Source organism: Telopea speciosissima, chromosome 7 (genome assembly GCF_018873765.1).
Source record: "Telopea speciosissima isolate NSW1024214 ecotype Mountain lineage chromosome 7, Tspe_v1, whole genome shotgun sequence".
Lineage (NCBI taxonomy): Eukaryota > Viridiplantae > Streptophyta > Magnoliopsida > Proteales > Proteaceae > Telopea > Telopea speciosissima.
In genome coordinates, this window is record NC_057922.1 from 30,070,699 (window position 1) to 30,142,195 (window position 71,497).

Consider the following 71,497-nt stretch of genomic DNA (forward strand, 5'->3'; position numbering starts at 1 on the left):
ATCTTACGAAATAAGTTTTAAACAATAAAAAAACTAAAAAACGGTAAAAAACAGAAAATGGATGGTATGGATTTTAAATACTTATATTAAAAAAACAAAAAGAAAAAAAAAAGGATACTATTCTCATATAAATTGAGGAATTTTTATTTGAAATACAGGCTCTAATTTTGATGTCCGTGCATGGACTTTAAGTTAAAGGTGATATCATGAAAAATATAGCCCTTCGAATCATCTTTACGTCGTTGAAGGGATAAGATTGATCAGAGTTCGGGAGAGAGAGATATGATTAATTAAGTAAGCCATTATTCAACAAGTCCAATATCTTAAAAATACCAAAAAAATGAGAACGTGTTTTAAACGCGTTTAAATCGGGAGTACTTGCCGTTTGCCGTTTTTCCCAAACATACGACAAAACGTGTTTAAAACGGTAAAAAAAAAGAAAGCATTTTAAATGCGTTTTTACTAACCGGTGTCACATGTATCTCCATATGTATGTTCATGCACATCTATTGTTCCAATTTAGTGCAGTTTCCCCATGATCTTAGGGTTTCAAGATTTGAAATCATATTGGCCATGGATTGGCCGATATGTCCAATTTGGATTAGTATTGACATGGCTGCTCCCAATACTTGGTTGATCCCATATCGGTGGAACGGTAAAACTAAAAAAATAATTTTTAAGAAAAACCAAGGGCAAAACCGCCCGATCTTGGATGATTTGTGCCAATCCATATTGGTATCGTATCGATTTTCAAGGTGACTAATTCCAATTCGATACCATGCACTTAAATTATGCTTATAAAAGCCTTTTTCAATAAATATTTATGGGCAAGAGATCGCTCCCAAGTCACGTGACCCTTGCACCAATGAGGGGACCAATGAGAGCGCACATAAGGGCATCAAATATAGATGGGATTTTTCATTTCACGGCATGGAACAGTAATTTCGTACTCCTATGTCTGGCGCAGGGGCCGTACGACCAGGTAGTGTTCCTTTTCTCGATACTATAATGGAGCCCACCAAACATTTTAATTCGATCATCCTCTTTATTGTCTCCCTCGTCTCCATCCATGCCCGTCGTCGCTCTTAACGATTGACTCCAAGCCTTTTTCTCGTGTGTGCACCAAACCATGTTAGGGCAAAGAACCCTATAAAGTTTTATTTAGTATGTTCCCCAAAATATCCTCCTGTGCGCAACTGAAAACCCATGGTGAATGGACTTGTTGCGTCAAGAAATCGTCGAGCGGTCCTGCGAGTGCCGTCACCTACAAGTGGACCAAGGGGTCAACAGAGAGAACCGGTGTGGTCCTGGCCTAGGGCTCTCCGATGCCAAAGTTAGATCTCCTGAGCAAACAGATGAATAGTGATTATTCAATATGAGTTTTTGATCCCCCTATGGGGTTGTGTACCTTGCCTTTTATAGTAGTGTATGGCGGAGTGGAGAGTCCCAGTTTGATGGCGATTGTGCCGTTGAGTGGATAGAGGTCCTGGGTAACGGGGCTCTATCCTGATTGGCCATCTCTCCGCGGGAGGGAATGTCCTGGTGGTATCAAGATCCTTGTTGGATAGATACCCGCGTGTGGTGATAACGTTATTGGTGCTTGAATCCGTCTCGGGGACGTGACTTCTAAGCGGTGGCCTAGAGTCCTGATGGTGACATGAGTCTGCAGTGACACGATTGGGTCATAGACGAGTGGCCCCAGTGTCCGTGTATATCACGATCGCGTCCATGATGCCGCGCCTGGGTGCAGGCCGCTCCTGGGTGAGGCCGCGCTAGGGTGCAGGCCTCGCCTGGGTGAGGCCGCGCCTGGGTGTAGGCGGCGCCTGGGTGAGGCCACGCCTGGGTGCAGGCCACGCCTGGGTGAGGCCGCCCTTGGGTGCTGGCCGCGCCCGGGTGGGACCCCAGGTTCATTCTCCTTGGTTCTAGAGCGGGTTGCCCTGTGACACGTGGCGGCCGCTGATTGGTCCGGTGAATCTTGGATGTATCATTTGCCCCCCACTCTCTTGAGATAGGATGTCCAAGAGAGTAGATGCCTTTACATAGTGAGGGGTCCGCTGTGAATAAACTTTCTTTACGGGGCTTACCTGTAAATCTATTAGTGAGGTAGGAGAGGTTGGGGGTTCAAACCTTTCCTCCTACACTTTTTCTTCTTTTGTTTTTTGTAGATATATGTTCCTCTCCTTCACTTTCTCTTTCTTACTTTGTGTCTCCCATTTTGCTCTTCTTTGATTTCCCTTTTGCATTCCACTTTTTGTCTTTTGTCCTCTTTTTGGTGCCCACCATGTGCTTGTCTTTGGGTCACCTAGACTAGTATCCATTTTGCTTGATTTTGGGTCCTTGTGTTTGCTTTGTGCTCACTTGGTGCCTTGTTTGCTTGGAGGGCTTGAGTGGTGCTTGGCTTGAGTGCCTTGCCTCTGGTGGTCTCTGTCACTTGATCGTGCCAGTGGTGTGGTCGCATCGTCGTGTGCCTGTCTCCCCTTGCGATCGCCTTCCCCCTGAGGTAAGTTCGACCCCTTCCTCTTTCTTTTTCTTTTTCATTTTTATTTTTATTTTATTTTTTTATTTTTATGCAGGGCTGCGCCTAGGTGAGGCACGCCTGTGGGGCGTGAGGCTGCGCCCGGGTCGCCGCGCCTAGGTTGTCGCTCTTGTGGGGTGTGAGGCCGCTTGGTAGCCGCACTTGCGTGAGGCCGCGCCTGGGTGGCCGCCACCTGTGGGTGTGAGGCCTCGCCTATGGTGGCCGCGACGTGGGTGTGATGGACCCTCATGCTTCTTCACTTTTCTTCTTCTTGTCTGTGATGGATTTGCTGTTTATACTTTGCAGGTGGCCTTCAATTCATTTTTCTTGCTAGCTTCTTGTCTGGGAGATCGCTTTCTCGAGTAAGTAGTCCATTCCTCTCTTGTCGTTCATGTCGTTTCAGGGTGACCTTGGCCCTGCTTTAGTCGGGGTTGGATCTTCAGAAGAGCGTTCCCCAGGATCGCCTTCTTCTGTGGGTACTCCATCCTCTATACCTTCCCCAGTGCTATTGATGGAGGTGTGGGACCTTCTAGTGTCTCTGGTCCTAGTAGGGATCGTAGGCCCTTTGGGGCAGCGTCCTCATTCGCCGGTCCTGCTGATAGGTTGGGCCATGTTGCTAGCATCTTGTCACCTTCTGACTTGGTCTCCCTCCGTGAGGAGTTCCATATTCCCGCTGAGGTCATGTTGCATAATCCTGGACCTGGCGAGTATGCCTTCTCTCACCGTGCGGATGAGATCTGTTTCTACCATTCCTTTTTTCTCCAGGGCCTTCGCCTTCCTATCCCTCGCTTTGTCGAGTTGGTGCTCGAGCATTGGCACCTCACCCCTAGGCAGGTGTTGCCCAATTCTTGGAGCGTGATCTTGGGTTTCTATGTTTTTTTTGCCCGCCTGGGGCGTGCCGCCACTGTTCCCCTGTTCTCCCACTTTTATCTGTTGAAGAATGGGAATCATGGAGGTTATCACTTTGCTCGCTGCGTGCTCAAGGGGCCCTATGCCTCTGTGGAGCTTCTCACGGGGATCACTAGCAACGTGAAGTATTGGAGGGATCGCTTCTTTTTTGCCACGGTCCCCCGAAGCCCACTACGGACTATTAGGGAAGTCATTGACCTCAAGAGGGTCAATCAGGGGCTTGAGCTGAGTGATTTTGAAGGTGACTCCCTCAAGTTGTGCCTGGGTCGCGATCCGTTCCACGTCCAGGAGTTAGACTCGGAGGCCTTCCTGTCCCTCTGGAAGCTGAGTCCTGGTAAGAGCACTGTCTTTTTGTACTTGATTGGCATGTTTGTATTTGAATATATATGTCATCTGACTGGTTAGGCGGTCTATGCAGTGGATATGCGTCCGAACTTCAGTTTGCTCTGTGGCAATCTGCGGAGGAAGGCCGCTTCTCAGAGTGGTCCATCTGCTAGAGTGACCGATGTTGGTGGTGCTTCTGCGCCTGTGGCTGTTGGAGCGAAGTGGAAGGGTGGTCCAGGACATGACCACGTGATGAGCTCTGGTGTGCCTGTCCTCCTTCCCCGCACTTCTCCTGATGGTGATGGCATTTCGGCTGTGTGCCTCTGCCTCCCTCTATCGCCCCTTCCGGGTCTTCTGCCTTGCCCCTCTCCAAGGGGAAATGGGTGAGTTCCACTGGTGGTACTGCCACTGATCTTCCCGCGCTGGATGAGTCCCTGGTGATCACCTTGGGTGTGCCAGAGGGCTCGACCTTGGCTGGAGCCGGCGTGTCGTGGGAGTGGGTGGACAGGGGTAGGCTCCCTACCGCGAGGGTGGCCTTCCTGAGGCTTAGCGATGCTTGTCTGGCCCAGACTCTCTACCATGATATGGCTTCGGTGAGTTATCCCTTTTTTTGTCTCGTCATGTTCACTGCTCCACTTATGCTTAGAGTGTTTTATCGCTTGCCATGTTGATTGTAGGTCCATCACCGTGTTGCTGAGGCGGTGCTTCGATTGGAGAGTCGCGTTTCTCGCGAGGTACAGATACAGCGCAGCCTGCGTGATATGGAGAGGGAGCTCTAGGGATAGATCGATGCCCATGAGAGGGCCGAGGCCGACGCGCAGAGGGCATCGGGGGAGCTCGCGGTGGCATCCGGGAAGCTCCTGGAGGTGTCTGAGGAGCTTCGTGTGACCTCTGCTGGTGCGGCCGAGAGCACGGCTAGGGTTCTTGCCTTGGAGGAGGAGCTTCATTCGTTGAGGGGGAGACATGAGGCGGAAGGCGAGTGAGCTGTGGCTGAGTTCTTGGCGTCCTCGGCATTCTCGATGTTGTATCAGGCGCAGCTTCAGCCTGCCTATGAGGGAGGGGTCCGGGACTTAGCCGCTTGTGTCCTGGAGGTGACCCCCGATTATGACTTCTCTGTCTTGGGGTTCTCTGAGTTTGCTGCGGCGCTTCCTGGTGTAGCGGTGGTGGAGAGCGTTCCAGTGTCAGAGGTGGAGGCTGCCCTGCCTGAGGGGGGTGCTGCTACGCGTCTTCTTGAGGTGGACATGATGTCTCCTGCTGGGTTGGAGGTGACCCACTCCTCTGTGGTCCCTTGACCCTACGGCCGTACCGATCTTGTAGACGTCTTGACCTTTTTCCTTTTTGAACTTGAGTTGTAACTATTATGACTTCTCTATGTGATCGCTGTTGCTTTTCTTTGATTGCACTGTCTCTTGGTGGTTGTTTGCACGTTGATGCCCTATGACCCTTGATAGTCATAGGATTTTGGTAGTGGCGTTGCGCCTTGGTGGTCATCGGACCTTGGTGGTTTAACGCCTTAGGCGTAGAGCCTCAATGGTGGCATGACGCCTTAGGCATAAAGCCTCGGTGGTGGCATGACGCCTTAGGCATAGAGCCTCAGTGGTGGCATGACGCCTTAGGCATGGAGGCTCAGTGGTGGCATGACGCCTTAGGCATGAAGCCTCAGTGGTGGCATGAGGCCTTAGGCATGAGGCCTCAGTGGTGGCATGACGCCTTACGCATGAAGCCTCAGTGGTGGCATGACACCTTAGGCACGAAGCCTCAGTGGTGGCATGACGCCTTAGGCATAAAGCCTTAGTTGTGGCATAACGCTTTAGGCATTAAGCCTCGATGGTGGCATGACGCCTTAGGCATGAAGCCTCAGTGGTGGCATGACGCCTTAGGCATGGAGCCTCAGTGGTGGCATGTTACCTTAGGCATAAAGCCTCGATGGTGGCATGACGCCTTAGGCATAAAGCCTCAGTGGTGGCATGTTGCCTTAGGCATAAAGCCTCGATGGTGGCATGACGCCTTAGGCATAAAGCCTCAGTGGTGGCATGATGCCTTAGGCATAAAGCATCAGTGGTGGCATGACGCCTTAGGCATGAAGCCTCAGTGGTGGCATGACGCCTTAGGCATAGAGCCTCAGTGGTGGCATGTTCTCTTAGGCATAAAGCCTCAGTGGTGGCATGTTGCCTTAGGCATAAAGCCTCCGTGGTGGCGTAACGCCTTGGTGTAGTGGTAGTGATTCGATTGAGTGATAGAAGAAGACAAGTATTCCTAAACACCGCTTTATTTTGAATGAAAAATTTCAAATTGCCCTTGAAACAGTGATGTCGTCTACTGCTACTGCTGCTGCTACTACTGCTGTTACCACTACCACTACCGCTACTACTTGACTGCTACTATTGATGGAGATGTTTTCTTCTACTGGTAATACTTCTTCAGGTGTTCTGAGTTCCAGGTACGGTCTACCTTCTTGCCCCCCGGAGTCTTCAAGCGGTAGGTCCCTAGACGTATCTGCTTGGAAACTATGTAGGGTCCTTCCTAGTTGGCTGATAGCTTCCCTGCCTTCTGTGGCTGTGATGCACTTGCCCTCCGTAGGACTAGATCTCCCTGGTGGAATAGCCTTTCCTTGACCCTGGCATTATAGTACCTGGCAGTACGTTGCTGGTAGGCGACGTTCCTTAGTAGTGCTCTCTCACAGACCTCATCTATAAAGTCTAGGTTCACCCGTAGTCCGTCGACATAGGTACGTTCATTGAAGTGTAGAACCCTATGGGACATGGCGCAAACTTCTACTGGCGCCAATGCTTCAGTGCCATATGGTAGGCGGAATGGGCTCTCTCCTGTGGGTGTCCGTACTGTAGTTTGGTATGCCCACAAGACGCTTGGTAGCTCTTCGACCCATTTTCCTTTGGGTCCCTCTATCCTTTTCTTGACTCCTTCCAATAGTGTTCTGTTGGTGACCTCCACCTGACCATTGGCCTGTGGGTATGCTACTGATACAGGCCGATAGTCGATGTTATAGCTGTGACAGAATGCTTGGAATTTGGGGTTGTTGAATTGTTTGCCGTTATCTGAGACGAGGATCTGTGGTACCCCAAACCTGTAGATGACGTCGTCGCGGACGAACTTCTCCATCTCTGTCTCTGTTATCTTGGCCATGGGTTTAGCTTCGACCCACTTGGTGAAGTAGTCAATCACGATGACCAGGTACTTTCTGTTTCCCGATGCTGCGGTGAAGTTGCCTAAGATGTCCAGTCCCCACATGGCAAAAGGTATGGGGTTGAGGATTGATATCAGCTTGGTGGCGGGTAGATGGGGTACTGGGGCGAACAACTGACATTGCTCGTACTTCTTGGCATATTGGATGGCCTCCTCTTGCATTCGTGGCTAGTATAGTCCCTGGCGGAGGATTTTGTAGGCTAGGGCTCGTCCCCCCATGTGGCTTCCACATATCCCCTCATGGACTTCTGCTAAGGCGTACTCTGCCCCCTTGGGTCCTAGGCACCGGAGTAGTGGTGTTGTTGCCCCCCGCTTGTACAGTACCCTGTCTAGGACGGTGTACTTTGTAGCTCTCATCCTGATCTTCCTTGCCTCGGCCTTGTCTTCTGGTAAGACATCGTTCTGGAGGTAGTTGAGTAGAGGGTCCATCCAGCTAGGTCCCTCCTCGATTTTGTTAACCTGCTTTTTCTTATACGTTGGCTCATGTAGGATCTCAACATAGACTGCGCTAGCCAAGTTTTGGAGTTTCTCATTGGCTAGCATGGATAGGGCGTCGGCAGCGGCATTCTCATCCATGGGAACTCGAACCATCTCGAACTTCATGAAACCCTCGATCAATGCTTGAGCACGTGCTAGGTATGATGCCATCCTATCATCTTTTGCCTCGTACTCTCCATTCACCTGATTCACCACAAGCTAAGAGTCGCTCTGGGTGGATAGGTGTGTGACTTAGATGGCTCTGGCCACCCGGAGTCCAGCTAGTAGTGCTTCGTATTTTGTTTCATTATTGGATGCTTGGAAGGTGAATCAGAGAGCATATTGGATACAGAATCCTTTGGGGCTAGTTAATATGAGGCCAGCGTCGCTTCCCGCCACGTTACTCGACCCGTCCACGAACATGTCCCACGATCCGTGATCCTTCTCCTCGGGCTCCCCTATCTCTGATTCAATTTTAGACAGGGTACACTCTGCAATAAAATCTACAAGAGTCTGGCCTTTGATGGCTGTCCTTGGTTGGAACCTGATGTCATGCTCACTTAACTCCACCGCGCATGCTATTAATCGTCCGGAGACGTCTGGCTTGTGGAGTATCTTCTTCAGAGGTAGGTCTGTGAGGACCATGATGGTATGGGCTTAGAAGTATGGTCGTAGCTTCCTGGCTGCGATTACCAATGCATAGGCTACCTTCTCGATCCTAGTGTACCTGATCTCTGCATCGATCAGAATATGACTGATGTAGTAAATAGGCCTCTGGACTTTGGCTTCTTCCTTCAGCAGTATTGCATTGACCGCGACAGGGGTGGCGGCCAGGTAGAGCTGCAACTCTTCGTTAGGTTCTGGTCGCCAAAGTAGTGGTGGGCTCTCTAGGTAGTCCTTCAATTTTTTGAACGCCTTCTGGCACTCTTCCATCCATGTGAAATCTTTAGGGCTTCGGAGGTTCTTTAATGTTTTGAAGAATGGTAAGCACTTATCACCTGATCGTGACACGAACCTAGAAAGGGCGGCGACCCTTCCATTCAACCTCTGCACTTCCCTGACCGTCCGAGGAGGTGACATCTCTTGGATGGCCTTGATCTTGGATGGGTTGGCTTCTATTCCACGTACTGAGACCATGAACCCCAGGAATTTTCCTGACGTTACACCGAAGGCGCACTTTGTCGGGTTTAGCTTCATCTGGTTCCTCCTCAGTACTGTGAATGCTTCCTCTAAGTCGGCCAGGTGTTGGTTGGCGTGGATGCTTTTCATGAGCATGTCATCCACATATACCTCCATGTTGTGCCCGATCTGATCCTCGAACATCTTGTTGACCATCCTCTGATAGGTGGCCTCTGCATTCTTCAACCCGAACGACATGACGTTGTAGCAGTAGTTCTCTTTGTCCGTCTGAAATGCGGTGTGGGACTCATCACCCTCATGCATGAGGATCTGGTTGTACCCGGAGTAGGCATCCATGAAACGTAGCATCTCATGGCCGGTGGTGGCGTCGATCAATAGGTCAATCCTGGGTAGTAGGTACTCATCTTTTGGGCATGCCTTGTTCAGGTGGGTGTAGTCAACACACATCCTCCACTTCCCACTTGGCTTTGGTACCATGACCACGTTTACGAGCCAGGTTGGGAACTTCTCCTTTCTGATGAACCCTGATTGGCTTAACTTCTCGACCTCTTCCTTGATTGCTGCTTGTCGATTGAGGGCAAAGTTACGCCGCTTCTGTTGAATGGGCTTCTCGGCATGTCGGAGGTCGACCATGGAAAGACATCCATGTTCGCTTGGAGGAGGTATCCAAACCCTTCTTTCTATTCCTTGCTTAGCAGTGAGCCGACCTGAACGACCTTGGAGGGGTCATCTCGGCTGAGGGGCCATGGGATGAGGTCTTCCACTGGTCTTCCCCTTCTCTCTGTCAGTTCATCTCTCTGGTCACTGACCATGTTCTCTAGGCAGAGTGCCATTCCACGGGTGTTACCATTGTTCTTTTTCATGAAGGTGGCGTAGCACTCCCTTACTCTCTTCTGATCTCCTCGGACTTCGCCTACCCCATTCTCGGTGGGGAACTTCATCTTTCGGTGAAGTGGCGATATGACTCCTCTAAGGGTTGTCAGAGATGGTCGCCCTAGGAGGCCGTTGAAGGACACCACAGACTTGACTACCATGAAATTCACCATGATGGTCACTTGTCGAGGGTGTACCCCGAAGGTGACGGGTAGTTCTATGGTACCTCTGATGGAGGCGGTGGCACCTGAGAATCCATGGAGGTAAGTGGGCTCTGGTTTGAGCTGATCGTCCCCGAACCCAAACTGTCGACAGACATCCAAGGAGAGTACGTCAACAGACGCCCCTGTGTCTATCAGTACCCTGTGTATAGGTCGGTTGGCTACCTCCACCTGTCCTACCAGGGCATCTTCATGTGGGAAGTTTAGTCCTTCCAGGTCTTCATCCGAGAAGGAGATCACCGCCTCGATCTTGGTTATCTTGCTTGGCTTCTCTGCCGCTCCCACGAACCTGGCATGAGCTTTAGCTTTTCTGGTGGACTCTTGCCCCGGTCCTCCAAGTATGGTGAGGATAGGAGGTCCCTTGGTGCCACTAGGTTCTGTTGCATCTCTCCGCTCTTCTGGGCGGTCTCTCTCTCGATCTGTTCTTCTTTCTTCTCGTCTCGGTTCCACTCTGTCTTCGTCGTGACCTCTATCTCTTTGGCCTGAGCGATTGTCACGTCTCCCCTTCACATACTTGTTCAAGCTTTCTGCTCTTACAAGTTGTTCTATCTCTCTCTTCAATTGATAGCACTCCTCTAGGTCGTGCCCAGTCTCTTTGTGGAAGAGACAATACTTGTTAGGGTTTTGCTTCTCTAGTCCTGCCAGCATGGGTCGTGGCCAATGGAGTAGGTCACGGTCTTGGATCTGCATGAGTATCTGGGACCTAGTGGTGTTCAGTGGTGTGAACTCAAGGGTGCTTGCCCTCTCACTTCTCTCTGGGCGACGGTCTGTCCTTTCAGATGGGCGGTCACCCTTCTCTTGTCGACGCTCTGTCCTCGACCTCTTACCCTCTTTGCGGTCATCAGGTGCTGACCTCTTGTTGTCCTGCGGCTTGGCCTCGATTATTTTTGTTCAAGCTTGTAGTACCTCGGCCATATTCGCAAACTCATTGCATTGCTGCAGGAGCTCTTTCATAGTCCTGGTCTCATGACGTGCCAGGTCCTTGATCAGGTCCAGATCCCTGATGCCTCCTACTAGGGCTGCATGCTATGTCTGGTCGTCCAAGTCTCGAACCTCCAGGGACTCGTTGGTGAACCTGTTAACGTACTCCATAAGAGATTCCCCAGGGTTTTGTACCACGTTTAGTAGATTGACGGTGGTCTTCTTCTGCTTGACACTGCTTTGGAAGCGGGTGACGAACTGTTCGCATAGCTCTGCGAACGAGCATATAGATCTTGATCGTAGCTTAGAGAACCATGATGTGGCTGCTCCCTTGAGGGATACAGGGAATGCCCGACAGGAGACCACGTCCGACCCACCACACAGCGTCATCATGCCATTAAAGTAGGTGATGTGGTCATTAGGGTCAGTGGCACCGCTGTATAGTTCAAAGGTGGGTAGTCGAAACCTGGAAGGTAGCGTGGCTGACATGATCTCTGTCGAGAATGGGTGTTGTCCAGGTATGGAATGTGTCTTATTTTTTGTCTGCTTCTTCAACCCTTCCAGCTTCTCATCCAGGTCGCGGAGTCTTCGATCGAGCTCCTCATCCCGTGTCTGTCTCTCACGCCTGGTCGGGTGTTCACTGCGACCCCGTTCACGCTCTCTCCTGAATGTCCCCTCCCGCCTTGAGTGTTGGCGGGATGGTGAATGGTCTCGCCGTGATGAACCCTGTCGTGATGGTGAGGGGCTTTCCTCTCTGTAGGTCCGGCTTCGTCGTGGTATGTGACCTTCTTTAAGTCGTCCGTCAAACACAGACCTCCGGACCGATCTCTGCGGGCTAGACACCCTCGCCTTGGGTGTTGGCATCCTCCCACGTTCTGACCATGGCGAGAGGTCTCTTGTTCTCCTGGGATGCTGGGAAGGCTCCCCCCGCTGCGTAGTGGGGGTTGCCCATTGCGCAAGTCTCTCTGATCTCACGCCCCTGGGAGATGATCTCCTAGGGTTCGGCTCTTGTCGAGGTACGGACTCCACCCTTGCAGATGGCAAAGTCCTTCGACGGTGAGACGTCGCACGCTGTGTCAAGTATTCTTGAAAGAGTCGTTGTTCCTCGAGGATTTGTCGTTGCAGGTCATTGATCTGACCCACAGTGGCTGGAGCATTGGGGTCAGGTATCACCTCCACCATCACATCGTCTGCCTCGTCATTGTTGGGCTCGTCGACCACAAATTGGTCATTAAGGGGGATCTCTTCCTTCAGAGGGACATGGTCCTAGTCATTGGCTCTGCGGTGAGAGCGCTCTGGGGGTGGTGATCCATTCCTTGCTCCGTTGTTGATGGCGGTAGTCTTCCTTCGTGCTATTGAATGAATATGGAAGCAAGCTAGTAGCTGTAATGGCTAGCATTGTTCCCACAGACGGTGCCAATCTGTTGCGTCAAGAAATCATCGAGCGGTCCTGCGAGTGCCGTCACCTGCAAGTAGACCAAGGGGTCAACAGAGAGAACCGGTGTGGTCCCGACCCAGGGCTCTCTGATGCCAAAGTTAGATCTCCTGAGCAAATAGATGAATAGTGATTATTCAATATGAGTTTTTGATCCCCCTATGGGGTTGTGTACCTTGCCTTTTATAGTAGTGTATGGCGGTGTGGAGAGTCCCAGTTTGATGGCGATTGTGCCGTTGAGTGGATAGAGACTCTGGGTAACGGGGCTCTATCCTGATTGGCCATCTCCCCGCGGGAGGGAGTGTCCTGGTGGTATCAAGATCCTTATTGGATAGATACCCGCATGTGGTGATAACGTTATTGGTGCTTGAATCCGTCTGGGTGACGTGACTTCTAAGCGGTGGCCTAGAGTCCTGGTGGTGACATGAGTCTGCAGTGACACGATTGGGTCATAGACGAGTGGCCCCGGTGTCCGTGTACATCACGTCCGTGTCCACGATGCCGCGCCTGGGTGAGGCCGCACCTGGTACAGGCCGCGCCCTGGTGGGACCCCCGTTTCGTTCTCCTTGGTTCTGGAGCGGGTTGGCCTATGACACGTGGCGGCCGCTGATTGGTCCGGTGAATCTTGGATGTATCAGGACTCATTTACTGTGGCTGAAGGAAAACTTGGTCTTGCTCATAATAATCATCTTCTGGGACATTAGCACTACCCTATACTTAACCTATATTTACTAAAACTACCCTACCTTAAACTTCTTTTCTGAAACTACCCTGCTCTTAAACTTTTACATCTCCTTCTACCCTCATGTTTTTAAATACCAGTAACCTACTAATCTATTTAACCTACCATTCTTCTTTTATTTTTTACTATTTTTGTCATTAAAGTAGTAAAAAATGAAAGCACCTCCCCGCTTCTTCTCTCTCCCGTTTTTCACTCCATCCAGTGTTTTTTTTTTCCTTCAATTTTTTTTATTTAATTAATTTTTTATTCAGCTTTTCATCCTCATCGTTCTTCTTTGAACAGATCGACCTGGTCCTCACCGTGATCCAGTTCTTCTCCTTCTCTGTTATAGGTGCGTTCCCTTCTCTAAAACCGATCCATCTTTCGTGGATTCTCAAATGAAATTGCCAAGAAGGCAAAGACAATCTGATGATTGATCTTGTGTCATTCTATCCCATGGCTGCGAGGTTGAAGAGAGATGAAGATGGTCGTGTAGAGATCAATTGTAATGGAGAGGGAGGACTGTCTTCTGCTTTTGTGAATATGAAGAGGGAGAAGAAGAGTGGCAACTCAAGAATCGCGTTGTAGGTTAATAAAAAATAAAAACACGGAAAAGAAAATTGAAAGAGGAAGAGAGAGAAGTGGGGTGCTTTGAAGAGAATCGATCTGTTCCACGGTTTTAGTGCATAGTATTAGAATGGGTATCGGTAACCTGCAAAACCGATATGATACCAATACAGTATCGGCTTGGATTGGTTGTATCCGACAAAATTACCCCTAAATCTCCGTAAAAAATGAGTTTTTTGATCATTTTACCCCTTGTCTGTACCGTGCTATCAATTCGGTATCGGCATGATATTGGTGACTAGCAAAATCGGTACGTATCACCCAATACGGGCGATACTATACCAATACTTAGAACCATGATCTGTTCAAAGAAGAACGATGAGGACGAAATGTTGAATAAAAAATTAATTAAATAGAAAGATTGAAGAAAAAATTAAAAAAAAAAAAACGAATGAATAAAAAAAAAGGGAGAGAGAAGAAGTAGGTTGGTGCTTTTATTTTTTACTATTTTAATGTAAAAAATAGTAAAAAACAGAAGAAGAATGGTAAGTTAAATAGATTAGCAGGTTACTAGGTGAAAAGGAAGGGCAATCTGGATATTTAAACACATGAGGGTAGAAGAAGATGTAAAAGTTTAATAAGGGAAAATTTCATGGACATCCCCTAAAAGTATTCAATATCTCAGAAACTTACTATACTTGGTCAAAATAGCACAAACTATCCTTATTTTATGAAGATATTTGAACTTAGTCCACTCCGTTAGGCTTTTGGGGTTAAGTTGCTGTTAGTTTTATCATAATGGTCAAATTACCCTTAGAAAGGATAAATGTACCATAATACCCCTCTTCTGCTTCATTGATCGAAATCTCTAAATACTGACCACATCTTTGATTTCACTAATAACCTAACCCATCTCTTCCGTCCCGGTTTTTGCTGGCTTTCACATGGTAAAACGATGATGTGTTTTGTTTTTTTTTGGGTAAAAGAGAGTTTAGATGCAGTAGTAAATAGATGATGGCGACTCATTTTGGGTAAAGTACAAAATGAAATTGGGGTTTCGGATGATAGGAACTAGAGATTTCAAATAGGGACGATGTCTTGGTAGTTGCAGAGATGGGGAAGAAAAGTGACTCGACAAGTGGAGAAAACAAAATAGAAATGGGGAAGAATACGGTTGTGGATGGAGTTCCAAGAAAAAAAAAGGAAAATAGAGAAATTTATTATGAATTATACAGTTGGAAAGAAATTTTGTTCCACCAAAAGATGGATAATGGGTGATTTTTAAGCTCCATTGATATTTTTGTTCATGGCGGAAATCTTCAACAACATGATGTTGGGAAATCGATGCAAGTAACGATATTCTCTTCGGATTTACAAGAAGGAAAGAATAAAAACATGACAGTGGAAATGAGAGAAGTCAGAGCTTTTTAGGGTTTTAGATTTTCTTAGCTTGCCTTGGAAGCGATGCCCTTTCATGAAAAGCAAACCGCATTTTCAATCCATCGAGGTTCAAAGGATCGTCACTTGAGAAAAAATTGCAGGACTTTATTCTCGACAAAGCTAGAAGAAATCACCGGAGATGACCTCGCCCATGGTGGTTCTATTCTTCGTGCTCCAATGGGAAGAATCTGGTCTTTCCCTAGTAATTTTTCCCTAAAAATTACTAAGAAGGTAAAATCAACATTTTCTACTTTGGGTGATACTAAGAGGGTAAAATTGATATTTTGCCTTGGGGAGTCACCCTGCTTAACGTCAACGGGAAGTTTGCTATTTTTGATCGATTTCAAGTATTCCTTAGCATTGTCGCTTGTAGGGATAGAACCTCTGATGCTCTTGCTTATATAAGCCCTAATGAGCTTTAGACTCATACGGTTCGATCGAGTCCATCTTTTATGATAAGTCCTTTCATCTGGCGTATTTGCATTAGTGAGGGTAGGTGGCTGATCCTCCGGAATTAGAAAACCAGCAATTTCTTCTGATTTTCATGTTTACCTCCAAAATTGTGAGAATGATGTTGGATCTACTTCAAATCCATCAATTTTGACCAAATATGGTAAGTTTTTGAGATATTGGATACTTTTAGGGGGTGTCCGTAAAATATTTCCTTTTTTCTTTGTTCCCTCCAAGGTTTTATAAGTAGCTTGAATTAGAGCTGGAACTGGTTTCCAAAAGTTCCCTGTTTCAAAATTGAATGGGATCTTTCAATTCTGGCCAAACGATTCAGAATTTTCTCAACTTAAGAATTGATGAAATATATCATAATAAAATATCTACCAGTTAGGCCATAAAATTTGGCCACAAGTGGACCCCATCATTCCCTATTAACCCATAAAATATGAACCAAATCCAAGTTCTGTATAGAGAAAAAAAATAACTAAAGAATAGGAAAAGTTTATTTGAACCGATGTTTCCTATGCTTACTCACATGAGCATTTCATTAACCCCTAATTTTACGGGCTCTGTCTATTTTGGGCATATATATGACTATTTTTCTAACCAAATTTGTGGTTTATTTTTGCATCATTGGATAGTAAATTTAAAATGCTTTCCAAAGATATATGGATCGTCAAAATCTTATGGTTAAATCTCCTAGAATAGCATTCAAAATTTTCAGGAAAAGACGATCAAGCGGCTCCACAGGGGGCCCATTTTTTAACTCACAAAATACATATGTGGTAGTATGTTAGGTTGTCAAACTTCTGGTAAGGATTAGATAGACATCTGAATAATGTCATCAGGCTCAATCCTTTCAAAATCAATGGTTAGACCCCAGTAGTAGTCAAAATCCAAAGAATAATCTCAATCATGTATTGAAAACTACAGTTGACCTGATCCTTATTTGGGGTACGTAGGCAGTCTGACCAAATCAGATTCGGTCCTAATCATGCGTTCATATGGATAACCATACATTCATCATTACACACGCACATACACACATGCATTCATACCATAATCCCCATCCCCCAACATATCATCTTACAGATGCAAGCATAACTAGATGTTGACTTGATTTCCCAACCATCCAGGATACGTAGGCAGTCAGGAGACCTTACACTTTGGTTCGTTCACTCCCTTATATACATATGTTCCTTCCCGTATACTTTTTTGCATACATACATATGTATTGCACACATACAAACAGATTTTGTAGTCGTTGGACATAGCAATATAGCGTAGGTCAATTTTCATCCAAGTAGTATTATTAAGCAAGCATAGCAACTAGGCTGAGTTAGTAGGACTAATTAATCTAGTAGTTTGATTCACGCAAAAGATCGGTGATCGATCGGGTGATTGCTGGGTGCCTAATACCTTCTTATCATATAAATTTAATACGTGACTAGAACTCTGAAATAATAAATGGCTTATCCATTAGAGTCAATTATGGGTCTTAGACCTTAATCTAGATGGCGACTCCAAAATATACAAAAAAATAATACGATGCGAGCAATACTATTGGCCAAGGTTTGGTCCATCTCTCTTCCCACATATGATTTCACATACAACTCAAGAATAGGTGAATCAGGTGTGAGGGAAGGCAGAGGAGTAGTGGCTCCCTAACAGGAATATGTGTTTCCCCATTGCATCCATCACCATAGGACACCATTCAACAAGGTATTGCGACATTTCTTCTTATATCCCCGCAGCTTCCCATCAAGTCACTCGGTCTTAGCCGTGCAAATGAACAACTATATCCATTGGTGTTCGGTCCAGTGTTAGTCATGGATAAAATGCCATTCTAGATCTGATCGGTCAATCCTAAAGTGAGGTTTGTTGAATCGGTATGAATTTGGATCAAGAATGACAATTCCGATTGGAATTAGGACGTTTCCCTAATCCAATTTGGATTTCCTTAAACCATGGTTCCCTCTCCACTCTAGGAATCTCTCTCTCAATCATGGAAATGAAGGTTTCAAGTTATCACAAGTTACCATTGGTGGCATGTAGCAGGATTGCAAAGAGCTCGAAGTTAAAATATTGTTGGTATTAATTGGATCCAACTTTCCTTCACCCATAGTGAACTTAAAATTTCTTATCCAACACCTTCTGGTTGTTGGATTGGACTCTTGTACAAAGGGGAGAGTAAAGATTCTAACAAAGAAGATTTGCATAATAAAGATCGTGGTTCTTCTGGTATACTTAATTTCATAATTGATCTATACTGTTCTTGAAAAATTAAACCGCTTTCAATTTAGAAAAACATTTTTGTTATCGAATAAATTTGATTGGTCAAATGATCTCATTTGAACAGGAGGGTTTTTTGTATTAGATAGAGCATAAAACCAATTTTTAACAAGTCTAAGATTGCTTAAATATGATTTATAGTAACAAGGTTACGTTCTGGTCAAATTTTATTTTGTGTGCGAATACTGTTGACATCACTTTGAATGAAAATAAAATTTTAAAGTTTAAAACAAAAATATTATTTTACCGTTATTTTGGTTTCTATTGATGTTCCACCATGATAAGATTTGTGGAATTTTTAGATTTGGAAAACAATTGAAAGTTGAAAATTACCTCTACAATTGAAAATTCAATTTTTATTCTTGAACTGGGGAATTGACTTTTTATCCTTTTAAAATTTACTTTTTAAATTATTTTTATGAAATTTAAATAGGAAGGTATTTACTTATTTATGAATACCATAAGTAATGTTTGGCATAGATAAGGGATATTTCTGGAATTATTTAGAAGTCAGGGAATACTTTTGATATTTTGCAACAATATAAGATAAATATCTCTTTACATCTAACGAAGGAAAGAAATGAAACCCGCACTCTCGTTTTTTGTTCTCCTTTTTCGTTCTTCTCTATTCTGCCGAATCTCTACCGTACGATTCTCCATTTTTAAAGCAGCGAGAAGAGCTAAGATCTGGTTCCTTTGATTTTTCTTCTTTGGTTTCTGAAATCAATGTGTACAAATTCTAGAATTGATTTAAAAAGGGGTTTTATGAGTTGGTTTTTTATTCTTTTTTTTGTTGAGTTCTAATTAAAATTTTTGAGCTTGCTTGACGACGGAAGTATCTAAGCCACATCTATAAAATTGTTTGTGAATAGTTAATCTATCTATTAAAATCTAGGTTTTTGAAAAGGAATATTTTTTTTTTTTTATGACTTTAGATCCTAAAAAATTGGTTGATCATATGTTTGGAATACAAAATTAGATGAATAGTGTGTGTTTTTCTTTCATGAATTTGTACATGGTAGTTGTTGGAACCATAAACCTATATATTCTAGTGGTTGTGTTATCATGGGTGTGTTATCATGAATTTGCACTTCGTAATTGTTTGAATCTTGAATATGTACATTGCAATTGTTTAATTGTTTGAAATGAGAAATCTGTTTGGTATGATTATGGAAAAGCTCATTAAAAATTTATTTGGACCTTCAATCGAGATGTTGGCTATGAAAATTATCTCCTCCAGTTTGCTGACCAGCCCAGTTCTTCAGTTCCTCTAATAGGGGGATGGTGGATCTCACCCGAGAAGAGTGTTTGGGCATGGGTAGAGAGATCATTTCAACCCCCCTTCGTTAGAGGAATTAAGAAACTGAGCCAGGCAGCCAACTGGAGGTGATAAAGATCCATGGATATATGGCCAGTGGAATTTGGACCTCATTGAGACATCAATGAACATATTTGGATCACACTGAAACATCGTTTGGGAGTATATTTGGACCCATTTGTTCGACAATAGGATTTTGGACCTCAACCCCGATTCCAAGTCTAGAATCCATAATTCTGTTTTGCCAAAAAGACAGAAAAGGAGGAAATAAGGGATTGAACAAAAGAGATGGGAAAGGTAATCATGAAGACATGGACAATGGCGTTTTTCACTTTTCACTCACCATTTAGTGAGGGAGTGTGTTACTCTTCTCTCCATTATCTACCCCTTTTTTTTTTTTCTAGTCTTATTAACTACTTAACTCTTAAGTCAAAATGCCAAAACTAATAATTAATAATAAATAACGGAACGGTGTGGCATCCCTGACTCCGTTTAATGCGGACCCCACACCTTCATTAGAAGGACCAATGAGAGCCCAATGGTCACCAACAGTACAACACCACCCTTTCTCTCTCCTCCTTCCCCCTCTCCTCTCCTTATGTCTCTCTCTCTCTGTTTTCTCTTGCTTCCAACCACTGTGCTTTGATCTTCGTCGTGTTCGTGGCTCGATACATACATCCACTGTTTTTTATCCCTCCAGAGATTCCGCCTTTTTTTCGTTGTTCAGAAACTTCATGGTTGTGGTAAACAAGAAGATTGGGTAGACAAGTAATCACGAGTGGTGAGAAGATATGAGACTAGGGTTTGATTGCTTGTTAGTTTAATCAGAATTTATGAATGGTTAAGGTTGAAGTATTGAGAAGATTTGTGCTTGCTTTTTAAGTTTGTTATCTTTGGGTGTTGAATCTCTCTGCATTCCAGTTTGATGGCTGGAGGTAGCGAAGTTAATATTAATGAAGCCAAGGTATTTTTAGCTTTCTTCCTTCCCACTTACTCTTGTTTTTATTCTTTTGCAGTCAATCTTGTGATGATGGTTCATGGTAGGTCGAATTAAGTTATGGGTTTTGTGTGTATTCGATTTTTCTATTCTGGGTGGGTTTCTGTATGATGTTCCTTCTTAATTGGGTTATGGGGTTTCTCTGGAATTTTGGTTAGGGTTCTGATTCGATTTGATGGGTTGGAGCTGGATTTGGGTTCATTTTGGCCAATTATGTACTCTATTTGGGATTGTTACATATCGATTCTGCTGTATCATCGTGGTGGATGTCTTATTGACCTCATTGGGTTCTAGGTTTCACAGCGCAGGATTTTTATCATTTTCTGCTGTGTCAATTCTTTAATTACTTGAATCTCTTCTGCTTCTACCGATCAAAAAGAAAAAATTGGAAATGGTTTCAAATTAGTTGCAGATTTTAAGTATAATTCTTGTGATCATTTATCGATGTTCTTGTACTTGACCATCATGTAATCTTCTTACGAATTCTCTGTATCTTTGTAGACGGTGGTTCCACTCAACACATGGATCCTCATCTCCAATTTCAAAATTGCTTACAATCTCCTTCGCCGGCCGGATGGCACTTTCAACCGCCACCTCGCCGAGTTTCTAGACCGTAAAGTCCCTGCAAACGCCACCCCGGTTGACGGAGTCTTCTCTTTCGACGTCGTAATCGACAAAGCCACCAGTCTCGTCACCCGGGTTTACCGACCAGCCCCAACCGATGCAGCTCAGCCGGGCATTATGGAGCTCGAAAAGCCCCTTAGCACTGATGTCGTCCCTGTCATAATCTTCTTCCATGGAGGAAGCTTCGCTCACTCCTCCGCCAACAGTGCCATCTACGACACTCTTTGCCGACGACTCGTCGGCATCTGTGATGCGGTAGTGGTCTCTGTAAACTACCGCCGTGCACCGGAAAACCGGTACCCTTGTGCTTATGATGATGGATGGGCAGCTCTCAAGTGGGTAAGCTCCAGGCCATGGCTACGGAGCGGGAAGGACTCTAAAGTTCACGTGTACTTGTGTGGAGATAGCTCTGGAGGTAACATGGTTCATAATGTCGCGATGAGGGGGATTGATACGGATACTGAGATCTTGGGGAATATACTGCTCAATCCATTGTTTGGAGGGAAGGAACGAACCGAGTCAGAGAAGAAATTGGATGGGAAGTATTTTGTGGCTGTTCAAGACAGGGATTGGTATTGGAGAGCTTTTCTTCCTGAAGGAGACGATAGAGACCATCCAGCATGTAACCCATTTGGTCCCAGAGGCATAAAACTTGAAGGTATCAAGTTCCCTAAGAGCCTTGTTGTGGTTGCTGGTTTGGACCTTGTTCAGGACTGGCAAAAGGCTTATGTTGAAGGGCTCAAGAAGGCTGCCCAAGATGTGAAGCTCCTTTACCTAGAGCAAGCCACAATTGGGTTCTACTTGTTGCCCAATAACAACCATTTCTATACTGTCATGGATGAGATTAAGCAATTTGTGCGTTCTAACTGTTAATAGACTTACTTAAAAACTACAGAGCAGCAGCCATACGTAACAGAAGCTTGACAGGTTACTTGGGGTTTTTTCTTCTTTTTGTTTCTTCTTCCTCTTTAACATCTCTCTGTGGAGTTTATAGTGTGCACCGTGCTGCAGTGTATTAGATTTGGGGTAGTTCTGCTGCTCTCTACTTACTATGGTGTTTGTGGTAAAGATGAGATCTGTAGATTCTGGGACTGTTTGTCAGTTGGTTCAGGTGATGGTTGGGTTCAATATGGGATAATCCATCTCAGTGATTCTGCCAGCTGCAGATCAGGTTCACCAATATGTATGGCTTATGGGCCCAATTATTCTCAAACTCGGGGTGACTTGGTTTGTATCACTGATAGCAGGAGCCACCAAATTTAATCTTACCCCTTCTAACATCCAACCTCAAAGAAGGGGGGAGAAACTGGAGTGTGGGGGTAATGTTTGGTGGTTGATCGATTTGGGGTCGATCCCTGGATAATGTTATATGTATAGGGCTGATTTCAGGAAATGGATGGGGGGACGCATCCATTGTGTTGTGAACTTGTATGCTATACTCTGTGTTCTTAGAATTATCATATAAGAATGCTTTTCTTATTATTAACTGGTCTTTCTGTATTCTTCAGTTCTACTGTCTTTTTTTTTTTGCTTTCTTTGCTCTGCAGCCTACTTGAGTCTTTACATGATAGCTTGAAGAAGAGTAGCACTGTGATATCAGATCAAATGCAACTTAATGAACTTCTACCCATAAAAAGAATACACCTTCAGAGCACAGTTTGAGGTTTCCCCTACTGAACCCCACAAATTTAGTATTATTTGGGGACTGTAATAGGTAATTTGATGGAGCAGTGAAACAAAAGTTGGCAGTACTTTCTTTGATTCGAAAATGATCATGGATGAAGTTCAAATGAGATATGGCTATGGAGATGTTACCCCTTTTATTGAGGCAAAAGCTGATCATCCAAGGCTTGTTTGATGACATGGTGTATAAGATCTCAAAAGTTTTTGTCATTACATCAACATTGAGTTTTGAGGTACTGATCAGAGAATGGTGGTTTGAGGCTCCCTGATTCAGTCCATGGAACTGTTCTAGATTTTAAAGGATACCGACATTGGATTCCTTTGAGTTGGAGTATAGATCTTTAGAACAGAAGCTGAAAGCCTGAAATATGACTCCCTTCGACATCATCACTGCAATATTTCATCTTCTGTATAAGTCTTATTAAGGAATAGTCTTCTGCCTTTCATCTCCAACCCAATCTAAATCCTGTTACAGAAGGGATATGCAGTAAATAAAAATAGGGAAAGGATGAAGAGAAGGTGGTTGAAGATCCTTCCAGCCAACATTTGTATCCCACTTTGATATTCTCACTTCTTTGTGTAATCCCATATTGGACTTTTAAAAAAGGCTCGACACTCGCATGAAAAGGAGACACAGACCCCAAAATATGTTATCCTTAGATAAGTGAGTGTTAGATCATTTGGGTTGCACTCGGTTTATGAAACCCGATGTTTCCGGAAAGTTAATTCCATTCACATTATAATAATAACAAAAAAAAAAAAAAAAAAAAAGAAAAGGAAGGGGGTGGGAGGTGTTGGTTGTGGTATCTTAACTTTAGGATGAGTTGTTGGGTGGAGATAGAATCATCCAAATCCATCTTTTGATGTAGATTTGATCATCCTTTGTCAGCACTTTGATTTTCCTGTTGTAGAGGAGGAGTCAAGTTGTCAATTTCCAGCCCGAACCGGTCAGACCCATCAAAACCAACTGAAAAAAATAAAACTGGACCCTTATTTATTCGGCTCTATTTTGGATTTATGAAAGTGTAGAAACCGAATCGAAGTAGACCAGTCGAAATCAGAAACCAAACTGAAACCGAAAGGAGCCGTAGAAAGAAAAAAAATCCATTTTTGTTTCATTTTTTAATGTATATATATAAAAAAACAGAATAAAATTGATAACAACCCGATAATGGATTTTGGCTTAATGGTTTGTTTTTGGTTTGACTCGGCACCAGACCAAAACCGGATAGAATTGACCGATTGACACCTCTATGGGCAGTAGTTGGAGCTTGGAATGGCTGGGAACACAAGAATTGTATTTCTTTTTTTTTCTTTTTTTGGAGGGGGGTGGGGGAGAAGAAGTGAAGAACCCATCTACTAACTAGTGTTGTTGGATAAAAGTTGGATATGTTTGGATGTATTTACAGCGTAGGGAAAGGAGGGAAGGGGAATTGAAAGGAACCCACATAAAAAACCAAACCACACACAGCTTTCAAGCTGTTGTCAGTTGGTGATTGCTTTTAGGTGTTGAAAGATTGATAAATTGGTGGAACAGCTAATAATATGCTTGGACAAAGACATTGAAACCCTGTTTTTATTCATCTTTTCAGACCCAACTCATTTCCAAATATCCTTTTTGGCTACTTTTGCTTCATTTATGAAAGGGAATTCCCTTCTTGTTTTAATCTTAGACTGTCGTTTTTCTAAATTAGCTGGGTTTATAGGACATTGGAGTCACTGTCACCAAAATGGCTTTTCTTTTAAGCACCATTTTGTGTGCCTAAGATTGCTTCTTTGTCAATTTGTAAGCTCTATTTCTGTGGCTTTTTTCTGTTCACACGAGAAAGGGTAAGTGAATATCAAGAGGTCTAGTTTATGTCATGTATCTAATTTTGAACCAAACCTTTTTTCAGATTTTTTTCATTGGTTGTGGAATCCATCAAAAGAGAAGATGTATGGAAAATACTTCTATTATTACATTAGGAATCAGAAAGGTCCATTTGTAGATACAGTGAATTCATTGCTCATTTCTTGTACAAAACTGATCTATCTTATCCAAACTTGGGTGTCTTGTATGATCAGACTTTCAAGAGGGAATCCAAATCAATAGCTTATAATTAAACAACCTCTTACAGTTCATAGTTAAGAAATATTTGGGAGAGGGTTGGTATGCCGTCAGCTTTCGATAAGCTAGCAACATACATCAATCGTAGGGACTGGGCACAAGAGGGCAAGAAGATCTTTTTCAAAGGGGGAAAAAAGAGGATGACACATGCTGGGCACCCTGGTGGTGGGCTCAACCTTTTCCCAAAATATTTATTGGAGACAATTGTTGTTTTCTTACTAATAATTTAATTAAAGGTGTCAATTTGGGATGAGAAGAACTTGGAACCATTTTGGAACTAATATATCTCATTTTTAAATGGCATGCTTAGAGTTGATTTTGGGCTCGATTACTAAATGAGATGGGACCATTTATTTATTTTTTGGGTGAATAAAATGGGACCATTTTGGGATGGGCTTTACAATGGTTGTAGAACCAAAAGACCGCTGGGATCCATTTAAGATGCATATTTTATCGTAATCAATACTTAATAATTACAATTTATAAGAATTATGCATATTTAATCCTAATTAATACTTAATAAATAGAACTTATTTTTTTTGGGTAATAATGATTATAACTTATAAGAATTATGTTATAATTAACAACAACAAAATACGAGTTAATGTTTAATTATATAAGGATTATAATTAACTATTTTGTAACCTTACTTTTTTTTGGCCCTTTGTCTTATTTCCAAAATTTATGTTAGTCATGGGTAAAAAAAAATTTTCAAAATAATTTGAAAGTGATTTACTATTCTGTCATTTTCAAAAGTTGCCATTGTTCATGTGTACCCCAACATTAAATAGCTCTTGCAAATAAGACAAGGGAAAAAAAAACAAAAAAAGTAAGGTTACACCTTTTTAGTTCGTCTACTAGAGATACACTAACTATATATTTATATATATCAAATGAGACAGTCTAGTTTTGGTTCGTTAACGGTTTTGAGCACTCAAATACTCAAATAAATCCAAAATCAGACCGATTAAAAACCATCTCAACTACCCAAAACCATCCCTATTGGTGCTTTTACCTTTCTTTAATAACCATACAACGTGGCAATACAAAGAGGGTAAGACCTCCCTCCTGTCTCTTCAACCATCCCATTTGACATAGTTAAGTCGAAAGACAAAAGTTTCCTACACCAGTGGGGGAGGAAGAACCCTTCACCATTGATGATGTGACCATGTGATGAAACTACCCTTCCCATTAGGCATCCGAAGTATGATGCCCATGATGAAGGAATCATTCCTTCACCATGGGTTGAAGGAAGCTCAGTCCATGTTAAAATTGAATTCAGTCAAGAATGTGCTGTTTGGAATCTACTTTGGACATTAATGAGTTCTCCAAATTTAAAATAAGGTTGGTCCAATTTTGCTAATTTGGTCAAACAGACCCCATTTTGTCTAAATTTGAGAAGTTATTTTTAATTTTTGGGTAGTAAATTTGAGAAGTTAAACATAGGATAAATAAGAAAGTTCCATTTGCAATAAAATGTCAGCATTGGCTGTAGCTTAGTTTGTAGAAGTATTGTCATTTGACTCATAGTTTTTTTGTTTAAATCTTAAAATAACATATTTTAGCATTAACTACTCTGAATTATACTAAACACATACCTTATAACAAATTGTTAAATACATACACCTTGACAGAAACTAGTTGACTTGCCTTCTGTCCAAATCTATGGGTAACCTGGGTCCAAATTAGGGCTGCCCATGGGTCTAATTTAAGTTGGATCACTGTTCAGTTCAATCTGATAATCCAACAGATTACTCACATAGTGATGTTGGATTTGGATATCTGATTTCAAGACCATCTGATGCAATTACATAATTCAAATTGCATGCCAAGGGGAAATGTGTAGGGGAGAAATATTCATTAGTTATAAGTACTTGAATTAGTTAGTATATTTAACCTTACGGACTGAGTTTCCCTCCACCCACGGTGAATTGGATCCGATTCACTGTGGGACGGGAGTGGGAGGAAAAGGGTATCGGGAGGGTATTTTGGAACATACTAAGACCCTAGGAGGGGTTTGTGAACCGTCCGTCCTCTATGGGTGGAGGGGGAAACTTAGTCCTTAACCATATATCCTACAATGTATTGACATATTCCTTTTGCATCTTCAGCCATCCATTTCATTTTAGGAAAAAAATATTTTTTTCACCAAATTTTCAAATTTTTATTTTGCCTCTTCCAATTCTCTTTTGGTTAAAACCTCATATGTAATTAGGGGACTATCCAGTCCACCTACCTCCAAAAGTTCAGTTTTATCCAATCTGCCATGTGACAAATGTTTGTGTCAGTGTGTCAGAACTCTCTAGACCTAACGGACTAGAAAATTTTCATCCTTTCACAAAACAAATCATTTCTTAACCTTTTCTGGTTTTATTTCTTGGGGAAAAAGATGCCCAAATACCAGTGTACACATTCCTACACGATCCTCTCACATCACACCCATGGAACCCACATTCTTTCTCCTCATTAAACACCCCTTACTGGACGATTTGATCACCCACCCCCTTATTGGTGAGAAACTGCACTCTGGCGTCATAGCCATGCTTCTCCATTTATGTTTTTTAAGTCAACATAAATAATTGTTGAAGAAGAGAGATCGGCCCAAAGAAAAATTTTCCCCTTTCTAGTTGAACAAAATTACATTGTGATAGAAATACGACAAATAACGACAGAAGTGCCAAACTTTACAGAAAATAGAATGATTCCTCGAAAAGTGATTCTTCAAAGGAATAAAAGGGCCTCCATAATAACACTTCTGTTTCTGGGCCATGTTTCTATTCCAGAAGTAACTTTTTCCCAAATTTCTTGACAAAAAAACATGTTTGGTAACACAGTAAATTCTATTTCTGGGTCAGAAAAGAAACAAAAACGCGTTTGTTATGCGTAGGAATCTTTGTTTTTGGAACTTCGATAAATTTTCAAAAATGTCATTGCATACCCGAAAATTTGATGGAGGTAGTGGTGGTGGTGGCAGCGGTGGAGGTGATGGTGATTGTGGTGGTGGTGGTGGCGGCATTGGTGGCAACGGAGGAGATGGTGGGGCAATGGTGGTGGTGGTGGTGGAGGCGGTAGCAAACACCCCCACCTCGTTATTTCTCTGTTTTATTTCTGGAATAGAGAAGTTTCAAATTGGAGCTTCTTTTTTTCTATTTCTCAGCTACTTTTTGGTCCTTGTTCATTCCTAGGAACAAAAAAATAAACTAGTGTTAACAAACAAATTGCTACTATTTTTTTGTTCCCAGGAAATAGCAGAGACAAAAAGAATTAGAAGTGTTATTATGCAGGCCCAAAGGGTCTTATTCTTTTATGTAGAGTGCAAGTTAGAGTCCAAATGACCAATAAATCGCAGCCCATCCCCATAAATATCCAAGAAAATTTTGGCAGATTTTTATTTGTGAAAAATTATTGCCTAATTTGTTTCAAGATTTTGAAGGTGATTTTGTTCTATTATCATTCATGGAGGATTCTGACGATATCTTGGTAGACAGCTTCATAGTTGCAATTTTTCCCCCTTTCTCTGTTTCCTAATTTTCTAAATTATTCTTTGCCATGATTTAGATTTGATAGTAAACCTACTATTTCCATTGTTATGCCACAAAATTCCACAATACTAACTTTTCTTTGTCGAAATTGCAAAATTAATTTCCCAATGTCCATTACTTCCAAACCCTTCAACTAATTTGAGTTACCCTGGCTGTCCGATTTCATTGTTTTGCCTCAGAAATTGCAAAACTTCTTTCCCACAATACAACATTTATTCAGAGTCTCCATTTTAAGACTTCAAGGGATAGCCACAGGAGTAAGGTTTATGAGGAGAGAATTCACAACTGGAGATGACAAATAAAGGCCTCCAGCATGACTTGAATGAAACAGATAACGGTCAATAAAATGATGTCAATAGTGCTAGAACTATTATTTTAAACTATTAAAATTGGAAGGGGATGTGTGAGTTCAGAGAAGCATTCATGTTACCAACTAGGAAAAAGGCATGTTTCATTTTGCTGAGCAGCATCCATGTTCTTAGTAGGGTACTGGATTTAATTTTTTTTTCTCTTGAGTCATAATTTAATAGCTCAAAAGATAGGGTTGCGTGGCAATCTTTTGTGGCAAAAAAAAAAAACTAAATTCCCAGAGTCAACAGTTCAACTGTCAGGGTTTCCTATGTTTCAATTACAGCATCAATTGTTGCTATCCTTTCTAAGAATGAACCCCAATGACTCTGAAACCCCTAAACTCCTTCAGTTCATAGGATCATTGGAACAGAAATAACAATACCAAGGCGCTGCCAGAAGATAATGATGCTTTGATATATCTGCTTCTTTCCTTGTGAAGCCTCAGCTTATTGATTTTTCAGTTTGTATTCTCCAAAATCACCTCCTTTCCAGTTACAATGGCTTCAGAGAAAGCCATCCAACCCTTCATTCAATTTTTTCTTCTTCTCTGGATAGTGACCTCAGTTAGCATCTTGATGGTGAAACACTTATTAGGGGTCCCTAATTCCCACTTCTCTTGCCTTTGGGATGCTGAAACAGTAGACAATCTTCTCATGTTCTGTGAGTAAGCTCAAGAGGGTGAGCTTTGACTCAACATTAACTGGTTCTTGACTGCATCATGCCAGAGGGAGTTTTGGAGCTGGTTTGGTTGCAGTATATTCAGGCTTGAGGTCCTAAAGCTTGGAAAATTTGAAGGCTCTCCCCGCAGTAATGACATCATGTATTTAGAAAGAGAGAAATAGCAGCACTTTCAAGAATCATTTAAAATCACCATACAGGATGACAATGAATTGTATAGAATTCCATAAGTAGAGAATGTATAAGATTCTACAAACATGGTTCTCAATTTGGGCCTGTAGAATATAGCATGGCCTATTTTGTTATATTAGTGATCCTGTTCCTCCATAAAGTCTCAACACTTATCAAGGGGAAAAGAAAATAGTAAAACAAGGGGCCATTCAAGTTAAAATCTTGATTTAGAGTTATAAACATTGCATGTCTCCTAAAGTATAGTAATTATAATACATAAACACATTATCTATGTCAATGTGTGGTGAGAACAGAAGGCTGACAGTTTCATAAAAAACGAGAGGTATCTTTTATTGTTTTGATCTGGCAAGTCTACTAACAATGAGAATTAAATGATTTAGGGGTAACAAGAACAAATTCTGATATTACAGAAGCAATGACCAATTAAGCAAGTTTCAAACAATAAAAAAAATAATTTAATATGAACTACAGAAAAGGAAGATGCATCATCCCTAGCCAACTTATCCAAATTAGCATATGGTTTTCGCCTGGGGAAGGGAGTTATTGAGTTTCATAATCATTCCATGCCATCATCAGAAGAAATCTGCCCCACTCCCCCTCCCCCCTCCAAAAAAAAATAATAATAATAATAAATAATAATAAAAGACAGATCATCAACTCATGCTTCAAGCTTATAAGATACAGCAAGAGCAAATATTGACAAAGTAAAACCAAGATGAATTTGAAAAGAAGAAGCTTACATTCCAGGAGCTGAAATTGTCCTCTTAGATATCATGAGCTATTTGCAACAAATTCAATGAATGAATTTCTGAATATTTGAATAGCACATTTCCAATGTGAAAATGAGACCTAGGAAGGAGAGGCATCCAATGGAATTCCAAACCCATGCTTGCACATTAGCTAATCTCTCTAATTTATGTCTTTGGCCATACTTTGAGTAGGTCTTGTACATGATGATGAAAATTTTCTTCGTGGGAACAATGTTGAAATTTTCCAATTCATCAAGCAAATTTTCCATTTTCTGAATATTTGAGTAGCACGTTTCCAATGTGAAAATGTGACCTAGGAAGGAGAGGCATCCAATGGAATTCCAAACCCATGCTTGCACATTAGCCCTAGTAATCTCTCTAATTTATATCTTTGGCCATACTTTGAGTAGGCCTTGTACATGATGATGAACGTTTTCTTCGTGGGAAAAATGTTGAAAATTTCCATCTCATTAAGCACATTTTCCATATCCTCTAGCCGATTCTGTGATGCATACATGACCATCTTACAATGATATAAGGACCGACAAATCCTCCAGCAAGCAGACTCTGCCTGCTTCACAAATTTCGCAAGCCGGTCCACTGCATTGCTTCGGAAATAACTTGTTATGATACAACGCATCAAATGCACAGTCGTGACCGAAGTTTTATGTTCTAATGCTTCATTTATGGAATTCTCCATCCCATCCATCAAGTCCTCTTCTGCATAAACCCTAATTAAAAGCACATTCAACCAAGGCCTATACTCGTTCTCTGGTATCAGCTTCAGTAGTGCCTCAATCTTTCTAATTTTATCAGTATCTGAACTCTTACAATATGCACATATCATGACTCTAATCAAAGGAATTTCCTTTGCATTCACATGATCCTTCACTAACTCATAAGACTTCTCCATCTTCTCCAAATTGCCTGAATGTGCATATCCACGAAGCATTAGCAAGTGGGTATCACTATTGGGTTTGATAGGGCCTGCCTCCATAACCCTGAAAGTCTTCTCCATTTCATCCCACATCCAAGCTGTAACATATCCAGAAATCAGATTATTGTATGTACTCAAATTAGGGGAGACATTCAATTCTTGTATCTCCCGGAAAGTTGCCTCCATGTGATCTACCAGCATCAGCCGACCAAAAATTGAGATAAGAATGTTGTATGTCACAATTGTAGGTCTACAATTGGGTTCTCTTTTTAAGTCACGAAAAAGTGACTGAGATTTCTCAGCCAACCCATTGTACATATACACAGCCATGAGTGCATTATAAATAGAAGTTGTCTTGATTCCCTTATTAGCAGCATCCATAAACAATTCAATAGCAAGATCAACATTCTTAACTCTGCCTGCAATTCTAATTCCTTTGGCGTACTCCTCAGATACCATTGGTATACCGGCATCATCAGCTTGTTTCCTTCTCCAATTAAATACCTGGATATTTAAAGTTAACAATAAATAAATAAAAAACACAAAGCAAAATTTTCCCTTCTGTCTCTCTGTTTCTTCCCCTTGTATTTACTATGTCACAAATTTAATTTTTGGTGATGCTGGTGGTGTTACAGAGAACATGTTTAGAATGTACAATTGAAAGTATTGGAAGGCTTAAATAAACCCTGGAATGAGGAGAATGGTACCTCTAGGGCTAACTGAGGCCACGAACCCAACAACTCCAACAGCTCAATCAACGGAAATCCATTGCAGTGGTATTGAATCAAGGAAGGAGCTCTGGATTCCAAGACCGATGAGATCTTCTTGGAGTCTCCAATATGAGCTACCAATTCAATCATCAATCCTGACACTTTTTGGGTCATATTCTCTTCAGCGATGGGGCGCGTAGAAGACTTCTTCTCCGCGAGTAAACTGAACGGCTTCGGGATGCCATCGGAGCAGCAATTAGGCGTCTGACCACAGATTCCTTTGATGAAACTGCGGCTTGAGCTCCTCGAGATGTTAGAGAGTGGAGGGAACAAATACAGAGATTTGGCCTCTACGGAGCATATCTGCATAAGCAGTTCCGCCGTTGAGGCCCCGGAGATTCTCCATGCTCGCTTCATCGTCTCTTAAGTAAATTGAACATCTTGAGGTTTCCGAACTGAGGGAGAGAGGGGTTGAGGGAGGAGGAGAGCGACTCTGGAGAGCTGCACCATCCAAACAATGGCGACTCTGCGAGAAAAACCCAACATCAAACGATGTAAATGACTCTGATGGAATTGGAATTTGGAAGCTCTGTTTGGTCCCAACTCCCAACCACGGATTCAAAACACCGAATCGGTCCCTGCCGATTCGGAATGTGCTAAAAACCTTAGAATCGTCCCTGAAATCAAAACAGCAATTCAAGTGAGTTAAAGGTGTCATATCGACTGGAAAGTGGAACCGGAATCGGTCATGACGGATTCGAATCCTAATTGGTCGATTCAACCAATCCATATTAACAGATTCGACTCACGATTCCGATTTTCGAAATGGTGGTTCCAAGACTAGGACTGTCGCAAAATACATATTGTTGCGTCAAGAACTGTGCTAGAGCGACCTGTTCCTGCAATACAGAGTTAGCAAGAGAGGGTTGGGTTGTGCTGGTTTATCCATTCCGATGCCTAAGTTAGATCTCTTAGCAACAGATAAGAATAATTGAATTCAGATAATCGTGAAGAGAATTTACCCAGTTATTTATAGGCGATGAGTGAGGTGTGGTGGGTAGAATCGTGCCCCATTAGGTAAGAAGAGTCCTAGGCATGGAGTGAGACAATTTAGGAGTAATTCTAGGGATAATGTTGATCCCTTGATCCCCTTGCGCTTTATTAGGCAACGTATGGGCGAAAATCTCGGACCAGTAGGACTCGTGGCGAGTTCTCTCTTGGTGGAATGTGGTGCTCGGGTCGCCTTGCGAAGGTTGTTCGTGCCTCCCGTAGGGCGGTCAAGGTTCTGGTCTTGTCGCGCTCTAAGGAAAGCCCGATCGACGACCCCTCCCCATTCGAATATGCCTGGCCTCGCGCGTATGTCTCTCGAGGTCGGTGCGTGCATGTGTCTCGTCCTTCTAGATAAGGACGGCTCGTGCTCGTCCTTCTAGATAGGGACGGCTCGTGCTCGTCCCTGATATACATGTCAACTTATTACTGGCTGACATTTTGTGACATATCACGAGCCCCCCACTCCTCTGGGCGTTCTCGCTCAGGGGAGTTGAATCGATCTTTATGAGTTTAGTGCTTGCTTTCACGCGTGTGGATGTGACGGTTGATAACTGGCAATCCTTTGACATTCCACCTTCTGATCGACGCGTGGCAGGGGTCATGATGGTGCCTCAGGCAGGGCTACCGTCGCTCAAGCTCAACGACACTTGATGTTCCATTCATCGACTACAGCGTGGAGTTGGCTATTATGATGTCTCGGGTATGCCTATCGTCCTTCGTTCTTGGCCCTCTGATGCCTTTCGCTCTCAATCGTTGGATCCTGACGGTTTTCCCCCTTCCTTTGGTTATAAATTTGGACCCCTTCGTTTCTTCATCTTTTCTATTGCTGCCCTGAGTTTTCTCGCATTTGTCTTTCTCCTGCTGCTCTGTTCTTCTGCTCTCCTGTTCGCGTGTCGTCGGCGCCTTCAGCTCTTTCCGTTCGCATTGTTCTTCTCGCTTGATCGTTCCTCGTTTCCTAAGTGTCTCGGCTTGCCAGCTTTATTTCTATTTCCTCACCTCCACTCTTCTCAGTAAGTTCTTCTGTCCTCATCTTCTTCCTAGTAGGAGTCCAATAGGGGCTCCGGTGATGTCTTTGGGATGAGCAAGGCTCTAATTCAGAGGTGAGTTTCAAAAGGACTCACGATGACCAATCCGTACTCTTTGGGTCAAAGTGCTTCGCTGCCCAGGATGGCCACTTGGCCAGTTCTTCTTCTGTTCCTCTGAGGGGGAGTGATTCTGCCCCTGCCCAAGCTTTAGAAGAGCGGGTTGCCGACGGTGGTGAGGCCCAGGATGAGGAGGAGGAGGGTGACTCCGGCCCGGCTTCTGGTTCTATGACCTTCCCCCTCTCTAGGAGTTATTTCTTCACCTCGCATCTGCCTCGGGAGAGCTGGTGGCGGGGGTGGTGCCCATGCTGCAATGGGTGCAGGGTTGGCCGTCCTCACTGCTTGCAATTCTCTGACTATCTCCCTGAAGAAGGCATTCTGCTGAAGCACTTGCTACTGCAGGTGATTGATCTGGCCAACCATGGCCTGCGCATCAAGGTTCTTACTTATAGAGATGAATCCCTCCGGTAGTGGAGGTGGTGGAGGGAGAGATCTCACACCCTGGGTGCCTTGAGCATCTTCTTGGACTACGATTGGGCCAGCCACCATCGTGGGCGGAGGCTGGGACCCCATCGTCTCCGTTGCCACCGCCGATGGCCGAGATCCAACCTCCACCACTGTTGTTTGGCGTGTGGTTTTCTTCCCAGCTTGTCCTCCGCCACGAGTGCCCTTCGTTGTCCGGCGGGCTACAGGGTTCCCCTCAGGCTGGGGAACCTCGGGAATGGTGGAAACAACATTCTGTTCGCCGGCCATCGTTCTTGATGGATTTAGAGCTTAGAAAGGCTTGTAGATTGTCGTTCCCAGAGACGGCGCCAATCTGTTGCGTCAAGAACTGTGCTGGAGCAACCTGTTCCTGCAATACAGAGTTTGCTAGAGAAGGCCAGGCTGTGCTGGTTTATCCACTCCGATGCCTAAGTTAGATCTCTTAGCAACAAATAAGAATAATTGAATTTAGATAATCGTGGAGAGAATTTACCCAGTTATTTATAGGCGATGAGTGAGGCGTGGTGGGTAGAATCGTGCCCCATTAGGTAAGGAGAGTCCTAGGCATGGAGTGAGAGAATTTAGGAGTAATTCTAGGGATAGTGTTGATCCCTTGATCCCCTTGTGCTCTATTAGGTGACTTATGGGCGATAATCTTGGGCCACTAGGACCGGTGGCGAGTTCTCTCTTGGTGGATTGTGGTGCTCGGGTCGCCCTGCGAAGGGTGCCTCCCGTAGGGCGGTCAAGGTTCTGGTCTGGTTGTGCTCTAAGGAAAGCCCGACCGATGACCCCTCGCCATTCGACGATGTCTGGCCTAGCGCATATGTCTCTCGAGGTTGGTGCGCACACAGGTCTCGTCCTTCTGGATAGGGACGGCTCGTGCTCGTTCTGCACGTCAACAGCTTGTCCCTGATATACGTGTCAACTTCTTATTGCCTGATGTTTTGTGACATATCACGTATAATTTCGATTTTCAAAACGGTGGAGGGAAGCCCTTTGGGCTTTGCCACGGGCTTTGCAAACAGTCACTTCGATTTGGTTCAGTAAGTATGAATCAGTTTTTCACTCTTTTGTATATACCGGTTAAGCCGTTCTTGATGGGTTTTGTTTTGGTTCGGATTTGTCGAGTTGCTTTAATGGTTCATTGGTGTAACACAAGGTTGTTCCATTGTGACTAAATGATCACAGGTTCGAGTTTGGAAACAACCTCTTTGCGAAAGCAGAGGGTAGGGTTGCATGCATTGTGACTCTCCCCAAACCCCACCAGGCACACCCTTTAATGGTTTATTGGTCCATTGTTGGATTGTTATTGATTTGGTTTCAGTTAATTATATATAAAACAAGGAGAAAAGTTCTCTGTGGGGGACACATGGGCCACGCCAAGACACAATGTGTGTGTGTGTAAGAGAGAGAGAGGGGAGAGGAATGATTGCTTCACCCCCCATGAAAGGTGGAAATCCCACCCCTGGGATTCCAGTGTGCGCTATCATTGGCTGCCACGCACATGTGGCCCCTATGCTCCCTAAAAAACATAGGGAAAATTTCTTAGATCCACTAGATAAAAAACAAAAATGACAAGATAAGTATGTTTCAAATTTGTTTTACATCAACTATTTTCTATTTTAAAAAGATTTACTAAATCCCCAAAGTTGGTTGGTACTCATGCAGTCATGTCACGTAAGAATAAAATAAAATCAAACTTTCAAAATTGCCCCAACCTCATTTGATTGTTTTAAAAATTGTGAAATCCGATGAAAGTGCAACTTAATTGTAAGAATAGAAATTATAGCTCCTATTACCCCCTCCCCAAAAAAAAATGAAAACGAAAGCTATAACATCAAGTCCTAAGGAAAATAAACCTTAATTGTTGGATTAGAAAGCAATATGAACATTTTTAACAAAAGAATGGTGGGTGAACCATCCTAGTGTTCACAAACCCTTCATAGGGTTTTAGTATGTCCAAAATACCCTCTTGATATTTATTCCTGCCCTGTGATGAATGAGATCTCATTCACCGTGGGTGGAAGGAAACTCGGTGTAAAAAAAAAAACAGTGGATGTAAAACAAATTTGAAACCTACTTATCTTGTAATTTCCGTTCTTATTTAGAAGATCTAAGAAATTGTCAAAAAAAAAAAAAAAAATATAGGTAGAGAAAGTTGTGCGCCCCTTTCCTCCTATTTTCCCCAATGTGGTTTAAAATAGATTTTTGGAAGTTTACTTTTATTTTATTCTTCTGTGGCATGAATATTAACCAACTTTGGGAATTGAGTAAATCTTTTCATAATGGAAGGTAGTGGATGTAAAATAAATTTGAAACCTACTTATGGTTATTATCTAGTAGATCTAAGAAATTGGTGAATAGTAGGTAGTAGGTCCGACGAGATCATGGTATCGATTCTCCTATTTCATAGAAAAACGGACCGGGGGTTAAAAGGGGTGGGAGGTTAAAATAATGGGATTGAGTTCCCTGTCTAGCTGCAGAGGGTACGCTAGCATATACCTATGTCTATCTCTCTCGTCCCACAATAAGGGCAGATATGTCATTCATAGGAGAGGCGAAAAGAGATAGACACAAAGAAGTGTTAGCGTACGCTATGCAACCTGACAACGTTCTTTTCCCCTAAAATAATATACCTTTTTTATCCAACCTCCAAAACACATGGATTAAGAGATTCTTTTTTCACCATGGGCATAGGAAAACTTTTGTCTAAGAGAAAAAGGGAAAAAGTTCTCTGAACCCCTAGAGTAGATACAATAGCTTCTCTGTGTTTACCTCATTGTACTCCAATGTATGATACTGTTTTATCTCACTTCATTGATGTATTCCTCTATACCACTTGTTTAGAGAACCATCTCTCAAGAGAAAAGAAAAAAACCTTTCTCAACACCTGAAAGTCTTGAACAGCTGCAGGTCCAAACATATGTGTTCATCCATATCCATGACTTATGGCCCATAAACTAATGGATTAATACGTCCATTGGTTAATAATCGCATGATGGATTAGTCATGATTTTTTTCCCCTTCATTTGGGAAGGATGATTAATGTGGTTGGGGTCTAAACTTTAGGTGCCCGAACTATATCTAGATGCCCTTTACAATGATGACATTCTTTCTCCTCATTAATCATATAGATCCTATATACTTACTGAAATGCACTCCTGTTTCCATTTTATTGGCTTGACATATGTATGATACCAATATACATTGGTTGTGTCAACCCCTCTCCCTTAATTATTTTGACATACTGTGTTTCTCTAGGCAAATAGGACTAGAGGGGCATTTGAGTATCTCTTGGTGGGTACCTGTGAACGTTGAAAATTGTCATCTTCTCCCGGCAATGACGACAACTGGATACGGACAAACAACAACACCTCTCTCAAGAAGGACTAGCTCAATGGATACCTCCTTCAGTCTAAAAAATCCCTAAAATGGTTTCATGAAGCCTCCCCTAGTCTTAAATAAACCCCCAAAACCCATTTTTTGATGCTGCAGCTATCCTAGAGCTGCGAAAGGTGTTCGTGGCGCTGAGGGTGTACAATGACCGTACTCGCGGCTCTACGCTTGTACATCGTACAAAGTAGAGGGCCCCTCCCCTTGTTGAGCATCAACTTCTTGGCCACGAAAATGGTGTCATTCGGCCCATTTTCCCTCTTTTGAGTGAGTGAGTCTTCCCTCAACCCACCTCGGCATTTCGTCGAACCCTCACCTTAAGATTCGTACTACTGTTGCTCTATTTGCATTCCGAGTGACCCGAATCCACATTTCTTACCCCAAAATCCTTTTTTTCGATGTTTAGAAGAACCAAAGTCCTTCAAAAGAGAGAGGCAAGTTATTCGTTCGATTTCATCTGAGTCGGGAGATACTTCACACTTTGGTTTTGCAGTAAGACCTCTTTTTCTCACTTTTACCTTGTTGACTTCAATTTTAGGTATATATTTCTCCGTCGTCTTTTGTTGTTTGCACAATATAAACCACTAAAATAACTTATTTTAGTGTAAATACTAGTATATACATGTGAAAATAGCTTATTTTACTTGATTTTTATTCAAATTCTGTTGAGACAAGTTGATTTATGGATTTATAGTTTAACTCGTTTTTTATTTAAAGTTTTAAGGATGTAATCTTTGATTTTATATTGGTTTGGAGACAATGTAATTATTTTAGACTTTGGGTTTTGGATTAAAGACTTTCGTTTGAAATAAAAGACTTCTGCTGTGTTAATTAAATGGATTATGTGTAGTTTCGTTGCTACTGTATTTTGAGGTTATGGTGATTAACAATTTGGTTAACACTCCGGTTCCTATTTTGCTAAGACATAGATGTTGTGGACCGTTAACGATCTAAACTCCTAAATAGATTTGGGGGCATCATAAAATGTGTTATAATCAATGCATGTTATTTACTTAAAAAAAATAAATCAATGCATGTTACTCAATCATATATTCGTCTTGTATGTTGATATAGGTAGTATATTATGGAAAAATGTTTGAACCTTAGCATCTAGTAGAAAGACTAATTAATCGGACAAGATAAGTGCATAACACCTTTCTATTCTCGTAACCTGACCTCTTACCTAGACTTTGACCAAACCATATGGAATCATGTGTAGCCCTTTCCACTCATCATGGATGAGGCTATACCCCTTTTGGGTCATAAGCCTAAATCTTAGTTGGCGACTCCTTTTATTTATCATACTTATTATGCTCATCCCAAACTCCCCACGACCAAGGGACCCCTAAAACGGACCCGCTTGCAAGTCAGATAAAAACCCCGCTCCGAGGTCGCGGTACCCTTAGTACCGTCAGACACTCTTATGTGGCAGTTCAATTGGTGCTCAACAATAAGTCACCACGTCACCCTGTCTAATGTTATACTACACAATGTAACACAATTAACTTATATTTTTAGAGAAAAGCGTCTTTGAGCCTAAGGTGTCTATCTACTACACCTTCTCTCATGTATTATAATAATAATATTTTGGGAGAGAGAACACTGCTTGGTCATGTGGCCCTTGCTCCAGTGCGAGGGCCAATGGGATCGCACACTCAAGCATCCAACATGGAGGTGTGGTGGTCATTTCGCCAACCTTGTGTCTAGGTGTAGGGGCGCACAATCAAATAACATTCTTTTTTTCTAATTTTTTAAAGGTAAAAGAAACAATAGTTAAAAAATAAATGTGAGAAGGTGTAGTACCCTACTTACTCAGAGAACACTCTTCCAATTTTATTTTTTTAATCAAGGGAGAGGTTTCTAATGCTACTAGTGTGGAGAATCTCCCATGTCATACCATCAAGGCGTAGAATCAATAAGAATCCACATGATTATGGAAGAGAGTGAGAGAGGGTCAGGGATGTGAGAGGGCATGAAGAAGGATCCCCACATCGATTGGGATCTTTTTCTCTTTTATAAATATTTTGGTGGTCAATTATTATAGTAATAGAAAAAAGGGCGAAAGGTAGAATGCATACTGGAGATATCATTGAGTTTCATTATGAAATTAGATGGACAAGCAATCCATTTTGTCCTTTGTCCATCCAATGAGTTTCTTCAACCAATTCAACTAGATTATATAGTGTGGACTATGGAAATGGTCGAGTTTTCCTTCCCCATGGTGAACTAAGAATTTCTTCACCTACCACATTTATTGTTGGATTAGATTCCTTTGACACTCAAGGGCTATTTTGAAACTTCGTGACAGAAGGGAAGTTATAATGATCATCGATTGATAGAGAATCTCTTCACTGTGGGTTAGAAAAACTGTCCTTTGAAATATCGCTAGTAGGTCTATATATATGTTTTGGGAAGCAGTTTTCTGTACGGCAGTGTGGCCTATGCCAGCACTCCCATGTGTCTATCTCTCTCCTCCTTAAAATAAGAGGGTAGAGGTGTCTTTTCACATGGGGAGGAGAGAGATAGACTCATGGGAGTGCTGGCATAGGCCACACTCTCGGACAGAGAACTTTTTCCCATGTTTTTTTTTTATTTTTTTATTGAAGTAAGTCTATGTTTTCATTGGTTTGTCATTCGTATGTTTTTGCCTTTCTCTTGTATCTCCACTCAGTCCAATCATGCCTTGCAGTTGGTAGTCTAGATTCATTTGGAGTAGACTATCGAACATCAAAAAACCAAAAAAAAAAAAAAAAAAAAAAAAACTTTGGCTCCTCCACAGCCACCTAGTAAGTGCTTCATTCATTGCCCAAATACCTGTCATGTGATAATTTAATTGAAGCCCAATTCTTGTGGATTGATTGATCCCAAGATTCCTTGATCATGGCCACATATCATGGTGGATGATCATGATTCCAACCAATCCGACTCGTATGCTTCTTGTATGGAAAAATCCTAGATGCCAAAAGTATGTTGATCCAAACCAATCCTGATCGAAATCGATCAGGATCAATTTGAATTCCAATTCCATGTTTTGAATCCCTACCATAGATCCAATCACTTGAAAGCAACGTATGTTACGGAGCCTGGCATCGTTCTTTTGCCCTTAAAAAAACATAAGAGATCAAAAGTTCGAAACTAATCAAATTGATTTGAATTTTATTCTAAGATGAGGAGTGTATGAATGACACCTCTAAAGTGCTTTTTTTTGGTGGTAGAACTCTATAGGTTTGTTTAGAACATGACATTTTCTTTTTATATAAAAACATGAAAGGATTTTCAAAATTAAGTTAGAAGTGACATATCGTTATATCATTATCAAAGTGTATCATTATCATAAATGTTTTTCGATATGCATGTAAAATGACATTAATATCTTCATTAAACAAACAATATATATATATATATATATATATATAGCATACTAAAAGGGAATAAAAATAAAACTACATATTTATTTGACACATTGTGGGTGTGAATAAGAAAATCAGTTCTAAGATTAGAAAAATTCAACCATGTTTCAGATAAACCATTGTAGTAGCCAGTAGGAAGCCAAAAAATGGTTTGGGTCAGTTTCTGAGTTTTCTTAAGAGTGGTTGAGTAGCTGGCCTTGTAACGGTTAAAAGGGATGGATGTTCATCATCGGGATTTGATTTGAGGGATGTCGCATCATTCCGAGATGATTTGATAGAGGACAGGGAGTGAGGAATGTTAGTGCACACAATAGTTCTGGGTGCCTCCTACTGGTGATATCTGCAAGATTAATTGTGACACAACCTTTGATCAAGAGACTACGAAAGGGGGCCTTGGAACTATCGGGAGGACTTCATCAAGTACCCAAGTCTTTGCGCTCTCTTCACCAACCTCTTTCGGGGGAGGTCATTATTGGTGAAGCTCTTGCTATTTGGTTAGGTATGATCCATGCTCTCAAATACAACATATCAAAGATCATTATTGAATCAGATAGCTTTAGGGTCATCAGCTTCATCAAGGATCGATCGACAACAATACCGTTCCTACTGACAGATATCATCCATGATATTGTGTATTTAACTGCCAAGTTTTCCAGATGTTAATTCAAATATGTCCTAAGGATAGCTAATTATTTAGCTCATATTTTGACTCGATCTATCTTTTGAGTGATACAGATTGATTAAATTCCATTCCTTGATTTCACAATCTTTGCGTAAATGAAGCTATGTGTCTCACATTCTCACTCAGTCAATAAATTCATTTTCACCGAAAACAAAAAAATAGAGGAAACCCAAAAAAACCAGCCGACACGGTCTCGCACGCGCATCTATTATACATTTATACATACCGCTTTCGGAGAGACAAAACGCCACACAACTACACAAGTTCCCCGCGCCCCATATGGCCATATGTGGGTTTTATATTTTCCACGTCACCCGCTAGAAAAAAAAAAAAAAAAAAACAAAGAAAGTCTAATCTCCCACCCTCGATACAGACAGGGGGCCGATAGGCAAACGCAAACACACGTACACCTCTCTCCTCGCCACCAGGGGTTTCACGGTTTCACCTGCCCCGATGCGTCGTATATTTAAGTTCTCAATTTGCCTTCCTCACAACTTCGTTTCAGTTTACCGAATTCAGATTCTAAGGAAGAAGATTCGATCGCCTGGAATCTCAAAATCCGAGGTTCCGTGATTAGTGGTGAGAATTCAATACTCTTCACAGCTTCGTTTCAGTTTCTTGTATCTTCGTTTTTTCTTTGTATTAGAGATCTGTTTGGTTCTGATCTTGCTTGATCGAGTTAGTTGTCGATTTGATTTCCACAACGGGTGCGGTCCTGTTGTTGTCGTTTTTGCTATTTATTTCTCACAATTGTTTTTGGAAATTCGTCAAGTGCTTACAGTTTACTACTGGAACAGGAATTTGGCTTCAATTGGTTGGATTCTGTCCCGTCTTTTGTGTAAATTTTCAAGAACGGGCATGCGGAGTTGGGGAGGAAGCTACTTGATTGCTAATATATGTTGTTTTCGGGTTTGATTAAAGTCAACATGAATGAGAAATTCGAAGGGAGGGTGAACGAGTTCGAGGTTTGCTTGACTTGTCATCGATGGTTCTAAATTAAGCTTCTTGCCAGTCTTTAAGGTTGAAAACAATGAAATGGGTTACGCAATGAGTAGACTCGAGATCGATTCCGACCTCTGCGACGGTGGGAAGACCACCGAGAGAGCTTCTGCCAGTCAAAGCCAGAGACCCAAGGAACCATTGGCTTACCTCGATCATGAAATTTCTCAGCTCACCAAACTTAGATCGGGACCAAGTGAATTTTTGAGTCGGGTGGCACCTGGGAGGCGGGAGTTGCCCGTTTCTGCGGTGAAGATGTTGTTCGGTCGAGAAGCCAACCATATGGGGAGGGGGAGGTTCTCACAAGCAGATTGTTGCCATGTTCTCGGCAGATATTTGCCTGTCAATGGTCCATCCCGAGTGGATGCCATGAGAAGCCGAGCTTATGTTTCCCAGTTCTCTGCCGATGGTTCCCTTTTTGTTGCTGGATTTCAGGTATTTCATCACTTCCCTCCATGTTGTAATTTATTTGGGAGAATGAATAAATTAGATGACGCATTTATTTTTAATTTATTTTTCGTGATTTTTTAAAATAAAATGCTATTCATTGCTTTTTCATTTTTGAAATAGGGGAGTCACATCAGGATATACAATGTGGATAGAGGTTGGAAAGTTCAGAAGGACATTCATGCCAGAAGTCTGAGATGGACTGTTACCGATACGTCTCTTTCTCCAGATCAACGCTATCTTGTAAGCTATTGTAAATTCTTATATGAAAACAGATATGTTGATATCCATTGTGTGAATTTTAATTACTTTTTGTAGCTTGGATGTAGATTTAAAATCATCGATCATATATTTGATGATGTTGACAAATATTGTAGGGTTAGTAAGCTAAAATGTAGATAACAATCCATTATTTAAGTCCCACATATAAGTTGTATTTGATAGAACCGCATTATCTGTACACCAAACAGTAGAACACAAACGTAGATTCATTATCTAAGTAGCCACAGGGACAGTCGACTTCTAACAAGTGCCAATTAGTTCACACACACATGCACAAAGGTACTCCTTTGTTGAATAAAAGTTGTAATTTTACCAAAAGTTTGATATATCGGCATTCAATTAGAAGGTGACAAATAATTGATGCATTGCATTGTTTTCAGTAAATTATAGATAGAGAAAACATAAATATGACAAAAAAAATTCAACTATTCCTGTATGAGTTAGACTAACCATCCTTTCTAAAGCATTGAAACTTGAAATCTGAGGATTATGGAATTTGTCTGTACCTCTCTTATGCATAAATCAGAATAAAGTCTCCTTCTCTTTGTGATTTGTACCTCACAGTCTTCATTTGCCCATGTGAGATGGGTGGTCTAGGAAGGAATTTATAGACGGTGACCCTAGTTCTACCATGTGGAAGTATGATGTGGGAATTGCTACTGCTGGATGTTTGGGGAATGGTCTGGATTTGTCATGTGTCAAATTTCAGACTCAAATTCAATCATATCCCCTCCCACGTATGTCCATGTATCCCCTCGTAGTTCCTTGCACCCTCTTGGTAATCCAGAACTTTTCAATGCTTTGTCTTGCCAAATGGTAACTCTGTTTTGGCTGAAACTAGACTTGTGAGCTGGGGACCTTGAGCCTACTGTCCATTAAATATCAGCCTCATCTGACCTGACATGTCACAATAATAGGAGCCTGTCCATGGATTCCTCTCCATACTACCTTGAAGGGACTTTACTTCCATTTTTTTATTTCTAAGAATTGGTAATTTTCAAACTCCATAGTCTGTTCATAAATCCGTGATGTTATCATGTTGCCACCTGCCTGGTCATCTTCTTCTTTTTCTAGCTCGAGATTTCTTATATCTATAATATTTCAGGTTATAAGTACTAGTGCACAATTTTAAGTGTTCTTCCAAATCCTAGAAATTCTCACCTTAATTTAAGTTGGTTTATATTTAAGCCTGCTTGGTGATTTTGCTATTCTGAGAATCCTGGATCTGAAACTAGTAGTAACAAGCTTAACTGTTTGGGCCTCTCGTCTTATTAATTTGAATGATGACTCATTTAATTCATATTTGAATCTCTTATATTCTTCTTACACTGTTTGCAGTTAATTAATTATTATATTTGGTTTTTGTGGGCCAGATTCACGTAATTAATTTTCATACTGCATTATCCTTGTATGACTTGGACTTATTTGAAGTGTAATATGATATAGGTTTTTTTAAGAGATAACAATGGTTGATTTCTAATTGACCAAACCAATGAAGAGAACACTTTTACTTAACACCTCCTACATAGAGTCCAACTAATGGCTCTGATGGGTTTCTAGAAACCTAAAGGCTCAGGTTTCATAAACTCAAATAACTAGTATCACAGTGATGTGACAAATAACCAGAATTCAAGAACACTTAATAACCGTAGATCAACAACTCAGATAATTGTGAAATTCTGATATGAAGTGTATAAAATAGTTCAAGGAATAACTCTTCAAAAGATGGGGCTCGATTCAATGGTTAGATAACAAAAAATAGCACTGTCACAAAATTAGTAACTTAAGATCCTAAAAACTAGGAACTGAGATATCTTAGCAAATAATGAACTGATGGAGGTAAGATTCTGGTCAACAACAGTTCCTGACAAGATATCAAAATGTCAAGTAAATCTGATGGTTAGGTTAGGAGTTGTGAATTTATCTTACTTGAGTATTAATGGAGAAGGAAGAATGAAGAAGAAGATATGACTAAGCATCCCATGTAGCCTCAACTGGAATCCCACAGCCACTATATGTAAACGGATCGAATTCGGTCAGATAGTAGCATTATCATATTCATATCCGATTATATTCGGCGGATTCGGATAATATCTTATTAGTTTTTGGACGGATTTAGATAGTTTCCGGATAATGTTTTTTTGAATACCGATTCTCCTAAATGGGTATGAATGCGGATTGATACGAATTTTCGACTATCTGTTAATATCTTTACCGTTTTGTTGATGAGGGTTAGGGTTGTGACTTCAGAGTTCAGCAACTACCCTTTCTGCTACTCTTCTTAGCCTTTGATTTTCTTACATGTCTTACTTATGATTTTATCTTGTATTTATTTTAATAGATATGTGATTCCATGTATCATAGTGCATAAAATAATAATAAATAAACCAATAGAAAATCTAGAAAAAGAATCACATTATCATAACATAAAAATATAAAAATAAGAAAATAAAATCCAATAAGGTAACATAATCGGATTGACGGTCACAAAGACATATTTCAGACTTTTTATTACCGTCGGATTGCTAAACGAATTGGATAAAAATCGGTCGGATAGGGGGGATTTTCATATTCGTATCTAATTAGTTTTCGGACGGATTCGGATTCTCCTAAACGGATACGAACGCAGATCGAATACGGATTTTTGAATATCCGTTGACATCCTTAGTTTCTCACCAATATAATGTTGCATCTCACACCCAATCTGAATCTCACAGAATAAAGAAAAAGGCTCAAGCTAAAATCTCATTTATCAAATTCATGTACAAGGCTGGACCCCTTCACAAACTTATATAGAAGACTCAAAAACAGACTCAAACACTAAAAGAAAAGGCCTAAACCAATCCTTAATGAATAGGGTCACAAAAACTGACCAGAAAACTAAAATAATGAAGGAAACTGACTCAAAACAGGACTGGACTTGTAGAATCTTAATCCAGCCTTACTAAAATAACAACAAAAAAAAACTCAGCTTTTTCCCAACTTAATGGGGCCGGCTACATGGACCGGCTACATGGATCCACAAAAAAAAAGAAGAAAATAGTAAGAGGAAAGAGACACAACCTAGCACATGGAAGAAACTCAGCTAAATGGGTCAGCGACATGGATCCTTGCCCTCTAATCGGCTCTGACCAAGGTCATACTTGGAACAAGACCTAGACTATGCATGTCTTTCCTCACTTCTCCTATGGTCATTTTAGGCCTGCCACTAGCTCTTTTAGATCCTTCAATCGAAATCATATCACTCCTTCTTACAGGGGCATCCGTAGGTCTCTGTAGAATATGACCATACAACCTTAAACGACTCTCTCGGAGCTTGTCATTGATCGGCTCAACTCCCAGATTTGCTTTTATATGTTCTTTCAGGGCTTTATCCTTCCTTGTTTTGCCACACATCTATGTCAACATCCTCATCTCTGCTACACAAAGCTTATCAATATGACACTTCTTAACTGCCCGACATTCTGCGCCATACATCATGGCCGGTTGAATAGCAGTCCTATAGAACTTTCCTTTAAGCTTTATCCATCCCACTTTAGTTCTTTGTGAAACATCATCCTTTATGTCACCTTCTTTATTTATAATTGACCCCAGATATCTAAAATAGTCACTTTGCGGTATCACTCTTTCCTCAATTCGCACCAGCCTTGCTAAAGCACTTAATAACAATTGAAATAAAAAATAAAGACACTTAAGTAATCCCGTAAGCCCCTACCCATATGATAGTCCATTAAAGTGACCTATTACAATGAAGACAAATTGGATCAGAGGCCCAACACATACGTAACCCAACCCAAGCTTATTTTTAATAAAATAAGCCTATTTAGGTGATTTAACTGCATTAGGCTCCCATAGAAAGCTGAAAGAAAATATCCCACATGGGCATCAAAGACCATACAATGTCCTTCTCTATGTATTCTTTCCCCACATTTGGTTCTTTGTTCTCATCCCTTGATGCATTTAAACTTTCTAACTATTCCTCGTAATATCCTGTTACATGACAATGCACAATTGTTTGATTGTTAATCATGGACAACTTGAACAAGTATTTGCTGCCACTAGAGATTAACACTCCTAAACATAAAATATTGCAACATGCAGTAATTTGACATCCCCATTCCTAACTTCCAGAAAACATTTGAATTTACCTTTTTCATGTTGTGTACTCCTTGGACATTTATCAGTTTGTTATTTTTTTAATTTCTTTTGGTAATCATATTAAGTTGATGGAGCTTGTTAACCTGACCTGATGTGTAACCAATGTTTGATAACATTCTCATCAATCTTATATATTTTAATGGCAGGTTTATGCTAGTATGTCACCTTTTGTCCATATTGTGAATGTTGAATCAGCTGCGACAGAATCACTGGCTAATGTTACTGTATGTATTTGAAGTGCTTTCAGTTTCTGAGGTCAATAGGAAGTGTAAGGTAGCCAAGTAGGAGCTTTTATTAGTAACATGAGAGTTGTAGATCAGGCATGGCTTTTATTTCATTAATTGAACTATGATTGATCAATATCCCTATTTTTTTATTTCATGATCTTCAAAACTAGTAGGTGTAGTCATGGGATGGACTGTCTGGATGATCAATGCCATAAATGATCATGTTTGACATTTTTACTCTGAGGTTTTTGATCTCCTCTAACTGGAAAAAGTAGATGTCCTGACAGTCCTGATATTGATTTTCATTCTAGATCATTTTCCATAAGTACCAACATGATCATGCAAAACATTGTGAAGCAGAGTAAGGGAAGGTTCCTCTGAGAAGGTACACTCATTACTCCAGGCTATGTAGTGGGTGAGAGATATATGGCTGTAGGTCTTTCTTATCCAGATGTGCACCATCTGTACTATGCTTACTGCCTACCAAGTACTGAGATTTATTCCTATAAGGATTCAATTGCAAATGAACTTGTTCCTGTCTTCATAATGTACAACACAAAATGGTGTTTGCTTATGCAGGCTCCCTGGAAATGTTATAATGACTTCCTGAGGAGTTATTCTGATTTCATCACTAGTGTTGTCTCACAATAGGAGTCCTTTGTTATGCAGGAGATACATGATGGTTTGGATTTTTCTGTTGATGATGATGGTGAAGACTCCTTTGGGATCTTCTCTGTCAAATTTTCAACTGATGGACGGGAGCTTGTTGCTGGAAGTAGTGATCATTCAATCTATGTTTATGACCTTGTAGCAAATAAGCTTACCCTTCGAATTATGGCGCACACGGTAATATAGTTAATTGTCATAATAATTTTTTAAAGTAAATAATCCAAAATTAATTTCACTTTGTGCTTGGTTTGATTTATGTAGTCCTTGTCATGTTTTGTTGTTATATCTGTGAACAGAATCATGATTTTCAAATTGTGCAAATTTGTTTTCTTCAAACAGAGCGGATTTACTTCATCATAAAATTACATTTTACATTTTCTAAGGGTCCACATTTCTGGAAGTTTTTAGGTCCAACAGTCGGTGTGAACTGTGTCTTATGTTAACTAATTCTGTAAAAACAATAACGGAATATCAAGATTAAGATCGCCAAGCCTCCTTGATGCAGAATTCCAGCAACAAGAGAAGATCGGCCTGTTGTTTTGGGGCATAGTATTTTTGGGTTTACTATTGTAATGGGTCAATTCTATAAACCCAAATATTAGGGAGTTGAGTCCTATACGGGATTAAGTACTTAGTTTCTGTTTTGGTGTTTATTGTTTGTTTTTCGTAGATTTGGAGGAGATTTTCATGGAGGATATTCTAAAAGATTGAATGAAGATTTGTGTGTCTCCATGTGATTTTTGTGGAAAGAAGTTTATTTATTTATATAGAAGATTGCTGGAATATTCTGTTAGATCTACTACTACTTTGGTTTCTATTTTTTTGTAATGGGTCTTAGTTGTTGGTCAATAGCTGCTTAGTAGTTACTATTTTTTGTTTCTTTCTTTTGTGTTTTAGAATCTAGATCTTCTTGCTAGAAAGGTCTCCCCCCCCCCCCCCCCATTTTGTAAGTTACTAGCCAAGACTTACTATTCATGTAACCCAGCTTCAATATTATAAATGCAAGAGAAGGGAGACACTCCCATCGGTGTTGGCTATTCAGTTATTGAGTTCTCTTTGTGAGATGCATGCTACTGTGCTAATTCAGCAGGAAACCCAAGGTGGTGAAGCCTTGGTTGGGTGGTGGTGAAGCCTCCCGCAAGCATTGGTGGTGAAGCCAGTTCATATCCTTTCTTCCCTTCATCTTTTATTTCTTCTTTCATATTTTTAAGAAAAAAAAAAAAAACTGTTGGAAAATTCTGTTATCAATATTGGTTTGTCTCCATATGCGATCCTGTTGCAACTTTCAACTGATCTCCCACTGGTTCTTCCCTGGTTTGAGGTCGATTTGCATTATGATACGATCACTTATCTTGCATGCGTGGCTGCCACCTCATCAAGTTGGTCAAGTTGGTTTTATCCAGTTACTTTGTTTGGTTTTATGGCTTTATCATGTTAAGTTGTTGAGTCTTAGTTATCCTTATCAAGTTGTTAGCGTCAGTCCTATATGTAAGCATTAGGATGATAATGAAGAGCTGATTTTGACTTCCCTAAACAATTAGCGACTTCGCGAGGAGACTCCCCCCGGGAAGTGGGAGCTTACTGGTATTGCTTCGTTTCCTCTTCCAGCAGGTTCTTAACACATTACTCCTCCTTTTGCATATCTTGGAATCTAGGTATAGGCTACTAACTGTTGAGTGATAAATTACACTCGCTGCATCTGTTGTCCTCCAATAAGGATGCTTTCAATATAGAATTCACATGTACAAACTAATTGTTGGTGGCAACACTCAGATGTGCATTCAATACTATACTGGCAAGCATTACAAATCAAGGCCTTCGAAGGCAAAATCTGTATGGTGATCTCATGAGAATTTGTTAGTTGCACTATTGCAACCTGTTGGTTGTGGTTTCAAAACTCGGAAACAGCCTCTCCTGTGAAGCAGGGGGGGGGGGGTAAGGCTGCATACATTTGCCCCTCCCAGACCCTGCAGTAGCAGGAGCCTCGTGCACTGGGATGCTCTCTCTCATAGGTCAGTCTATTTAATATAATCTATTGAATACTTTTGCTTTATTGCTGATCATCCTTGGGTGGTTGTGAATATCTTATTCTGCTACATATAAGAACAAGGTGAAAAATTCTGCTACATACTTTTATTTTTCTACCCCTGCCAAGCAGTTGAGATTGCGTAAATTTATCACCCCATCCCCCCCCCCCCCCTCAAAAAAAACAGAAAAAAGTTGAGATTCTTGCATATATTGTGGTCCTTTGAAATTGAATGCCTAGATGGTATGGTATTGATTTGGTTTTTTGCTACCTTTTCAGTCTGATGTTAATACAGTATGCTTTGCCGATGAAAGTGGCCATTTAATATATTCTGGGGGCGATGATAACCTTTGTAAGGTAAGATCCTTTAGCAGTTACTATTTTTTTGTTGTCGTGATGAATTTATGTATTCAACATAAGATTCTATTATATGGATTCTATTGCATAGTCTTAAGAATTTCACTCAAAAGATACATTTATAGATATAGATGTGATGCTCTGGGAGGATGCAGCAGGGTTAGGAGTCCTAACAAGTAAAGTTGCACCTGAAATCCAGCTGTTTTGTCTTTCCTTTTGGATGTTATTCTTTTTTTATGATTTTCTTTTGGGTTCTGATAGAGGGATTGTTGGAGGTTGTGGCTGGGAGATGTCCAGATGGATGTTGCTGAGTTAAAGGGGATCCTTTGATGGTTTGCGGTGCAGCGGGTCGGTGACCTTGTGTCCCCTTTTTTGTCTTTGTTTTTTCCCCTTTGCTTTTTCCTGTTTTCCTTTTGTGGGTTTCCTTCTACATCTCAAACTTGATAACTCCCTTGTGCTATCTATATATTATGTATATTTTATAGAAGCGTATCCTTTTTGGAGTCTCAGGGACAAAACTGTAAACATAGGCTTTCCAAGGATTTGAGACAGGGGAACCTTTGTCTCTGTTATTATTTATCTGTGTTTTGGAAGGTTTAGGTGGTTTGATGGATGAGGCAGTGGAGGGGGTTTCTGTTGGGTGGTTAGAGGTGAAGATCTGTATCCTCCAATTTGCCAATGGTCAATCATTAGGCATCATTTGATAAGGTTTTTGAAAACTATCCTCCTGTTTTTTAATGCATAATTTTTTTTTGCAACAAGATACCTTTTTGATAACTCAACTGTTTTGAAAGCCCCCCCCCCCCCCCCTTTTTTTTTTTTTGTATGGGAATATCTGCTTTTTTCAATTTGAAAACAGAAAATTAAGGAGCTAATTCTACACATTTAAGTTAGGGGCTAACTTGTTGTCACCACATTGGTGACATTTGAATTTTTTTAACCAAGTATCATTACCACCATGTGGCCACTCAGATGGGGATGAAATTTTGTTGGCAGTAAGGCCCCATGGTTCCCTATTCAAATGTCAATTTTCATCCTAATTGGAGTTGGCCACATGGCAAAACTTTAAAAATTCAGGATTGCATAAAGTGTATATAGGACTATAAGGGGGTGGATGGATATACATGGAAGGGTATGCCATTACATGGATGGAAAAATGAATGAATTTGGGGCTGCAATTTGACATGTGACTAATACCTACCATCCCCTAGATATCCAATAGTCGGATTTGCCACATCACCTTCCAAGCGGCAGAATGCAAGCCATGGTTACTGTAAACAGCCTTGGAACTGAACGCTTGAGTGATCAATTATTTATATTCAAAGAGTTACAACTATTCAGATTAGAAATAGGAAAGCTACCCTTGCCGATTCTAATTAGGAATACTCAATAAGAATCGGCTAAGGGAGAAAAAAACATAAAAAAGTCAGAAATACCCTTATCGGGTAGAACTACTTATTACAACAGTTACAATGCATTTGTCACCATTATGGTGACAAGATTTTCCCTTCGAATTAGGGATTTTCTTATTGACACCCTGGAAGGTGTCAAATAATTTGTAACCTTATTTTTTGCTTTTTTTGTATGATAAACAATTTTTTCCAATGAGGATAATAGTGTCATTTCACATGTATACTAAAAAATGTGGTTGAAAATGACACATTTTGGTGATGACATAATGATATGTCACCTTCAAATTATTTTTGAAAACCTTTTATACCATATCTTAAAGAATTTTTGGGAATAAGACATGGGGCAATTAGAAGAAAGTGCCAAGTTCTAAATACACCTATAGAGGTTTCATTCAGACACTCCCTTTAAATTAATGCCTCAAGTACTTATTACGTCTCCCCATCTATCCACTAACATGACTTCAAGGGTATGATTCCGGTCAGGCTGGGTTCGGAAAATGACGAGTTTTGAATTGGGGCCAGGTCCAATGTGGTTCAAATTAAAGGCCCTGTTTTCTCATGGTTGCATCCCAAATTTCAAGTTCTCTGTCTCTGGATACTAGATCTTCCCCCTTGCTTTTATTGAGATTCTTTCTTCACAAATATCTTAATATGTCTACTTTTCCAAAGAAATCTGTAATTTTCTTCACAATAAAGATTGTGCTGGTTCCTATTAGAGCCAATCCGGAATCATTATTTCTTTTGTCTCTGAAAACTGTCTTATGATTTAGTTTCAACTTCTTTGGGAGCATTCTCGTGAGCAAAAACGTTTATATGCAAAAGTAGTAAACAGCTTGTGTTATTTCAATCCAGTAGCAGGCAATTATTCTGGAGCTCTGGTTTTGTATTCCTGGAATTGTGAGTTAACTTAATCTGTTCATTCAGGTTTGGGACAGACGGTGCTTAAATGCAAAAGGGGAACCAGCAGGGATCCTGACGGGACATCTAGAAGGCATTACATTTATAGACAGCCGGGGAGATGGCCGCTATTTTATTTCAAATGGTAAAGATCAGACAATCAAACTTTGGGATATCCGGAAAATGTCCTCAAGTGCTACATGGTATGTTTACTTTCCCATACTGGATCCTTCGGTATCTGAGAGACTGAGACCAAATTAACCAATGATTGAAGGTGCTGAACTTCCCAATTGTTGAGAGGCTTAATGAGGCTAGGGGACCAAGATGCCATGTTTCCACTAACACTAAGAATTAAGCAGTCTGAAACTGTAACTACTCCATTTGATGGCACATTTGCCTCTTAGGAGAGTCAGGCCACTATAATCATCACCCCAAAAAACAGTTTTATTGACTTGAGAACTTTCCAGAGGCCAATTCCATGGTCATTGGACCCTACCTGGCTTTCCCAACCATTGGACAGGTCACGATATTCTGATGAAGTTTTAATATTTTTATTGGATTTGTGTAAGCAGAGTAGGCCCTGCAGATTTGTTCATGGAATCTATTTTTATTTCAAAGTCTGGGTGATTTGTCACATCTAAATTATGATTCTTTGAAGAACAGTGACTTGGGATGTCTCTTTGTGCAACATGGAATTCATAAACCACATTTCTTGTGCAATTACATTTTTTTATTGTCAGAGTAATTTCAACAAGTACAACCTTGATGTAGCCTAATCTACCTTGGACATAAGTTGGGTGCGCATGCTGATTATGCATTCATGCATGTCAGCCTGCATGAATTTCTTATACAGTAGAGTGCATCTGCATTATGACCCTCCCCAGACCTCGCAGTAGTGGGAGCCTCGTGCACTGGGTACGCCCTTTTTTTAGTGCATCTGCAGTGTTTGTGGTTCTGTCTAGATGCTTGTTTGTGCACAGACATTTATCTATTATATTAATTGTGTCTATGGTGGCTGCAAATATGTATGTACAAATCCTACATGTATGACAGTAAGAGCAACTTATCGAAGCATTTGAATTCTGAATTTGGAATCAGCATGTTCATGTAAAGGCTGAGTTATGTAACAAACTCGCCAGAATCCTTAGATAACGAGTTGGGTCTGGTTATGCCAAAGTATGGTTTCTACTTAGGTCCAAAGATAAAAAGTTTATGAGCTTATTATTGACATGGCTATGTTCTTTTTGTTACCCCTAGCAATACAAGATTTAGGAATTCTGAATGGGACTACAGATGGATGGATTACCCAGACGAAGCAAGAGACCGAAGACATCCATGTGATCAATCATTGACTACATACAGAGGCCATTCGGTCTTGCGCACTCTGATTCGCTGTTATTTCTCTCCAGCTTATAGGTGATCTCCAAACCTCAGCTTTGATGTCATTTAAAGTCGGTTCAAGAAATCTTGTGAATTCCTCTTTTGTGTGTGTGTGTTGTGTGTTAGTCCAATAAGGCCACTCAGCTTCAAGTTAATGGGAAATTGGTTCACAATCAATGAGCTGAGTTGCACCTGACTGTCATAGTTTCATAGTTTAAAAGGGGATGGACATGATGACCCAAATCTCAGTTATTCTCTCTCCCTCTCTCTAGTTCAATTATTATGTTTCATATAACTATATATTGTGTCTTTCCATTTATCAATTTTGGAGTAATGAATTGGATTCCAAAATTTCACTGATCTGAAACTAATTTCATGTTGCAGCACTGGTCAAAAGTACATATACACTGGCTCTAATGATCATTGCGTTTACATTTATGATTTGGTATGTCCTCTCTTTCTGAACTCTGCAGTTTGCACAACACCTCAGAGGAGTTTCCCTACGAGATGATGATGTGAAAAATTTTACATGCCACTAAATGATCATTACAATGCACTATCTACCTTGGGTTTTTTAGCTGTTCCAAGATATTAGTCAAGAATTTAATGTATGGATTTTAGCTGTTTCCCCAATTTACCCAATCATCACACTAAAGCGGACTTGGGATTAGGATTGAAAATTGAGGACAAACTTGGAAAATGGGGAACGTGGGAAAGTTGGAGTATTAATAACAATTCGTTAAAACTAGTGTTTTTGTTTCTCTCAAAATATATGCTTTTTTAATGGACAATCTTTGTGGAACAGAGGGAGTGATAGACAGTACCTAGAAATGACTTTTAATCCCAATCCACCCTGCATTTTTTAGTTAAATATACATGAGAGTAACACCACGCATGCACTCCTAGACCTTGTAGTCATATATATATTCATTACCAAAATAGCAGTCCTCTTATCTTGATCTAATAATGCTTGGCACTTTTTTTTTTTTCAAATTTTTTTTTAGGTGAGTGGAACCCAAGTTGCTAGACTTGAGTACCATGATTCAACTGTAAGAGATTGTAGTTGGCATCCTTCCTACCCAATGCTTGTGAGCTCTTCTTGGGATGGGATCATAGCAAAATGGGAATTTCCCGGAGGACGGGAAGCACCAGCTCCGATGGTACAAAGGAGAAGCCGGAGGAGACATATGTTTTGAAGACTCTGAATAGCTTATGGCGGTACATCTAGAAGTTGTTTATGGTATATTGTTTGCAAGTGTTTATTATTTGAATTAGTGTTTTACGTTCTTTTAATAACCAGAAAAAGAAATAGCTATATATGGCTGTAAAGCCTTCTCTATAGAAAGTCGCAGCTTCATCACCCAACTTCCTTGTAAAGAGTTGTTGAATGTTATTGTGGTATATTAAGCCATGATCTCCTCTTTGTTCTTATTTCTTCCACATTCAACTCTATTTTCTTTTTGTTTATGTGGAAGCATATGGTAATGCTCTGCATTGTCTATATTGTTTCTTGTTTGCCTGTGCTTGTGCCAGTATGCAGGAAGGTGTCATATTGGATTATCCCTTAATAGCATGGGAGAACGAATTGATCTTCTATCTGTACAGGACAGGAAGTCTTTGTTACTGGGTCAAGATTTAACAAATCTCAAGGTTAGGAGCCATTTTTAAAAGAAATTGGCATGTTTCTGGCAAGATGGTTTGACAATTATTGGTAAAAATAATAATCATCCAATTGAGTGTGGAGACCATCATCCAGTGTACTTTTCCTGTGGTAGTGTCAAAATTATATGAATCGCAAAGACATCTACATTGCTGTTTTGCTAATACCTACATTATGGATGAACAAGTCACTGTAGAATGAAGTTCCAATAGAAAGAGCCAACGAACCCCACATTTTAAAATCTGAGTTTCTGATTTCACGATCAGAAGGAGATGTTCTTCCTGGTTGGAAGAATCTAAGAACCCCACATTTTCCAGACGAGGTAAAGAGGGAAAAAGCTTAACCCTAAAAGCTTTTGCAAAGAAACCACAGAAAAATTTGAAAGAAAATAGAAAAATACATCTCAGTTAGTGTCCCTGGCAACATATGCCACAAATGCTGCAGCAAAAATTGTTGTTGCTGAGGATAGCAACGCCCAGAAGCTCTTCTTCTTTGCCTCCTTCACAGAGTTCTCAAGGGCCCTGAGTTGTTGGGATGAGTCTTCCAACTTTGCTTCTTTGTTTCTGAACGCTTTCTTGATTGCTTCCAATTCTGCTGCAATTGGTCGAATCTCCACGTCAATTTTCTCTGTATCAGTACCTGCTTCTCTCTTTCCATCCTTCTCTTCTGCAGATCCATGCACAATGGCTACAGTGTCCTTTAACATGGATAAGGTTCTGTCAGACAATTTGTTTGTGGATATCATTTTAACCTGCAGACCCTCAAGACATTGTTTAGCTTTTAACCAACCCTTCTGCAATGAAGCCTTCTCCTCAGTGAGCAATTGAAGGCTGCTCTCCTTCTCTTTCCTTTGTTTGACTAGACCATCACGTTCTGTACATAACTGAGCATTTTCTTCTTTGGTCTCCTTAACAATCTTCTCCAATTCCAGAAGTTTCAATCTCAAGTTGGAGAACTCCTTTTTCTCCATATTAAGAACCTTCAGAGCATCGTCCCTCTCAAGAGCAACACGATCAAGAGCATCTCTGTTTTGGATGGCTTCAGCTTGGAGTTGGAGGTTGTTTTCTTCATGTCGTTGACATGATTCTTGCAGTATAGATACAGTGGCCCTTAGCTGTCCCATCTCTTCATGCATCGCAAAGATTTTGGCCTCCAGCTTAATCTTCACCTGCTTTATTTCATCCTTCTCTAGGACTATTTCCTGCATATTTCTCCCTTGTTCCTCTAGTCGCTGAAAGGACTTTTCAAGACTAAGTGTGGCCAAAGATCTTTCCTCCATCAGCTTCTCAAAGATCCTTTCCCTCTCCTCCTGTTCTTTAACTACCGCATTGAACTCCATCAACAGCTGCTCTTGCTTCTCTTGGGCATCTGCATTACTTCTTCCCAGCTTGGAAATTTTCAGCTGCAAACCTTCTTCCTGCTTTTGTAGACTAGAAATGGTGGAACTGAGCTGAGCCACTTCTTTTTGTAGAGCAGTGATCTTTACTGCCTGCTGAGTCCTCTCATACTGAATCTGCTTCTCATCTGCCACAAGTTCCGTGACTTCTCTCTTAAGATCTTCTATTTGTTGTGATGACTGCATCAGGCTTCTATCTGCAGAGGCCTTATCTCTTTCCAGAGCAGCAAGGCTCATTTCCATCTTTTCTTTGTCTTCCAAAAGTAGTTTGTGCTTTGTCTGTAGTTGACGGTGCTCATCTTGAGTGCCTGACCTACTCTTCTCCAGCTCAAGAAGAGTTGATCTCAGAATTTTTATCTCCTCTATGTGGGTGTCGAGGTCTTGCTGAAGCAGATCCTTCTCACGAAGAACACGATCGGACGCTTCTCTCTCACTGCTGAGGTCGGTTGTTAGGACATTCACTAATTTCTTCAAAGAGTCAATCTCACGAACCTGTTCATTCGTCGCCGCCTCAATCTCATCCTTCTCTCTAATAGCAGCTTCCATCTCTCTCTTCAGGTCTCCAAACCTTTTCTCCATCTCTTGTCTAACTTCGTCGTGTTCCATTTGCATCCGAACAATCTCTTCCCGAGCCTCAGCACTGCTCTTCTCCAACTTAACCACCGTAGACCTCAACCGATTCGCCTCCTGTTGTTTCTCCTGTTGTTTCAGATCGAGATCCTTTCGGACTTCATTCCTGTACCTGCGAAAGTCGTTGCTTATCTGGTTCATCTCTTTCTGCTGCTCTTCCATTCTCGTCTCTGTTGTCTTCCTGGCTTTCTCCTTATCATTGATTTTCTCTTCCAGATTAGTTTCAAAGACGGTAGCCTGAGCTCTCGTCTCTTCATTTGCTCTCCTTATCTCGTTCTTCAAGCTCTCAGCTTGTTGGCTCAGTTGTGATGACACGAAAGCTAGGGTCAACCTCTGCTCAAGCCCGGCGGCGATGGATTCGTCTTCTAGGAACAACTTCTCGGACTCCAATTTCTGTTTGTCGAGCAAAGTGCGAGAGATCTCCGATTCCAGCGACTCTTTGGATTGGACAAGTGCGTCGACTTGTTGTCTGCGTTCGACGGTCTCTTTGAGGAGAAGAGCATTGAGAGATTTCAAGCTGGCGAGCTTTTCTGAGGGATCCTCCATAGCCGTCTGGTGAGGCTTCTCTTGCTGCTGGGAAGCTTTCTTTCTCGTCATTTGTGCTTATTGGACTGTAGAAGGTGTTCTCGTGGCGATTGGAAAGCGATTGCAGATGAGAGTTGTGAGAGAGGTTGTTAGGGTTTTTCCTTCTCTAGGGTTTTATGGGTAAGAAACCGAAGCCGTTAAGGGTTTGAGATTAAGAGAGATCTAAGAGGGTAGTTGGTTATTAGGTACGTCATTTTCAAATTCAAATCGGACACAACGTTCGAAAAGTTCTTCAGGTAAGGAACCCGAAAAACACGGCGAGCGAACAGTTTGTCCACGTGTTTCCTAATCCTACGGCGCAGACGGCCGTGGTGACTGGTCACACTATCTTAATGATTGAATTTAAACCTTATATATTTCCACGTGGATATAGAACAGTATATTGTAAGCTTTATATCTTTCCACGTGGACCACGTAGTCATTGATCTATGCAGACAGTATGGTAAAAGCCCAGCCCAAAAGCTGAAAACCCCAATCTCAGTTTGCTTGGGGAATATTGGGCTTAGGTATATTAAGCCCACCTAAGTTCTTACCCATGCTCATATGTCTCATTGGTTTCATTACAAGTAGGGGTGTAAATGAATAGCCGAAATCCGTTTCCGTATCCGTGTCCGTATCCGTTTAGCACTATCCGAATCCGTCCGAAAGCTAAATGGATGCGGATACAGACAGGCTATAGCTATCCGAAAAGCTATATTTACATGTAAATGGATAAAATATCCAATCCGTATCCGTGTCCGTATCTGTTTAGCACTATCCGAATCCGTCCGATAGCTAAACGGATGTGGATGCAGATATAGCACTAACCGATCCGTTTACAGCCCTAATTACAAGCCCGATTGTTCTATTGGTCCCATGGATAGTGCTATCCTATTCGGGATCCTACTTCTACCCTGAATTTCAGATGGGCTTGGGCTGATAGGACGAGTATTTCTTTGTCTTCTTGACTTGTTTCACATTCGGTTAGTAAGTAAGTGAGATTTGCGGATTTTTGACTTAGGATTTTCTGGGTGAGAGTTCGACCATAGTTTTTTCTTGAGAGATTTTCATTGTAATTTTTTTTGTTTCTACTACATAGTGAATCATCTACATTGTTTCTTGATGTAGCAAATCACATTGATTTGTGAACCACGTTAAATTATTCATATATCTTTGGTGTTTGTTTTAACAAATAATATGTATCACGTTGTGCAGTCAAATCCTACAACAAGAATACATAAAAAGAGAGGTGGAAGGTGAGAGGTAGGGCGAAATCTACACCGCTAAAAGACCTTCAAAGAGTTTGGTTTTGAGAGAGAGAGAGAGAGCTGTGAAGAGGGAAATAGGGAGTACTTGTAGCTCTCTCTCTCTATTAGACCTCTTGATCTTCTTTGCCTTACCTCAACAACCATCGGATCAAGGAGAAGGCTCACTTGTGGAATGCGACTGTGGAACGAGATTAATTGCTAGCTAACCTTCATTTTCAGGAGTTGGATGAGCATCAATAGGGCCCATCTCTTATTCTATTCCTTTTATCCTCTATTTTGCTCTTTCTTAAAAATGTTTTCTTAAAAGTGGACAGTTCCTTCCTTGTTCATGAGACTCTGGTGGTGGACCTCTCAGCTGAGAGTCTGAGACTCTGGTGGTGGGCCTTGTCTTAGATTACACTAAAAGCTCAAGAAAGTAAGGGTCCCTACTTAGGAAGAAGAAGGCAGACAAGAACGTTCTTTCCTAGTAGGACCAAGATTGCATGCATATATAAACATTCTAATGCTACTCTAAGGCTGTGTTTGGTATGCATTTTCATTCTGAGAATGTGTATTCCCATTCTCAAAACATAGAATGCATTATTTGTTTTTTAGAATAGTTAGTTAGGCACTTCATCGAATACTTCATGGCTACAAGCCTACAACCAAGAATTGAAAATTAACATCAAAACACAAATAAAGCGTATTGTTTGCTTTTGCGTTCCTCGAGTTTTTTTTCCAATCTTTCTACATCATTGTTCCCTAGACTTAGTCAGCCCATACCGTTTTGCGGTTCTAGAGTACCCTGAACAAGAAGAGGCAAAGATGCCAAATCTGGACACTACTGAACCAGAAGAGATTGCTCAGGCTGCTTTTGAGGGTTGAATGTAGGGGTGTCAATACCCAACCCGAACCGATGAAACTGGCCCGAACCAGCCCGGACCACACCGGACCGAACTCTTAATGGTTCGGGTTCGGTTTGTGGATCTAGAGAGGCAAACTGTTTGGTTTGGTTTGGGCTAGCCCGACGGTGCACCGGTAGCCCGAACCGTTAGGCCCGAACCCAAACCGAACCGACCTAACCCGATAAATAAGTAAATCAATAAATGCCTAATGCCCCATTGCCCCCTAAATGTGTTGTGATAGTTTCTCACTTTATCTCATATCGTTTGTTAGTGATTACCCAACCAATTGTATCCATAGGCCATAGGACATAGGATACAAAGATGCATTGTATTTGAAATATTTTATATACTTAAAAGAGAAAGAGAAGAAAAATTAGCACTAACCGGACCTTACTAGTTATATAAAATCGGTACTAAACCGAATCCAAACCGATATCAACCCGTTATCATAAATCGAAATCGACATGAAACCAAACCGCACCGAAACCGAAACCGCACCGAAACCAAACATTTCTTAATGGTTTGGTTTCGGTTTCTATAAAAGTCACACCGAAACCGAAAAGCCCGAACCGAAACCGGCCCGAACCGGCCCATTGACACCCCTAGTTGAATGGTTGAAACCGATGAGGGTTTCTTCATTTGCTTGGCAAAGTAGCTGAGGTCTTAGTTGTTGAAACCGGGGTTATCTGATGATCAGTTGTTGAGTCGATTTCTATTGGGAAGACTGGGCTTGTTGGATGAGGGGTCTAGTAAACGTTGGATGCATGGCATGCCTGAACGCATTCAAACAAGCACTTATCCATCCAGCCCATGATGGGTGTGTTAGAGTATTTTGTTAATATTCTCTCCTTTTGGTGGGCTTTATTAATTGTGGCAACTTCTATTTCTAAGAGGTTGGTCTAATAAAGAAGATATGCAGAATCTAGGGGATCTAATATGGACTGGCTAGTGTGGGCTCACAGATCATCGTTAGATCTGTAATGGGAAGATGTATGGAAATTTGTATAAAAGGGAAACTAGGTCCCTCCTCTAACCCTAATCAAAATATAGCAACACCATTATGGAGAAACGGTGTCTCTAAGGTTTTACTATTGAGGCAGTGCTAAAGGGGAGCTTAGAGGAGAAAATCCTTGCTTCAAGGGAGATCTAACATTCATTTTGTTGCGTTCTTCGTCCTTTCCAATGGATCCTAAGAGAAGGTACGCTCCCATGAATGACTTTATCACATGTTTATTGTGTTCTTAATCTATCTATGCGATCCGATTAGAGATTTAATTCCTACATGGTGTATGGACGTTTTAAGGCGTAGACTCATGGACAAAGCTTTTAACCAAACTTGGTCTCTTTTCCGACTGATAGGTCTTCTGAGAATTCTTTGACGATGAAGGCAGGTGACAACAACACATTAGAGGCATTGAGCCCAACATAAGAATCCAGGTAGAAATAGAAAAGGGAAAATTTGCGGTCAAAGACAACAAGGAAGTTGTAAGTGAATAGAAAAGATCTAGGTTCTCGACACCCCCTATCTAGGGTTTTGACAAAAAATTTGGCAACAAAACTTTACCATCCTGGAGTAGAGAAAGAGATCTCTACAAATACTCATCAAAAGAACTGCTTTACAATACAATGCTAGCTCAAAATATTTTTTTATGAAAAAAAGGAAGAATACATAAGCGGGTTGATAAACCCAAAATTACCCTTGGTCACTCGGGGATTGCCAAGTGTCCTAGCCCAGGAAGGAGGACCAGCTCAGGACCAAGACCAAACAGGCACGGACCACGGCGGATAGGCGCCGATCAAACAGGTGCGGACCCGGATGGGCACCAACTGAGGCACAGGCATGCCCGTGGTGGACCTTGGGCGCGGATTGCAGACCCTGGGCTCGGTCACCACGAGCGCAGTCTACCCTAAGGACGAACCCCTTTGGGTACGGTCTTCCTCGAACACGACGATGACCACCACCATCAACAAGACAGATCACATCACAAAGGACTCTAGGCCACCGCCTATCAGTCACGTAGTCTAACGGACTCATATACTAAGAACCTCATCTACCACGAAGATAGATCTATCCATCAAGGATACCAAGTCTATCGTGACACCACCTCTCACGGGAAGACAACCAATCAAGCATGAGCCCTGCTACTCAGGGACTCTATCAACTATGAGGACTACTCATCATCAACTGGGACTCTCCACATTGCCATACTCCACTATAAAAGGGAAGGTACTCTACCCCATCAACCCATCTTGAATTCTACTATTCATCTATTTGCTCAAAGAGATCTAACTTAGGCATATAAAAGTCCTAGGCCGGAACCACACCGGTTCTCCTTTGACACCCTTGGTCCTTTCGCAGGTGACGGCACTCGAAGGACTGCTGAGCGATTTCTTGACACAACAGATTGGCACCGTGATGAACACATTTATGTGTGAAATCTTAGGGCATAAACCATATATTTTACCATATTGGACAGAATTACTCGGTGCTTTCTTGTGCTTTTCAGGTTTTAGGTGATTTCTTGTGAAAATGGAGGAGATGATGCTAAGGAAATGTTTTTAAGCAGTTTAGAGGTGTTAATGGCTTGGATGCGTAGCCCATCGAGTCAGCTTCGTAACGGTTTAAACGGCACATGATTCCGAGTTGAAACGAAGAAGTTATGGTCGTTTCTGAAACGACGCGCGAAAATGTCATGCAGGGGTTTATTTATAATTATTGACAGACGGACGGGGACAAAGTGAAGCGGAAGTTCGGATTTTAGGGGCCTTAACATAATTATCAGAAGTTACTTTATTGTACCCGAAAGATTCCATTTGGAAGGCTCTGGACAGTCCAACTTCAACTTGAGATATCTTGGGCTCCCCAACTCCGAATTGAACGAAATTTGGGTCTATTTTGGATGATTTTTCGTAAGGAACACAATGGTGAGGCCTATATAAGCACCCCATGCTCCACGTTTTTTGAAGGACAGAATGGGTATTTTATTTATTCTTAAAGGAATCCTAGTCATCACCCTTACTCTCTCTCCTCCAACTTCTCAAGGGCACTTCTGGAATTCTACTTGGGATAGATTTATATTTTCTCATCTATGGAAGGTTGAAAAATCAAAGATGCTTTGATTTTATTGCTTGGAGAAGATATCTACAAAGAAAAGGAAGACTTGTTAGAATGGAAGTTTATTTTTCTAGAAATGAAGCATGTAAACAATCTTCTCTTCTTCTTCTTTTTTTTTTTTTTTTTTTCTTAGGATTCAAGGCATTGTAAAAGAGGAAAGAGAAGAGAATATTCTCTTTTCTTAGGGAATATTTCTCCTACACTTCCATCTTCTCTCTTCTCCTCTCTTCCACCTATAAATACCCCCTACCTCTCTTGTAAAAATTGCTCATTCACTTGGTGAAATTTCTTCTCTTCTTCTCCTTCTAGTTTGTGATTTTTGGCTTTTCTAAGTTCTAGTTTGCTTTTATGATTTTTAGTTAATGGTTATAATAGGTTTATTTTATACTTTAATTTCAATTTAAGTCTTCAATTGGGTTGTAATTTCTTAATTCTAATTTAGGTTTTAAGCCTTCTAGTCTAAGTTCTTAAGTTGATGACAAGACTTGAAGATTTAGAAGAGGAGGCCATGGTAAGTTTATGCAAATATTCAAGCTTTTCAATTACATTCATGCAAGCACATCCAAGTTTTACTATCTAAACTCTCAATCTCATTCTCCCTCTCCTCTATCTCTCTCTCTCTTCTTCTTCTTCTCCCTCTATTTCTTTTATTTTTTTTTATATGGTTGTGGTATGTGGATGCACTTTTATTCCCTTATTTCTTTTTATGTGATTATGAAGTGTGGTTGCGTTTTTGTTATTCCTTCCAATTTACGTTAGTTTGATAGATTAGATACTCATGTGTTAGGACACTAACTTAATCCCTTAATTTTATTAGATGCTTATGAGTTAGGATGCATTAATTTTCATTAGTTTCATTATTTTAATTTAACACTTTAATTTGGTTCACTTTGCATTACTTTTAAGTTAGTTAAATAGAGTGGTGTATATCTCATCGTGTTCGACCCGTAGCTACAATTGACCCGTACGCTTGCGGTATAATTTTTAAACTCAAACAAGTTTTTGGCGCCGTTGCCGGGGAGATTATTGTCCATTTTATTTATCTGATTTTTAAGTAGTTCGAAGTGTTTTAGTTTATTATTTTCTCTTCTTTTTTTTGGAAAAAAAAAAAAAAATCAATTTTTAAAAACCTCTTCTTGTTTCTCTTCTGTTTCAAATAGTGTGCGCCTAATCTAAAGTCCTTCATATGCTTCAACCCTCCATCTTTTGGTGTCTCTCATAGGATTAAGTTACCTATGACGCTACATCTTGACTTGATTGGGTGGATTGACATGTGACTTATCTTTGGAGGTGACCACTCTTGATAATAGGAAAGTGACATAGTGAGAGTGTTGGAAACATAAACGTATAGTAGACCTTCATTCTACATCAGAATCCATATTGGAGTCGCACGTAGGTGGCTATAGAAGACTATACGGGTTCCCTTGCTGTCAACCTATATGACATCCTTACAGCTTTTGAACCATTGTTTCGCTTTTTGAGGGATAGAGATGCACTATCTACCTTGGGCTCCCTCTTGTTTCTAGTTTTTTTTTTAAGTGTTTTATTTTTCTTTAATTTTTCTAAAGGAGACCTCATATCTGTTTAGGTGGCTAAGGTGTGGACTCGTGATTCAAGTAATCATCTTATTAGAAGACCACCTTCTCTACCACCTTTGACCATGGGTGACCAACAACCCAAGACTCTTAAGGATAGGTTTTACCCTATCAGGGCTGCACAACCCTCATGCATTAGTCTGCCTATTGTTACAGGGAATAACTATGAACTCAAGACCAACTTCATCAGCATGCTACCCCATTTTTATGGGACGGCTAATGAGGATGCATATCTCTTCCTTAGGAAATTTGAGGAGGTCTGTGTTCTAATTAAGGTCCAGAATTTGACTGATGATGCGATTAGGCTTAGGTTTATACCCTTTGCCCTAAAAGACCAGGCCAAGAAGTGGCTCTATGGACTGCCAACAAACTCCATTAATACATGGGATGAGTTCACCATTGTCTTTTTGAGAAAATTCTTCCCTCTTCACAAGACCAATAAGCTTAAAAGTGACATCCTCCAGTTCAGGCAGAAACCATATGAGTCCTTTTCTAAATTCATGGAAAGATTTAAGGACCTTCTCTTAGAATGCCCTCACCATGGTTTTGACTTGTGACAACTATGCCAAATTATTTATGAGGGTATTGATTATCGGACCAAGCAACTTGTAGAGTCTATGTGTCCAAGCGGGCTTTACTTCTTTTTCTGAGGAGAATGATGCATGGACATTCTTAACCAACTTGGCTGATAAGACTAGGGAATGAGAATCTTCCCAAGAGGCTGAAAGGACCACTAAGGGGTATCTCATTGAGGGTATGCCAGCTAAGGAGGCTAAACTTGATAGCCCCATAAAACGGTTGGAGTCCATAGTTCTTAAAGAGTCTATACCAGTTAATCCAATCAACCAGGTCAACCATGTGTTGGTATGCAGTTGGTGCCAAACCCCTGGACACCTTTCTGAGGAATGCCCCAACACCTTGGTGGGAAATTCCAGCACTGAGAATGTAAGTGCTCTCTACCAAAATAACCCATATAGCAATACTTATAATCCAGGATAGAGAAATCACCCCAATTTCTCATGGAATCAAGGGAACCAAGCAGGCCCATCCAACTTTAACCATCAAGGCTAGGTTGGTGTCCAAAGGCCGAACTATGCACCATAAAGCCAAGGAATGTCTCCTAACCCCTTTCCCCCTCATCATCATCCAGGACCTTCTATTAATTCTGCTAGGCCTCCTCTGCTTGCACCTTATCAGCAACCCCCAGGGTTTACCAATACAGGAGAGACAATAAGACTGAATGAGATGGACAACAAGATAGCTCTTCTCATGACAAGCCATAATAACATAAAAAAAAAACTCACCCAGCTTGTCACAATCCTGTATGAGAAAAAAACAGGGAAGTTATCTAGCCAGCCTGAACCAAATCCTAGGCATCAGGTTCATATTCAGCAAGGTACCCAAGCTCCTCCAACCAATGTTGCACAAGGCCAACAGCACCAAGGGCCCTCTAGACAGGTAAATGTTGTTTATGCTTTAAGGAGTGGCCGTGAGTATCAACAGGTTAGTGCACCTCAGTCTTTACCATCTCATACTCCTGTTGACTCTCACCCTTCTGAAGAGGCCATTAAAGTGCCTACTGTTCCAGGTTCATCTGATGAACCTAAAGATATACCAGATGATTTGGTTGAGGAAACCAAAGAAGATTCTGTTGAGGAAGTTAAAAAGACCAACCCTGAAAGAATTTATACCCCACCTGTCTCTTTCCTAAATAGGTTGGTTAGCAAGAAGTCTCCTTCTGTGGAGAAGATATTGGATGTGTTCAAACAGGTTCAGGTGAATATCCCCTTGTTGGATGCTATTGCCCAGATCCCCGCTTATGCTAAAGTGCTCAAAGACTTATGCACCCAAAAGCGGACCACCAATGTACCCAAAAAGGCATTCTTGGCTGCTAACATTAGTTCTCTAATCTCACAGCCAGTAGCAGCCAAGCATAAGGATCCTGGAAGCCCCACCATCTTTTGTACTATAGGCCAGACCACTATTGATCATGCCTTATTAGACCTTGGTGCAAGTGTGAACCTCTTACCCTTTCATATCTACCAATAACTAGGATTGGGAGAACTGAAACCGATCAAAATTACTCTTCAACTTGTAGATCGATCGGTTAAACTTCCTAAGGGAATGATTGAGGATGTCCTGTTGAAGGTTGGGGAATTTATTTTTCCTGTGGATTTTATTATTTTAGATTTCCAACCCACTGCTAACTTTAAGGATCAAATCCCAATCATATTGGGTAGACCATTCCTAGCTACCAGTAATGCTTTAATCAATTGCAGGAATGGTCTCATGAAATTATCTTTTGACAATACTTATGTTGACTTCAATGTATTTAGGTTGGGCAAACAGCCTGACATGGATGAAGAGGTGCATATGCTTCAAGGATTTTCCGATGATATTGATACGTTCTTTGAGATTGATTTTGATTCGGGATTTCAAGAATGTATGCAAGAATTGGAGGATGCTGATGATACTCCCTTATCTGAGGTCTGGAGCATCCAACCACCTTTGGAGCCCCTTGGACCCCTATCCACTTCCATTCTCAAATCCTCTCTTATTGAGCCCCCCACATTAGAGTTGAAGGCATTGCCCTCCAACCTCAAGTATGCCTTCTTAGGACATGATCATACTCTTCCTGTTATTATTGCTTCTGATTTGACTTCTATTCAGAAAAAAGAGTTGATTAAGCTTCTAAAGGACCATAAGGAAGCCATAGGTTGGACCATATTTGACATCAAAGGTATTAGCCCCTCCATTGTCCAACATCATATATATCTGATGGAGAGTTTCAAACCTTCTAGGGAACCCCAAAGGAGGGCTAATCCTGTGATGAAAGAGGCAATCAAGAAAGATATCCTAAAATGCTTAGATCATGGCATCATTTATCCTATTTCTGATAGCCAATGGGTGAGTCCTGTGTAGGTTGTGCCTAAGAAAGGAGGAGTCACTGTAGTTGAGAATGCCAATAATGAGTTGATTCAAACCCGTATCCAAACGGGATGGAGAGTGTGCATTGACTATAGAAAATTGAATGCGACAACTTGAAAGGACCACTTCCCCTTGCCTTTTATTGATTAGATGTTAGAGAGACTAGCTGGCCATGAATATTATTGTTTTCTTGATGGTTATGCAGGCTATAACCAAATCCCTATTGCTCCAGAGGACCAACACAAAACCACTTTCACATGCCCTTATGGAACCTTTGCTTACCGGCGTATGCCTTTTGGGCTTTGTAATGCCCCTGCTACATTCCAAAGGTGCATGATGAGTATCTTTTCTGATATGGTAGAGCACTTTCTAGAGGTGTTTATAGATGATTTCTCTATTCACGGCTCTACCTTTTCTCATTACTTGCATCATCTCTCTTTGGTTCTTAAAAGATGCATAGAAAAGAACTTGGTCCTGAATTGGGAGAAGTGCCACTTCATGGTGAAGCAAGGCATAGTTCTTGGTCACATTGTGTCCAAAGAAGGGATAAAGGTTGATAGATCGAAGGTGGACCTTATAGCCAATTTACCACCACCCAAGAGTATGAAGGACATTAGATCTTTTCTTGGCCATGCAGGTTTTTATAGAAGATTCATCAAGGATTTTAGCCAGATAGCTAGACCTCTCACCTTTCTTTTGGCAAATGACTGCCCATTTGATTTCTCTTCTGAGTGTCATGATAGTTTTGAGCAATTGAAAAGAGCGTTGACTTCAGCCCCCATTATTCAAGCTCTAATTTGGACAGTTTCATTTGAGCTTATGTGTGATGCCTCTGATGCTATAGGGGCTGTTCTTGAGCAAAGAATCAACAAATTGCCCCATGTGATTTATTATGCAAGTAGGACTCTTAATGATGCACAACTTAATTATACCACTACTAAGAAAGAATTTTTAGCTGTTGTGTTTGCTTTAGAGAAGTTTAGGCCCTACTTGGTTGGATCACATGTGATTGTTTATACTGACCATGCAGCTATCAAATATCTTATGCTGAAGAAAGATGCCAAGGCTCGCCTCATTAGGTGGGTCCTTTTGTTACAAGAATTTGATCTTGAAATTAGGGATAAGAAAGGATGTGAAAATTTGGTTGCAGACCATCTATCCCTGCTGCCTAATTCATTGACTGTTGATTCTCCAGTCAATGAGAATTTTCCTGATGAGTATTTGATGGCAGTATCTAGTGAACCTTGGTTCGCTGACATTGTTAATTATCTGGTTACGGGTGTGACACCTACACATTGGTCCACCCAAGATAAGAATCGTTTCTTTTCACAAGTTAAGTATTTCTTTTGGGATGATCCTTATCTTTTTAAGACTTGTCCGGATCAGGTAATCCGGAGATGTGTTCCTGATCATGAGCAACAATCTGTCTTATCTTTTTGCCATGATCAGGCTTGTAGAGGCCATTTTGGGTCTAATAAAACTGCGGCCAAGGTTTTACAGTGTGGATTTTATTGGCCTAGTCTGTTTAAAGACGCTTTTACTTATTGCAAGGCATGTTCTTCATGCCAATCCTTAGGGCGTCTTACTAGGAGAAATATGATGCCCCTCAACCCAATTCTAGTGGTTGAGGTGTTTGATGTATGGGGTATTGATTTCATGGGACCTTTCCCTAACTCTTTTGGTAACCTGTACATAGTACTTGCTGTGGACAATGTGTCCAAATGGATTGAGGCAGTTGCTTGTGAGACCAATGACCACAAGGTGGTTGTGAAATTTCTGAAGGAGAACATCTTCTCCCGTTTTGGTACTCCCCGGGCTATCATTAGTGATCGGGGCAAGCATTTTTGTAATCGGCCTTTTGAGGCCCTCATGAGAAAGTATGGTGTGGTCCATAAGTTGGCCACATCCTACCATCCCCAGACCAGTGGCCAGGTTGAGGTTTTAAATAGGCAGATCAAGTAAATTCTTGAGAAAACCATCAACCTAAACTGCAAGGATTGGTCTAACTGGTTGGTAGATGCATTGTGGGCCCATAGGACAGCCTTCAAGATCGATCTTGGTTAATCTCTGTACCGTCTGGTGTATGGAAAGGCATGTCACTTACCTGTAGAGATTGAGCACAAAGCCTTTTGGGCTATCAAGAAGCTTAACTTTGACCTACCCACTGCAGGTGCCCATAGGAAACTCCAACTATCTGAGTTGGAAGAGCTTAGGAATGAGGCATATAAGAATGCCCGAATTTACAAGGAAAAAATCAAGGCTTTCCATGATAGGCACATTTTGAGAAAATCATTTGAGGTAGGCCAGAATGTTTTGTTGTACAATTCTCGTTTGCATATCTTTCTAGGTAAGTTGCATTCTAGATGGGATGACCCCTCTATTGTTCAAAAAGTTTATCCTCATGGGGCTGTTGAAGTCCTCAATCCAAGTACATGAGCTACTTTCAAGGTCAATGGCCAAAGATTGAAGCCGTACATAGAGATGCCTATTCCAGTTGAAGAAGAGGTCATGGATCTCCATGAGCCTCTTTATCTTGACCCTTGATATCCTGGTATGTATCCCCTCCCTTGTCCTTATTCTTTTTTTTCTGCATGCATTGAGGACACTGCATGAATTAAGTGTGTGGGGGTGTGTTGGACTTTAATTGTGAATTTTGATTGTGACGATAGTTTTTTGTTATATGCATAAGTCTCTTCGATTTGCAAAGCGAGAGTGAGAGGGAATTAGGTGCCCTCCTAGCATGCGAAATAATAAAAAAATCCCTTTTCGAGGATGATAGTTGGTTTGTATCCGGTGATGGGGATTGAGTTTGAAAATATGAGTGCTACTTCATGTGATGGTTAGATTCCTCTATGTGTTTATGAACCTCTTTGATCTTTTGGCTAGTAGTTGAGACCAATTTGTTTGTGGCAAGGCGTGAAAGTGAAAGTGAATGAAAAAAAAAAAAAAGAGAGAGAAACAGAAAGAAAAGTGGAATTCCTTGAAACTAGACAGGGCACTGTGCCTCATGAAGCAGGGTGACTTGATCAAAATTCCTTGGAAGGAAACTCAAAAAAAAAAAAAAAACTCTTGCATCAATGTCTCAATGTCTTATGGATACATGCAAAAAGCAAAGCTACCAAGTAT

At 41.3% G+C, this 71,497-nt stretch overlaps 4 protein-coding genes across 7 annotated transcripts; 2 read left to right on the forward strand and 2 right to left on the reverse strand.

Moving 5' to 3' along the window:
- Positions 1-19,416: 19,416 nt before the first annotated feature.
- Positions 19,417-21,912, forward strand: LOC122668166 (gibberellin receptor GID1C-like). Its single transcript, XM_043864761.1, has 2 exons — positions 19,417-19,771; positions 20,306-21,912. The coding sequence occupies exons 1-2, from the start codon at positions 19,733-19,735 to the stop codon at positions 21,299-21,301; spliced, it is 1,035 nt and encodes a 344-aa protein (XP_043720696.1). The 5' UTR covers positions 19,417-19,732; the 3' UTR covers positions 21,302-21,912.
- Positions 21,913-29,677: 7,765 nt separating this feature from the next.
- Positions 29,678-31,824, reverse strand: LOC122666832 (pentatricopeptide repeat-containing protein At2g30780-like). Of its 3 annotated transcripts, none has more exons than XM_043862916.1 (3): positions 31,375-31,824; positions 30,039-31,171; positions 29,678-29,817 (listed from the first exon to the last, which is right to left on the reverse strand). In XM_043862916.1, exons 1-2 carry the CDS (start codon positions 31,792-31,794, stop codon positions 30,044-30,046), a joined length of 1,548 nt encoding a protein of 515 aa, XP_043718851.1. In that variant the 5' UTR covers positions 31,795-31,824; the 3' UTR covers positions 29,678-29,817; positions 30,039-30,043. The 3 variants fall into 3 exon arrangements, with proteins under 3 accessions (XP_043718851.1, XP_043718850.1, XP_043718849.1); XM_043862915.1 differs by having other exon boundaries at positions 30,031-31,171; XM_043862914.1 differs by lacking the exon at positions 29,678-29,817 and having other exon boundaries at positions 30,030-31,171.
- A 10,406-nt stretch (positions 31,825-42,230) lies between these two features.
- Positions 42,231-55,762, forward strand: LOC122667116 (LEC14B homolog). 2 transcript variants are annotated; one of them, XM_043863314.1, is made up of 9 exons: positions 42,233-42,911; positions 43,047-43,166; positions 47,510-47,587; positions 48,260-48,436; positions 50,565-50,642; positions 52,979-53,154; positions 54,209-54,367; positions 54,716-54,776; positions 55,336-55,762. In XM_043863314.1, the coding sequence occupies exons 1-9, from the start codon at positions 42,513-42,515 to the stop codon at positions 55,525-55,527; spliced, it is 1,440 nt and encodes a 479-aa protein (XP_043719249.1). In that variant the 5' UTR covers positions 42,233-42,512; the 3' UTR covers positions 55,528-55,762. The 2 variants fall into 2 exon arrangements, with proteins under 2 accessions (XP_043719250.1, XP_043719249.1); XM_043863315.1 differs by lacking the exon at positions 54,209-54,367 and having other exon boundaries at positions 42,231-42,911.
- Positions 55,763-56,380: 618 nt separating this feature from the next.
- On the reverse strand, positions 56,381-58,670 carry LOC122667115 (golgin subfamily A member 6-like protein 22). Its single transcript, XM_043863313.1, has one exon. The coding sequence runs from the start codon at positions 58,612-58,614 to the stop codon at positions 56,395-56,397; it is 2,220 nt and encodes a 739-aa protein (XP_043719248.1). The 5' UTR covers positions 58,615-58,670; the 3' UTR covers positions 56,381-56,394.
- Between the last annotated feature and the right edge of the window lie 12,827 nt (positions 58,671-71,497).

Coding starts and splice junctions, on each gene's coding strand:
- LOC122668166 (XM_043864761.1), top strand. CDS start 19,733: ATGGCTGGAGGTAGCGAAGTTAATATTAATGAAGCCAAG. Junction 19,772..20,305: donor TTAATATTAATGAAGCCAAG/GTATTTTTAGCT, acceptor GTATCTTTGTAG/ACGGTGGTTCCACTCAACAC.
- LOC122666832 (XM_043862916.1), bottom strand. CDS start 31,794: ATGAAGCGAGCATGGAGAATCTCCGGGGCCTCAACGGCGGAACTGCTT. Junction 31,172..31,374: donor GGCCTCAGTTAGCCCTAGAG/GTACCATTCTCC, acceptor TTAAATATCCAG/GTATTTAATTGGAGAAGGAA.
- LOC122667116 (XM_043863314.1), top strand. CDS start 42,513: ATGGGTTACGCAATGAGTAGACTCGAGATCGATTCCGACCTCTGCGAC. Junction 54,368..54,715: donor TATTTCTCTCCAGCTTATAG/GTGATCTCCAAA, acceptor TTCATGTTGCAG/CACTGGTCAAAAGTACATAT. Junction 54,777..55,335: donor GCGTTTACATTTATGATTTG/GTATGTCCTCTC, acceptor ATTTTTTTTTAG/GTGAGTGGAACCCAAGTTGC.
- LOC122667115 (XM_043863313.1), bottom strand. CDS start 58,614: ATGACGAGAAAGAAAGCTTCCCAGCAGCAAGAGAAGCCTCACCAGACG.